The sequence below is a fragment of the Chaetodon trifascialis genome, chromosome 13, assembly GCF_039877785.1.
Source record: "Chaetodon trifascialis isolate fChaTrf1 chromosome 13, fChaTrf1.hap1, whole genome shotgun sequence".
NCBI classification, from domain to species: domain Eukaryota; kingdom Metazoa; phylum Chordata; class Actinopteri; order Chaetodontiformes; family Chaetodontidae; genus Chaetodon; species Chaetodon trifascialis.
Genome location: NC_092068.1, coordinates 7,497,587 through 7,568,904, shown reverse-complemented (window position 1 = coordinate 7,568,904; position 71,318 = coordinate 7,497,587). Strand labels below are relative to the sequence as shown.

The 71,318-nt window shown below is 41.3% G+C and overlaps 1 protein-coding gene across 1 annotated transcript; it reads left to right on the top strand.

The window, feature by feature from the left end:
* Positions 1-42,368: 42,368 nt before the first annotated feature.
* Positions 42,369-69,713, top strand: hs3st1l1 (heparan sulfate (glucosamine) 3-O-sulfotransferase 1-like1). The gene is made up of 2 exons (XM_070978206.1): positions 42,369-42,811; positions 68,200-69,713. The coding sequence occupies exon 2, from the start codon at positions 68,385-68,387 to the stop codon at positions 69,324-69,326; it is 942 nt and encodes a 313-aa protein (XP_070834307.1). The 5' UTR covers positions 42,369-42,811; positions 68,200-68,384; the 3' UTR covers positions 69,327-69,713.
* The last annotated feature ends 1,605 nt before the right edge of the window (positions 69,714-71,318 follow it).

Here is a 71,318-nt window from a genome sequence, read left to right as displayed (position 1 = left end):
TTGCTACGAATGCCTAAGGATACAGCTAATTATACTGGAGTACTGCAACACTTAACCTTGGTGAAGTTCGGTAATCACAAATTGTAATGGAGGAAATTCATTTGGAAAGCACGTGGCTTGACAGACATTTTTAGTCTAATGGAAAACTTTCAGTGTTTGGGACGAATCAACAAACCATAAGTGGAGATTTACTTACAAATGGTTAACAAAAGTGTTGCTGAGTTCCCTATCATTATAAATGATCATTTTAATAATAATTTTAATTACTCTTGGCATTACCAGTAATTTCTATTCAGAGGTGCCAGGTTGGTGTGTTTTCTGCAAAATGTAAGCCGCTTTGATGGAGACTGAATAAGTGACACATAAGGGATGCGTGACCTGATGATCGGGCAACTCTCAAGCTGGGGAAGAACCGAAAAGCACCAGTATGACAATGTAAAAATACTCCATTACAAGTAAAAACTCCAGAATTCAAAATGTTACTCAAGTACAGCTACAGAGGGAGTTGTATTACTATATATTTACATTTCAGGCATAAGGTTTTAGGTATTTGTGCTCTTATATAAAAACTCTAATATTCTCCGATGATGGAGGACATCTTTACCATACTGTAATGGCTTAAGAATGTTCTGTGATGAATCCAAACATCAGCCGTGACATCAGTAACATGTGTAACATAATTTTTTTTAAATAACCATCATCCCTTCCTCTTATTTCACGAGAGAATTATGAGTTGACTTATTAGAGTATGGACTGTATTTCTAAGGTGAATTAGCCACAGCTTGTCCAGCTGATTAGTTAGCTTATCAATGAGAGTCGTCACCATATCAGGGAAATCCAGGCAGAAGCAGCCTGACCAGCAGGAGACACACAGGCAGGAGAGCTGCAGACTCTCAGCTGAGCTCTCGTCGCAGTGAAAATTATTCAGAAGCAGATTAAATACAAGTGGAAGTTGTAAGATGGTAAAAAGGTATGTTGAAGCATAACTTTATTAGCCACAGGAAAGTCTTGCATTGTGCTAAAAGACACTGCAGCACTTGTTGTTGCTCTACACGGACTAAATATCTGGTGGAGAAATGACTTGACAAATTTCATTAACTCATTACTGTCCAGATTTCAATCTCACTTGGAGAAATTGTTTTTGCTGAGGTCCAACTCTAAAGCCTCAGATCTAACTTATTTGTTTATTCATCACTTTCAGCCAATCACATATGGCCATTTTCTATGCAAATCACTGCCTTTGGCTCCGCACAGTCTGGCAAACACTCCCTGTTTTTGCATGCTCGATGTCTGAGGTTTGACTGAGATGACAGATGTGTGAGTATGAAAAATTGCTTGCAAGAATTTGCATAAAAGTGCTTGATTTGCTGACAAAAATGTATTTTGCCATCCAATCAGTTTTCATTTCTACCTATGCAATCATTTCCAATCCCCAGTTTTCTCTCTGTGACATTCCAGTGCCACAAGCCTTCAATCACTGCAGTCTGACAACCACTCTTTTAACTCAGTCAGATCCATCATGGCACAAGAGCTTTATATTGACAACTTGATGGTATGTGCCAGCCAGGTCTCACTCATTCTGTGTCTTGCAAACTCATAGCTTCACTCCTGACCTTTTAACAAGCATGTGCACTGTGATACAGTCATGGATGGATTACCGAATTGATCTACCTGGGCCCCTGGGCCTGAGCCCGGTAGGGAGCCTCTGTTTAAATTGACAGTTAACATTTTGCTAGAAAGTCAACAAAATGAGTACAAAGAGACATCAAATAAACACAAAAGGAAGAAATTACTAGAAAAAATGACTGAAAAAAGATGCAAAATGGCAACAAAGAAACAAAAAATGACCACAAACAGATACAAAATGAGCAGAAACAAACACAGTATGAACCCAAACAGATGCAAAACAACCACAGAGGCTTGTAAAATTCCAACAGAGAAGCAAAATTGCCCCAAAAAGATGAAATGACAGCAAAGACATGCAAAATTACCATAATAGAAGCAAAATGACCAGAGACACAAAACAACCACAAATAGACCCAAAATGACCACAAAGAGACACAAGACAACCACAAATAAATGCAAAATTACCACAAAGGGACACAAAATGACCATAAATATATGCAAAATGATAAAAAAGACATGCAAAACAATCACAAAGAGATTCTAAATTGCCACAAAAACCACAAATAGACCACAAAATATATATGTGAAACCACCACAAAGAGATTATTGGGGCCCACAATTAACCATGGATGCAATGTAAAATGATGTAAGGTCATTCTGCAGCACTGTCAATTTGTCACTGCAGATATTATAAGGTTGATTGAGAGAGCTGAATATGGGGACGGTTTGCATTGATAGGAAGTGCTCAAAGATTAATGGGTGGCTCTTTGAGGAGGACACATGTACCCTGGGGAACATGCATCAGCCATAATGCCTCTCCAGAGATGGCCTGAAGATAGAATATGAAGTGTCACTTTCCTCACAAAGTTATGTGACAAAAGGTCACAACGAACAATGAGTGTGCAAGCGTGGAATGTGAATAATTGTGTGGACACATTCCTCAGAGGTGAGAGCAAGCATTTGACACACAAATCCAGATTAGATTGATTATAATCCAAACCATTAATGCAGTGAAGAACATCACAGTTTTCATCTCAGTTTGAGCCAATGGCATATCTATCCTTTCATGTCAGACATCCAGTGACTGAAAAAGAGCAGACCAAAATAGATCAGGACCAAACACTGATAATGTCTGAGCCGAGCTCCTTGAGCAAACTTTCTCTTGTATTGTATCAGAAGACAGTGATTTATTGGCTGTGCTGTAGGGGTTTGAATGCATGTGTTGGGGCCAGTCAAAGCCAATGGGGGAAGGTGACAGAATAAGGACACTGTGTATCCTTGCCTCTCAAGGCTTGTCACAACGTCAACTCAGCCGGAGAGAAGTGAAGCCAATGCATTGCTTTGGCCGACTGAAACAAAAGAACAGAAAGTGAAGAGAAGACTGTGTGCTGTGAGACGTCTGCATCAAATAGAAACAGACTTTTAAAGGATTTTTTTTTTCAAGTTCTCATCTTGACCCTGTCACCACCTACGAGTTCTGCACAGATCTTCTTTTGTTCGAATCGCATTTGGTCTGTTTCAAGAGAATTATCCACAGAGCATGTGCACAAAGTACATAAACATTTCCATACTGAATAAATATCAAGGGGAAAAGAAGGTTCTGCAAAACAGAAATGAAACTGAAGGTGTGTATGATCAGTCGAGATGGTTAAAAAAGATCTTTAGGGATCATTTCAAGTCCTCTCAGCATCACCGTGACTTTCACACTCACTCAGTCTGGAGTCTGGACTGATGTGCTGAACCCGCTTGAGCACAAGAAAACCAGGCACTCCCACAACAAACTTTAATTTGAGGTGACCTGCTCCTTTCATGATAAATGACCTGCATCCTTGATTTCTGGGAGGGCGGTCGGTTTCGGAGAGTGTGTGTCCTCCTCCACAGGTGGCAGAGGGATGAGAGGAAGAGAGAAGGAGGATGAGGAGGAGGAGATGAGCCATCTGCTGCAACATGTCACCACACTCCACTACTCCCTCTGCTCTCTGCTGTGTGGCAGGCCAGCAGGGGGAGGGAATTTGATCTGTTTGTCTTCGTATGGGAGCGCGTATGCACAGCTTTCTTCTCAGTATGCGAATGTAAGGCTGTGTGAATGTGTGTATGAATGGTTGCATGTGCTCCCGCATGCACCTGTATGTGTGTCAGTTATCTCTTTATATGTATACTCTTTGTTTTTGAATGTGCTGGAGAGATCTTTGGTGTGCAGAGTCTGCAAGTTTGCATCTCTGTCACTGACTGTCACCATGGAGCGTGGGAGCGTCACGTATTTGATTAAATGAATGAATAATTTCTGCTATCTCTTCTCACACAAAAACACTATAAACATACATGACTGATGCTTCAGTTATCTTGTCTGAACTACCTTTTTATACATTTTCACCTGACTTTTGTTCTCCCTCTCTGTTCACACTTGACCCCTTTCTATTGCATGAGCTCTCCACAGGCAAGAAATAAAGCAGTGTGGCAGCACCTTTTTAACTGCAAAAGATTTTTGAGACTTGAACAAATTCATTATTTTCTGTTGTCTATCATCATTTTATATCTGCATCTTTGAAAAATATTCAAGAAAAGTACAAACAGGAGCAGGATATGTACATACTGCGTACGTTAAATGGCACAGCTGCAATGACATGACTTTTTCTTCATTGTTGTATCTCAGTCCACAGGAGGCAAAGACATGAAGCAGATTCGAGAATCCTTCAAGGGTGCAGTCAGTGTGGCCACTGCAGAGGTTGTCAGTGACTAATAGTCAGATCTGAATAACTCTCATTTGGCTGCTGTTGCTTCAAAATGTCTATTTCTATGTCCAATTATGCAAAAACACTCTTGAAGACGAATTCCCCCGATTTTGTACAAAAATGACCCCAATGATGTCATCAGGGCAAGGCGACTATATTTTCAAATCACCAAACCAGGACCCTGGTATGCCCTTATGCGCACACCATTGGCGTTTTCATCGGGATGGGGGACTATTATTTTGGTGCTTAGCACACCGACACCATGGGCGCCATGAACGCTGCATTTTCATTGCCGGGTACTTTACAGAGGAAGTGTAAGTCTCCTGGAGCTCTTGAGAAAAGACTGACTTTCTCTTTGGCATGAAGGCTAACTGTTAGCATGCTGACAGGTTCTGTTAGAAAGAGCCACAAGCATCATAGCCTATCAACAGCCTTGACATTGATGCATTGATTGACTGACACACATATGGATAAATCAGTGATGAAGGGCCTAAAAGATACTAATATGTCACATATGGGAAATGTAGGATCCAGAGTCTCCCAATTGTTGGAGTATCTTTTTAAGCAATGCATACAAACTTTCCATAATATGAGATGTTCACTGCCAACGTGTATGTGTATATACAGTACTCATATTCACTCCATCACATCAAAGGGATTCAAGCATGCATTCCTACAAAAGGAAGCTGCCTATGGTAGTTCAGCATCTGTGCTGATCCAGACTGCATTTTTATAGTATGTTATACATGCAATTGAATGTTTGCGTGCTGGATTGTACTGTATGTATCTAGTTGTGTGTTTGACATTGACACTGACTTTAACAGTTTCACAGATCTCTGTTGAGTGTTTCTACATATCTTCCTCTGTGTCTGCTTGCCTTCTGTGGTTATGCATGTGTGTGTGTGTGTGTGTGTGTGTGTGTGTGTCCATCCTGCGGTCAGTCTGTTCATCTCTTAGCTATTTCTGACCTCTCTCTCTCTGCGCTGAGTCCCAGTCTCTCCAGTTCCTCTGCCTGCTATTCCAGATGGACCTCCTTCCATATCAGGCTGCTAATGAGGCGACGCTGTTCATTCTGTGGCTCTTTGAATGGGGGGCCAACCATTTAACCCCACCCAGCACCCCCCTCTGCCCCCATGTATTTTTAGGCTTCACCTCATTTCATGCTGAATAAACATCTACCTCTGGCCATCCTTGAGGGCCAAGCCACATGCCATACCAATGGACTGGGGAAGAAAGAAAACATCAAGTACTCAGCAACAATGGGTCTTATAGTGCAGGCTGACAACAGTCCAGGAAAGTATTAACTTTAACTGTTTTTGATAAGCACACACCTTTCTCAGAGGAGAAGCGCTGGCATGTCTGGAGTGTTATTCGACAGTTTTTTTTATCATCATTCTTTTGGGATTCACAGCAAACTGATCTCATTGTCAAGATGATTGTCGGCTCTCTGCAGTTAATTTTACATTTTGCTCCATGGAGTGAGAGTAGGTGTGAAATCTGCTGGATTACTTTACTGCACAAAATGGCAACAGCTTTGATTTTCCAATTCATGTAGAACTCTGTTTCATTTCCACTGTTATAATTGCATCATTTCTACTTTACATGAGCTGCAAATTGCATATTGATCATTATGAAAAGCTGCTACAAGCTCCATCTCCTCCTCATAACAAACGGTAAGACTGTGAGTGTCCTTACCAGAAACAAATGTACATAAAAAGCAATACTTGTCTGGTTGAACACTTAAAACTAGCCATATTTTTTATTCTTTGCAGTATATTACTGCATGTTTATAGATATATTGCCACAAAATCTCAGACTATATTGGATAATCTGATGTAAAAGTATCTATCTTTGACACAGGAGACCTCTGTTTGAAAGCTGTCTCCTAGCAACAGTCATCACTTGTTTAACTTGTCTTAAACATGATAATGCCTTAAAACTGTATATTTTTAGTATAGATATCATATCTTTTTCATGAAGTTATTATAGAGACCTTATTGGCAAACAGTAATTTTCATTCAAATGAAGCCACAATCTTGGGGTATCGTGTTCTTATAACTCAGCACGATAGCAACATTAGCATTTGTTTGATGAATCTAAGTATCTCAGTGCCATATTCACTCTCCTTGTAGCTCTGGCTAGGTGTCCACCATCCTCTGAAGGACACATCTGGCTCTTGCAGATCATTGTTCCTCCTACATTCACCAACTTCACATTCCTGCGTTTTGGTGCTGGACAGGTAGAGTATGGTGTGGTTTTAGAGCTTTTTTGCTGAAAGCAGCTGCCTGCTGCAGCTGAAAACAACGCCGATGAGAGCAGGGAACCAAAACAGTAATGTTGCCAGCCTTCAAAACAACCCAATCAGCTGTAAGACATTAAAATGCTCCATAGAGCTGCAAGAAACTGCAGAGTTGAGTGATAATTCCCTGTGGGGTTGTCACAAGCAACACCTTTCAAATTACACAGTCATTTACTCCCATGTTAGTGTATAAATATCAGTAACTGTGACTTTAATCAAGCAGCCTTAGCCTAGATGAACCCAACCTTCACCGTAGATGTGAAAGATCAAACAAATCATGTGACTCATTTTGTAATAATTATAAGCATTTTGAAAGGCATTCAGACTCAATATGTTCCTCATGACATGCCCTAGATCAGACACACTCATATGGGTTGTTTTGGAAGGCAAAGAAAATCTGTTTTGTAGTTGAAATTGGAAGAATTGTTGGAAAGACCTCACGGTGGGAGAAGACAGATATGGACAATCTGTTGCTAAGTAGACACCCATACTGGATTAATTCCCTGAACACTCTCATGCCCTTTAGCATGAATATCGAATTTGAATAAACACAATTCTTCCAGATATTCTGTTTAAATGTTTTTATGACCGCTAATTAATTGCTGGGTCTGTAAGCTTTGAATGCAATCTGAAATTGTGGTAAGTTTGTTTATCGTGAGAGGAGATATTTCATTTGAAAATGATGACATGACTCATAGCTCATCATATCATAACAAATTTTTTTTGGTATTGTGAAATGACTGTGGTAATCATGTCTATGATAGTTATACTGTGACAGGACATAAATTCAATTATTTTCTACAACTGTCTTGTCATGATTAAGCTTGACAGTGTCTGCATGACAGTGTTGATACACAAAAACTTGTTCCACCCCAGTCCTCTGAAGCCCTCTTTAAGCACAGTGTTATAATGTAAGTAGGTTTACTTTACACAGTAACTTATTGGCTATAAGTTGACAGTTTGCTTTTCCTGGAAAATATGCAGCACATTGCAAGACACTGCGAGACAATTGTCATTGGATAACTGGTTGAACGGGGTTTCAAATTTACTGGACGATGAATCTAAGGGTGGAAGCTGCCACAGTCAAACCATGGGAGAAATGTAGCCCTCACTAAAAGTTACAAAGATAAAAGTACAAACAGCACAAGAGCAAACATCCATCAAGTGTAACAAATTAGAGGAAACAAGACAAATTTAGCAATTCATCTAAGGCAAAGGGCTAACACCACGTCAGAAACAAAAGATTCATCAAAAATATAAATATATCTATCAGATCTCTCTTAAAGTTACAAAGATAAAAGTACAAAAAGTACAAACAACTGTCAAGTGATTTTTTTTTTTTTTTTTTTCATAAGCACTCATTGTGTCAATCTAGATGATTGCTCCTGTTTAATGGATGTAAAAGAGGAGATGGATGTTATCACTGGGTGAATCCCAAGGCATCTGTAATTGTCAGTCTGGCACAAAATGAGTCCCTGTCCTAATTTATTTGACTTAATTTATCAACACGCTGCCACTCCATTCACACGAGCGCTCACTGCTGTCACAGCCGTTGTGTTGGTTTCTGCCTACACACTTCTTTTAATGCTAATGTTTCCTGAGGTCTGACAAGACATCTCTACCTGCTACATTTCAGCACTGATCACAGAGCACACCACTGTATTGTCCATCGACTTCAAAAAAGCAGGTCTAAGGTACGCTGACAAGGCTGCAATCAAACATAGAGACTGACAAGAATCAGACAGCCAGCTGCAATCAGTCTCCTACTCACACTTTGCTCCTCTTATTCCTTCTATCTCGTTTTCTTTCTTCTTGCCCGAGTCTCCTCTCATCTCATGACGGCAAGCGATTAGCGTAGCAGCCAGGGCTGGTGATATTTCATTTGATGGTGAGCTGTAATGTTATCTTGGAAGGACTGCAAAATCCTTGGCTTTTCAAAAGGACAGAGTGAACATTTTCTAATGACAGTTTATAACCAGCGTGTCTCTCTGCGATGTTTCCATCCCACCAAATAAAGTGCACTGTGGAAATAGCAAGAAAACTGATAAGGGATGGGATTAACTGAGTAAATGGCTGGAAATGACTAAATAATTGCCCTTGCTTGTATTGCTGTTGTGTTTTATCCATATGGAATTCAACAAGTCAACATACCACAGGAGGCACAGACATATCAGTATGATGACAGGAATAATAACTGACACTTTCCTTTCCACCCTGATCTATATCCAGGATGATGACAACCAGTCAAAGCAAAGGGAATGAAAATCAATATGTTGTAATACCTGTCCTGTCCCAAAAGCACTGGAACAGTTTGAGATATTCATCTGTGAGACCATCCAGTGTGGCCATTGGGATGCTGCTTCCACCAAGAAGTGCTGCTGTTAATATTTTTAAGTGTGCTTTCAGAGCATTGGCATGACGGCAGAAATCGAAGAAGGTACTTTTCATGACCTGGACAAAACAATACTATCTCAGCATGGCATCATATCAATAGAGGTATAAGAGTAATGTTTTTAATCATTTGACTGAACTGCCCCTTTAACCCTACTAGCAATAGTAAGACAAGGCAATCTGATTTGTATAGATCATAACAGCTAAACTCACTGTACTGTAAGGTGGGGAGAATCAGAGCCTGTCAAGCTGAAGAGGGAGGCCTTACATGCTTGGTTGGCCCAGGGGTCTCCTGAAGCAGCAGGCAGGAAAAATCAGGGTATGGGAAGAGTTCAGGGAGGCTATGGTGAGGGACTTTCTCTTTGGCGAGGCATCTGATGTCACGTTTGTCATCATGATGTTACTTACAGCTGGTTTTCCAGGTTTCAGCCAGTCTGGCTTGAGTGGAACTGAATTTTTGCCAGAGAGAACTGCTCACAGCAGTAGGTTGTCCCAAACAGAAATGCAAAATTCAGTGCATGTCCTCTCAGAATGCAAAGTCCTCCAGATGTACACACAGGTTCTAGAACTCGAGCAGAGGTAGGTTGTACCTAGTTTTGAGCTCGTCATTGCTTTGCAGCTCATTGATTTTGTGTTGTAGGTTGTCAGGCACATCAGCTGGTTCCACATAAGACGATGTAGCAAATATGTTCCATTCCTTTTGTTTCCTTTCATGTCTTGAAACCTTTAACTAAATGCCTGAAGGAGTTTTTGTACGCGTTCAAACAAATCCTCACCTTTGGCAGTGACATGCATGGCTTGCGAAGACAGCAACTCTTCCCTCACATCAAACTCAGCAGTAACTCACACAGAAAAGGCTAGTTGGGTGGTGTTTGTTGTGTCTTTTGTTTCAACAAAGGCCAGAGAGAAAAACTGGAAATTTCGTGTCCTACAACCCAGTGCCATATCAGTAATCTGCTCAGCAAAGGTTCCTTTAGTCCAGGTATGTCCACACTATTCCACAAAGGGCCGAGTGGCTGAAGGTTTTCTTTCCAACGAAGCAGCAGCACACCAGACTTGACTCATTTCATCAGCTGATCTCAGTCTTCAGACAGGTGATTGGTCAGACTGCATCCTCTTCACTGGTTGGAGGAAAAACCTGCAGCCACACGGCCCTTTGTGGAATAGTCATGCCTGCTTTAGTCAAACTGACACTTTGGAACAATATTACTTTGTTGCTAGCAGCTCCACAGCAGTAACAAGGTCACACACAGGAGCACAACGTCCTCCTCCATTTCTCCTTCTGAATGAGGTTTCGGCCTCTTTGCTATTAGCTCACTCACCACAAAACTTGCCTGCAGAACACTGTCTCTGTAGGAATGTGGTCTTGTGAAAGCTGCTTTTTGGGCACCTAAACTCTGCTGAAGAGTGATAACTACATCCAAGCACATTTGTCCTTGCAGCTCATCCAGTTTAGCATGTTCGCAGGTGTAATGACTCTTCAGATTGTGAGCTCGTCCAAACAAACTAACTTAGGCACATAATTGTTTGTCCTTTTTTCTTGGAAAGCGCAACATTCCTCATCTACTTTTCTTGACAGTCGCAATGATGCATGTCATGATGCATGTTAAAGAAGAGGAACTGCTCCGAGTGTGTTGCATTCACGCTGATCATGTCCCAGACAGGCGTACAGCCTGAAGGATCTACTTGCACAGACGTATTATATGCTATTTTTCTTTTAGCTCAGAAAAAAAGTTATTGCTATCTAGAGAATTTTTTTATGAATTGCCTCGTTGGCCAGATCAAACTGTTTGGCCGCATACAGCTCGAAGGCCAGACGCCCCCTACCCCTGCTCTGTACTGTAACAATAACAGCTTTTATAGTATTTTCTCTGTAACTTCTAAGTGGAAAAAATGAAAACAGTGGCAGAAACTTTTCACACAAATAACATGGTTTCCAATGTGTGTGTGTGTTTTTTTTTTTTTTAACTTCTATCTGTCATTATAAGCTTCCACGATGCTCTGAACATTAAGGCCCTTGACTCTGGGTCTGCAGGCTACACTGTGACAGCTGGAGGTAATTCACTTTGCTTCATTTTGCTCGCTGTTAACGGCTCATGGGATGATAACGGCACCACGAAAGCTTTAATCATATTCCTCTGCCTTCAACAGAGATATTGCTTTTTCTTGCAGTTTATTGAGTGGGTATGGGAGGGGTGTGTGTGTGTGACAGAGTAAAAAGGCAGGAATGCTGGGCAGGGTTGAGGGATGCGTGTGTGAAGCTCATAGGTGTCATGGGTGGCTGGGGGACATGGATCATCGATCCACCACTCGGGGCTCCCTGTACACAAGGTGGCATTAAAATGATCCATGGCCTCTTTCCCCGGCCTAATACCAGTGATATTGAGATATCAGACCGCTGTTTTCTGTTCCTGGCATAGGGGGGCACACACCCACGCCAGTAGAGCTTACACACACAATACAGGAGGAGAGAGCTCTTCCACAGGGGCTGAGGTGATAATCTAATAGGGACATTTGTTTTTGTCTCCTGCTCATTCGTCGCTCCTCGCCTCCTCTCTCCTCTTCAGGCTCCGAAACAAAAGCTTTCGTCTAGGGGGCCCGCTGCTGCTGCTGCTGCCTCTGTGGCGTATAAATAACAGTCGCACGACAGCAAAACAAGTGTAACACACACCATCTGGCCCTCCACCGGTGTCTGCCTCAGTTACAGAGATAGGCAGGAGCGGCATATAGAGGGGGAGGAGGTGGGGATTAGATGATCAGAATGGCATCTCCCCCTCACCTCAAGAGGGATGCCAAAAAACAATGTTTTTGGGGGATTTTTACCCACTTAAAAATAACACAAAAGTGTGATTTCTTGCTTGAATGCAGCAAAGTATGCCTCACACTGAATTTAACGTCTGGTTTATCTGAAGGTGCAGCATGCATTATCTGCCATATGTATAATAACTTCTGGCTACAAATCAAATGAGTCATTATGAATCTGTCCACAAGCAGGATGTGGGAAGCTGCCCACATACAGTAGATTTTCATACATCCAGCTCTACGGAGGGTTCAGTTGTGTAGATTTACTGCAGTTTTGGCAGAAAATAGCAACTGTAAATGCATGATTTTTCTGGATTTTCTCTCTCTCTCTTTTTTTTTTTTTGCCTGTTATCTCTATTTCTACTCATTGTCAAGTTAAAATGCCAGGAACAGGCAGGAGATCATTGCTCATTGCCCCCTTGTGATTGTCCTCTAATCCATTCCTGTGATATCAACCAGATATTTTCATCACTTCCATGAACCCCAATCGATTCTTTGAGCAAAACATGTTCCATTACCAAGAATTACTCGTCCATTGATGGGCGAGAAGGAAAATTAATCAATGTAACCTTTGTAGTTAACAACCTTGTTATTCTTCCGAAGCCAAACAAAATGAGAATGTGGCTGTGTTTGGGGCTCATTACTAACGGCGATGGAGAGCAGACATTATACATTGCTATTGATCATGTGTGAAGACAGGCCTATACAGTCAATACCCACAGCCAATGAAAAATGGTCTTTTTTATGACTGCATCCTGCAGAGGAAAGCATTCTTTCTTTGTAATCTGTGCTCTCTGTGAGAGCTGCAGCTCTAGTTTGCCCCTTTATCAGATGTGCACGGTTCTGGGAACATTTGATCAGAGGTGGAGATTAACACACTACGTTTACTCAAAGCATGCACTAAAATTGTTTTGAGGGGCTGGTACTTTTATATTTATGTTTTTGGCAACTTTATTCTATTATTCCCTTCTGATACCTGTGTCTGATACCTCTAAACATAAAAGAACCATAAAAATATGACAGATTACTTCATACTAAAGAGTCAGTCCACTGGCATCTCTGAGGATTGTTTTTATTGTTTTCACTGTTTTATGTGGCGAGTTGAATTATCTGACCAGTCTTGGGAAATATCTGCAACTGAATGATAATTACAAGACATCGTTAACAGAGGGTAAGACAGCAAGCCAACAACCACAAAGTTCCTCCACCTCACAGCAGTTAAAAAACAGCATTTTGTAAAAGACCAGTTACCTTGTTTCCTTTGAAACTTACTGGAGTACGCTGTGGGAGTTCTGCAGTGACTTCCAAATTGTGAACTATGAACATGAACTAGTTCATGTTCATCTGTGTGAACTGAACTTTAAGCGAGCTCTTGTGAAGTGTGAACTTGCACAGCACTGTCTATCTGACTCTTTAGCACCGAAATGTTCCACTGTGCCGCCCAGCTAGCTGTTAACTTCGGCTTCTGTTTGCTGCTACAGTGTGATCATCAGACTTTTTTTAGCCTGAAAACAAATGCCTGCTGCTGTTATCTAAAACATGATACACTGTAACTGTCTGTGCAGCTGAAGGGAGCTGCAGAGTTGAGTGATAACTCTCTGTATCTTAAACACTGTGAAGAAATCTTTCACATTGCACATAGTTGCATGGTCCATTGCCAGCATTAAGACATTGATGAGTGCAGCTTTAATGTTTCTGGTAGATTCTCTAAGAGCGTTTGAATGTCACCCTTCCATGGCAATTATCTCATTTTATTTATTTATCTTTCTTAATCATAAGTTTATGGATATGGTGAGCTGACCCTTAAAAAGGTTATTCTGATCAGTGGCTGGATTTTTAAATCTTATGACATAAATGATGTTTGATGACCCATGACTTGAGTCAGAATTTAATGGGTAGTGAGGGCAAGTTCACAACATGCCCATAAAATTAAAATGAGGCGAGAAATATCTCAGTAATTAGGAGATATTTATATATATATATTTTTAATTGAGTTGTCAAATATTCACGCATGAATACAACTCCTGACCTCTTTGGGCCACTTAGGTAAATTGTGGCAGCTTGTTACTGATAGAGTTTTTACGTTGCATTGTGGCTTCGAATATGGAGGGAGCAGAAATAACTGCTTGACATTTATGTGAACTTTAAGCAGAAACAAATCCTAGCAGTCGAGATAACTTTTTTAGCAAAATATACAGACAAAAATCCTGCTAGATAACATATATTTAGTCCTAAATATATTGACTCATACGCTAAAAATAGGGGAATACCCTGTAAATCAGAGCAAAGGTACTGAAATGACTTTTTTTTCTTTCAAGTCTGGAAAGTGTAATCACATCATGACCTGACTGACAGTTAAGGCATGAGAGATCTCTGACAGATCGTACTGACAATATGAGCAGTAGTCAGTAATTCAGTATACAGCTGACACAGATGAGATTTATCAAGATTTATTTTCAACACTGTAAAAATCTAATTATTTGACAAATTCCTGCTCCTCATGTGTTAATCAAACCACTCCCACATTACTGCCGTACCCGTACACACGCACACCCCTGCAGACGCACACTTTGAAAACACATCCAGTCTCACAGAGTGAATATAACAGCTAAGGAATGCAGAGGTGTGTTTACACGGCCGTGTTAATGAAATAGGAGGTCCCACTGAGAGGCAGAGTGATGGACTGGTACAGAAGATTAAAGATAGGCAGATCAGGAGGGTGGAGGAAGACCTTCCACACGGAGTGTTTGGTCTCTCAAACTCATAATCCTCAATAAACAGTGTAAACTCAGAGAGTCAAATATTTATCCCAAACACCCCCACGCCTCCGCTCCTCCCTGTGTGCACACTGCTGTGGATAAATATATTACCGGGGAGAACTGTCGATAAAGTTTAATAACATGAAGGTCAGTTCATAAATGGATCAAATAAGAATCTGCTACCCCCAAAACACAAGATGGAATAACACAGTGGAAGTACCTTTCCCCCCACCCCAACATCTCCCAATAACTATGACAGTCCTGCAGGTTACAGTCGTGCAGCTCAGTGGGATTAAATTGCAACTTCGTTCCTCTGCTGTTCTGATCGTGTTTTGTCTTGTCTTGCATGAGAAGCAATTACGTGGCTCCTGTTCACATCTCACCGTGCGTCGCGTGTGCCCTGACCTGCTCCTTGGCCATTTGCAAGCACTTCACTTCAAAGGTGTATAGTTCGCTGTGTTACCCGCTTTGTCTGCTATAGTGTTGAATGATTATCTAATTAAATAGCACAAAATTATTCCATCTCAAAAAGCAGGTTTTCAGCTGGTAAAAAACACAAGATGCTCATCTCAGTATTTATAAAATCAACACCATGCTGCAACATTCAAACACAGGGACAAAACTGTCTCAGGCACAGGAGGACACTGACATTGTTGTGTTGAAACTGCATAAATCCTGGTTGAAAAGTTGATTGTATAATTGGGTGGATATTGTCTGAGCACATTCTGCTTACTGGAAGTAAAATTTGGATTGTCAGGACTGTCCTTTTTTTCTGTTGAAAAGGTGAACGCTAATAGACCAAGGTTATAGACTAGATTACATTAATAAACATTGAAAATGAAAACTGCTATTTTACCAATTATGCAAATTATCTTGCACAAATAATGAGTTGTAAAATAAAGTTTGCGAGTCCAGAGTACATTAACTGATATGGCTTCGTATGATAATAGCCACCTTATAAGTCAGAACACATAGAAGAGAACAGGACAGGAGTCTCACAGTGCACATTCTCCTTTTTAAGACATAAATGAGACATTCATAGCAGACAAATGCCTCAAGATGCTTACAGGATTTCTTTCCAGTGGTAGTTTTCATATTGCCTTTACAAAAACACCATTGCTTCCTGTCCCAAAGAGGATGCTGGCACTAGCCAACTCCTGGTTCTCCCCGAGATTTGATTTCTTTTTGTCTTTCTGGACAAAAGACAATGAAGAGTGAGAAAACTTTTTCCAATCACCATTTTCGCCACCTGCCACTCGCAAAATCTCTGAGAACTTTAGCTGTGAGAGAAAAGACAAAACAGCAACAAACAACAGAAAACAAGCAGTATTTTCCTATTTCTTGTTTTGCCGTAAAGCAGCTTAGTAGATGTTATAATCTGTGGAAGGTCAAATGAAGGTTGGTGTGACCACAATGGAATATGGGCATTTCATTATTATTGTGCTGTATCATATTATCAACCCCATGTCCTAAAAAATCCATTAATATTGCTGCCTGCATTGTGTAAAGTCATGCAGATAAGTACATAATAATAACATGCATAACATCCAACAGGATCATAAAGAACAAAAATAAAATCTAAATATTTCATTCTATATAGAGGACAGAGGTTAACATACATGCAAACCTTATCATCATACCTCATCAACATGCACTTTTGATAAACCTTGTCGCTGTGAACTATATGAAATGCTGCAGACACAGAACCAAAAGAGACAGTGATGAACAGCACCAGCCTCTTCAGCCCTGTCTCTCACTGTATTTATCTGGTTTTAATGCGTGACAGGAAGGCCTCCAACAGTCATTGTCTATTACGACTTTAATTATGACAACAGCAGTATGCTATGTAAGTGAAATAATTACATCTTTGGCTCTCGATTTGACAGGCATTAAGCCGTTTGCAGCCATTTGTTAGGCCTCTCCTGGGTCTGTGGATGATGGCTGAAATTAAGGCGAGAAGATGGCAAGTAATGGTATTTTTGATAACTGAACATTCAGTACATCGTGCAGCAAGCACTGTGAGATTAAAAAGCTTAAAACCTCTTAGAAGTCCCGCGCTTGCTTTGAATTTATCTTGATCAAATTTCTGTCTAGAGTCATTAAAATCCCTAAAGTAATTTTATTTCTTCTGAGAGTCAGCTTCCGATTGTAAATGGGTCCATGAAAAGCACAAATTGAAAAAAAATAATAGGCCTAACAAATAAGATTCCCCTTTTATGTGCTTTATCACAAGGGCTCATATATGCACATCCAGCCGCAGAAACACAGTATTTGCAGCTGTTTAAAGGCATTACAGACCTATACCCTGTTTGGAGTGTGCAGGACAATAGCTGCTAACCCAGGACATCAAACGTCCAATTTGCAGAGGATGACAAGCAGAGAAAAAGCCACAGCCAGACCGGAGCTCAGACTTTGGGTCAGCTCTCTCTTTGGGCTGAACCCTGCTGCCAATTGCAATTTGAGCAGATGGCTCACTACCATACAGAAGGAGTGCTTTCCCAAAGGAAATGACCCAATATTTGGCAACAACCTCAGAGATGTCAGTTTGAGCTGGACTCGTATTTCCTCAGGTTATTTTCACTGGACATCATAAAGATGGTAAAAGGGGACAGAAATTTAACTGGTGCGGGCATGAGCAGTCCATCTGCCATGGCACATTCAGATGGGACTGAAATTTGCAGACATGCTCCGGCGATGATTACATCACTCTTTCTCTACCTGCTACACTAATCCTGTCTGAAAAGAGCTGTGTCAAGTGAAGGCTTTTGGGGAATTACAAGGCTATAGTGTGTTGCAGTGGGTAGTTTAGTGTGAATGATATCAAATAAGAATTTAAACCCCTCTTGGTTTCCATTAGCAATAACAGATGGCATGTAATGATGCAATTATTAAACATGAACTTAAGATTATATAGTGATCACAGAGAAGCACATCTCTGGATCCTATTAGTTTCCATCACATTCAATCAATGGCTCAGATTAGGTTAATCTGTTGATTTCATGATGAGCAAAGTCTGTTAAAGGATTGACTCCATTAATCAGACAGTTATTTTGGTTCCATTCACATTAGCTTCATTTCCATGTTGACTGTCGGTCAGATGAAGACAGAGCAGCTGTGACCAGGAAGAAGATAAATCATATGTGCAGAAAAAATGGGATATGAGTGTACAAACACAACTACTGCAGATCCACATAGAGGCCTGGTGAATAGTGCTGTCACTCAGTGCTGCCACATGATTACTTATTTATTTCTGTGATGAATAAGGTTCATTTCTAGGTTGCTTTCTGCCCAAGATTTGTCCTGGGGCATGTGTATACTGCAGCTGTCGATCATTTTTCTTGGATTTTTAGAGCCAGTTAAGTTCAAAGCGTGAGTTTCTGACACAAAAGCATCCGTCTATCGTTACCTGTGTTAGAAGCCTCTGTGCCAGGGTTGAATACCAGGCATTGAGTTCCCGGTATTTATTGTAAATTCTTGCCAAAACCATCTCCCATTTCCCACATGCCTCCAGGTCCTTTGTTGTTTAGCATGTGTGCTTTTGTGTCTGCGTGTGCTTGTGTGTTGGCGTTCTGTTCAAATGTGGAGGACTATGCACTGAAACAAAAATCGTTCACTCTGTCAAGTAACTGGTAACTACACATCCAACCTTGAAATGCACTTAGTAGTTATCTGGATCTCCTTTTCAGCTGCAGCAGTTTCTTTCAGTTACGTTTCATGCATAGTTGGCAGCTTATGGGTGGCACAATATTTTTAGAGTAAATATGAACAAAGCAGAGTTCAATTGCAACTTAGTGTAATCGATGCTTAGATGGGAAACAAACAATAGTCAAAATCAATTGAGCACAGGCTAGATATCCAGGCTTTTAGTCTCTTTAGGAGGAACTGTTGCTTTCCTAAATCAAAAGTATTGAAAGAATAACATAAAGAATGAGCAGGAACACCATTTTTAGAATAAAGTATTTGCGTCTCTGTGTTTAAAATCAAACATAATTTATGGAAAGAAAGCAAAAGAGCAAGAAAAGAGTGATGAAAAAGTGAAAGCAATTTTAGAATCACAGGGAGTCAAAGTGTTTGAATCCTGTGGCAGGTTGTAAGTGAAAAGGAGCATGCCTGCTCAGCAAACCCTCCCTAAAGGTAACAAAGAAGATTTCTCAAGGGTAATGGCTGAAATTAGCTCATCACTGCAGTAAAAGAAGGGGCTCACGTTATTAGGTCTATCTCAACTTTCTGCCTAATGTAGTGTGGAAAAGGCTCATGCAAATGCAGTGTAAATCCAGTTGTTGGCACAGGGGCTTCAGCTCTGGCTCTGCTTACTCTCTGCTGTCTGCATAGACAGTGAACAAGCGTTTAAAACATATTCTGCTTTTTCAAAGACTTAAATTCCCCCGGATGAGAGCTGTAAATAAATAAGTGAGGAAAATGACCTAATAGCTCAAGTGCTTGGGCACGGTTTATACTTCTCTGCATGATTTTCCCTGCTACCGTCTATACTAAGCTTGTTAGGGACAAGCACATTTAACCTGTAGGAAATTAGTCTGATATTGATGCCACTTTGATGCAAACACTCTTCTCTGAGGGTGTTAAAGATTGTTTTTGCGATTTACCGAGAGCTATTTCCTTTGTGCGTCAACTGAAATTGAGTGCAATTATTGCTGAGGTTCTCTATATTACACAGACTTGTGCACTTCTAACAGGAGGAAAGATAAACAACTTTGGAATTAAAGATGCATTTTGCTTACAGTCTTCACCCTGTGATCTTAAGACTACCACTTAGTTCGATGCTCATACACAAATGCACAAGCACACACATTCATCAAAACCCTGGTATCCTCTACATGCCAGTCTTGTATTCGACATTCTGCTGGAGTCCTGATGCAGCCAGGGCTTGGGACCTTGACTGGCCACGAATGCTCCATCCATTATGATGCACACATCATTAAATCTTCAAAATATATGAATTATTCACAGCTACGAATATACTTTAGCACCATGCCATTGTCATTATATATGTCGCTGTGTGTGTGTGAGTGTGTGTGTGTGTGTGTGTGTGTGTGTGTGTGTGTGTGTGTGTGTGTGTGTGTGTGTGTGTGTGTGCGCATTTGTGACCACACATGATCGTGGTATATAGAGAACTGTGTGCATTCACATTAATAAAGGCTGTTTCAGAGGGGAAAATGGGGGGATATACATACGTATAGTGTTTTCCTTTTCACTCTCCATCATAAAAACCATAGATTTGAATAGATGTGCTGGAGACCTGACTGTCCACACCAGCTAAACACTGGATAAGACTAAATATTTAGCAATCAAGTTTTAAGTTTTATTTACTAAAATGTTAATGCTCGAAATCTCAGTTATTTATCAGGAATGTGTTTGTGTAGTTTCATCACTTTTGGTTCTGAAGCTGTGGCTGTTTCATATTCTGTTTCATATAAATCTGGAATATGAAACGATGACCACTGTTCTAACTTCATTTTGTGCTCATGTTGGACCCCACTGCTATCAAGAAGATGATAGATTAAATAGGTTTTCAGGGCCTTTAATATGACCTTGTTACATTTTTCTGACAATCACCTCTTGTTGTCATGCAAATAATGACTGCTTTTAGCAGATGCAAAGGTGGAAAAAGCCTGATGTTGTTATAATGACATAAAACATCTTAGAGAGGAGGACAGGGCGGATGGTTGGACATGCAAAGTGTCTGACTTTGACATAAGAGACAGCAGTTCACACGCTGTCTCTTACAAACACCCTGTGTGTCTACAGATGTAGAGATCAATTGAAGCTAAACTAAAGATATCCAACAACCTGTTCTGGAGTGGAACCAGGGTTAAATAAAAACTGTATCATCTGCATAGAAATGATAATTGAGGTACTGATCAGTGTAAATAATGTTATTTATGACTGATACAATGATTAATGGACAAAAAATAGATGTGTGTGATGGCAAGGAAGCTTGATTCAGCACCATCTGCCACAGCAGTCTAAGTCTTCCTTGTAAGGTAGACATGGAACCAATTGAGTGAGTCATCATCTAGACCTAAACACCGCTGTTTTACTGGTAGGATTTCATGATCAACTGCGCCAAATGCTTTTGAGAGGTCAGTAAAGAGAGCACAGAAAAACTCTTTGTTCAGAGCTCAATAATTTACCCAGATTGTCACAAATGACTGAACATGCAGATGTTACTGGGCTGTGACCCAGACAGAAAACAGACAACCAGATGTATGGGGGTGTAAATTAAGTGAGTCAATAACCAGTGTTTTGCCTGAACGCGTTCATTGAACGATGGTTCATCAATTCATTCATATTTTGGGCGAACGTGAACTGAACGTACTGTATTACTGCCAGATGAACGTTACTGTGAACTCGTTCATTCTGGTGTCTGTGAACGGCACGCTCTCTCAGTTTAACTTTGTTCAATACGGTGCCAGATTTCTATAGAGCCTTCCAGGCAAAAACCTGGCTAAAACACACCGTAAACAGGCCTTAATATGTAGCAGAAAAAACACCCTATCTGGCAACACCAGCCACCAGTGTCGCACTGCCGCATGCGTCATCAAAACAAAAAGCAGCATGCATGTGACAAAACAGCAAGGAGACATTGTATGATCATTTAAATGAGTTTTATGATAAGGTCGGTGAGGATGGGAAAAATCTGACATTTCTGTGCAAACTTTGCCCGCCGGCTTTCAAAAAGATAATCCGCACTTCAGTCACATGGGGTAAAAGCTGCAGCTGCTTCTAGTGTGGACTGAATGGACAGCAACAAAGCGTTAAAACAACAATGGGGAAATGCTGTCCGCTCAGTGCTAATGTAAACCCTTCAAAATTGGATATGAAGATGAAATCTGACGCATAGTTACAGTGTTAAAACTGATAAATTAATTGCTGTCTGTGGTTCTATCTGGGCTGCGGCAATAATTTTGAAAAATAATAGCTCATGTAGAAAGTGACCTTTCCCAACACTGTCAATAAGGGCAAAAACATGGAACTGTAACATTACTGTAAGTAACCAACCAAGCGTTTTCCATTTTTATCGATAGCTTTCCACTCACTGCTCACCGTTCCACTATTCACATGACAGGTGACACAATTAGTGATGTAACAAATGAAAAAAGAGAGCTAGAGGGAGAACCCTGACCCCTCTTTCACTTCCACACAGCTAGCCAATCAGACAGGTGTGAATGTCAGATTGTTGGTTTCAGAAAGTTACACAAATGGTGGGCAACTGAAAGGATGTGGGAGAGAGGCTGTTTCTCAAGCTATCTGACTCTCTGAGCACTTCAGGTGCAGTTTACTGATCCCTTTAACCAAAACCACATTTCCTCACCTCAACTACGTACTTATTTTAACCCAAACCATGATCTTACCCTCAATTTAACAAAGCTGTTTCTTGTCTAAACAATATTGTTGTAACATCATAAAACAGTTATCTATATCACCAGTTATTTGCAAGGATTTTGGACGACACAGACAAGTGATGGCGTCCTGCCGACAGAAACAGGTGTAGTTACAAAGACACATTTGTTTAATTTGGAGGAGTTGTTAAGAAACTACAGGCGCACTGAATTGTTCACCCAGTACCTTCTACTTGTGCTGTATTTCAAGCTAATGCAGGTCTTTTTTCATGCTGCACTCGACAAGGGCCAAAGCAGTAGGAAGAAACTTGCTGATTAAAATCAGCTTGAAGCAAGCTAGTTGTTATTTCCAAACCCTCCGCTCCCAGAAAACTTTAATATTGCACTATTTTCTACCTGGTGTTGATTTCCTCCAGGTGACACATCACCAAAGTTCTGCTGCCAAGCTGAAATGTTGAACAAATAAAGCTCAGTAGAGTGAAGTTTTACTGTGTGATTATTCTTTTGACTGTATTCAGCATTTTTCCTCCTGCACAAGAGATAAAACTCTGTTTGGGAGGAGTATAAGCTGTTTTAGTTGTTTCTTAGAACAAAGCACAATTCATCAAGCACAATGTTGTGACAATTCTCAGTCTCTGATATACTGGCTTGTCACTGACAATACAGAAATGAACAACTGGAGATTTTAATCTGACCAGCATTAAGCTGACTTGGCTGTTGGCACATTTCTACCATTAGAAGTTAGAGGAGGCATGAAGCAAGCTGCTGTAGTCTTCTCTGTTACATCTCAGCCAGAGTCGTCACTAAGCAACTACATTTTTTAAACCTTTAACCAGCGAGGGCTTGCCGAGCGCATATGCTCTTTTCCAGAAACGCCTAAAATAGAAGGAAAGGGAGAGGAGCAGATATTTAACTTGGACCCGTTAAGGCTTCTCTCTGCCTGTCTCCGTCTGGGAGATGATCCCAATCCCAGCCTTCTTTTCACAGAATCAGAGGACCATTCATTTTTAATGGAAGACCTTCAAAAGGGGGGGAAAAATGCTTTTCTGTCCTCCCTTCTCCTCTGCTTTCCATGCCAGGCCACAGAGAAATAGGAAGATATGAATAAATTAGCTGCAGGATTAGATTTTCTGGGGGCAGAGCAATAAGAAAAGTGTTTTTGCGGAGCTGAATGCATTGAACCTTTTTTGTTAATTGGAGCAAGATACAGTAGGTGGATGCACAGAGCTATGGAGGGCCAGGTGCTGGCTCCAAAGAAAGATATGACGAAATCTGCCTGTGATGAGCAGAATGAGCTGCATTATGTTGTGCAATTACGGTGTTTGACCCACAAGATTGAAGAGTTCATGAACCTTAACTTGTGTGTTTCAGTGAGGGTGTTATCAAGGCTACATTTCTGACTACAGACATCTTGTCTGTTGATGATAACACAGACTTGCATTAAAGGAAGCAAATGTCTTCTCTTCTTATTTCACAATCACTCTGCTTCATAACAGTAAATGCATATCACTTGTAATGATAACATTATGACAAAGGTTATTTGTGTTATTTCTACTGCATGGTGGTAGTAGCAGCTTTGCGTTAATGACCCACACAGGAGTCTAGTTCCTGTCTTTATCTCTGCTGCTACTATCAAATAAAGACAAAAATGCCCCACAACAATAAAGACACTGAAATGAATTCATAGTCCCTTATGTGAGGAGAAAATCAAATCAGACTAATGCGAAAAACTTCAAAAGAAAGTAGATCAGATCAGAAAAGAATATTTTTCCCCATTGTGGGACAACTGGCACAAAGGTAGTTAAAAAAACAACAACAACAAAAAAACGTCATACAACCATAGTGAAAATCTGACCAGCACCCTCAGTCTCAACGCTCATTCTTATTCATGCCAACTGCATTTATGCCAACTGATGAATAAATGAATATACAAGTAAAACACTTTACATAGAGCATGTTAGCAAAAAAAAAAAAAAAAAAAAGAATTATAGGAGAGTTGCAACTTAATGTCCTGTCAGTCACTGCTGGTGCATATCAAGCTTTCCGAAACAGGCAGCAGAGTTTGCGATCCAACTTAAATGATGGAACTGGCTCTAAAATGTATGAGTGGATTAGTGTGAGAAGCGTCCCGTGAGCTCGAGATGGTCATTAGTTCTGGATGTGTCAACAAAATAAGTTTGAAAATCCATCAGTGATGCAGCATGAGACAAAACAGAAAACTATCTTCTTCATCCTTACCATCACATTCTTAACTCCCTGTTCTCTCTCTTTCTCTCTGTTGCTCATTCCATAAACGTCGTGTCACGTCTGCACAAGGCCCCCAGGAATGTTAACATAAAAGGCACCTATATGTGAATGACACACTGTATATCTAACATGAAATCCAGAAATGTTATGAACCCTTTGTGTGCAGAAGGGCTTTAGGTTCCTCTCCACCTGATATATTGGAAGAAGCAGGCATACTTGAAGGAAACCACAAACTGAAGGAGAACGCTTATAATCAGAGCAACATGAAGATTTCCTTGCACCGCCGATGCTGTGGTGCTCAATAGCCCCTAAAGGTTAAACTGCACAGACGTGTGTGTGATGCGCTGACGCTGTGTTTATTCCATCCTCTTGCAAACAACATGTTCCTCTGGCAATCTTTGAAACAACCTTATAACAAAAACCACAATTCAAACACAAATCAAGTTTCTGATTGCAGACGGATCACAAAGCCTTCCCTGTGTCATTCGGACTGTCACACCTCGACTCAGGCTGCAGAGAGGTTTTTTTGTCCTTGGCTATTCTTGCTCCTGTGGAAAACCAATACATGCATACATGCTTTTAGAGAGCGTGTTGTCATTTAGACCCTCCTAGATATGAATAATTCAGGGTTTCACTCTGAAAAATGTAAAAAAAAAAATCCCTGTCATTGCAAAAAACATTAGAAAATGTCTGCATCTCAAAAAACGAGAAGGATAATGTTTGACTATGGCAGACTCACAGGCACGGTCAAGGTCATCTTGGACAAAATATGTTTTCATACAACACACACAGCTGGTGCACATTTTCACAGGCATTAGTATTAAATCTAAAAATGAAGAGAATATATAAGATAACACTAAATATGGTAAGTAAAATGATAATAATAAAGCAAATGTATTTAGCAGAGTCTGCAGAGCATGATGGCCTATACTGTGGTCCATATGTAATATCACACAGTATCAAGCGCGTGCACACTGTGGGTCTGGACTTGTTTATCTGTAACATTCCTGGAGGTCATACACAGTGTTAGGTTTGGTAAATTAGGGCCTCTGGTAGAGTCAGCATGAGATGCCTGTTTGTTAAATAAAAGATGAACAGCATCTCTTTTCACTTTTGCCAAATGCATTCATGGTGTGTTGATTGCAATGTTCAGGGCAATTAAACTGGTGTTCAAGCTTCAGTTACAACTGTGTATACATGCCAAGGGGGAAGAGCGGGAATATTTTAAGTTACCTTAAATGACACCAGATTTGTGGAACTAAGAAGCACTTTATAAGTATGTCACTACTGAAAGTAATGAAGAGGATTCATCTGGGTTTAGCAAGCTAGGGCTAAGCTTTGAGATCCCTTGTAGCTCACGAAGTAAAAAGAATCCCCTAAAAGTTTCCTCATAATTCAAAAAAGCATCATTAAAAAAGAAAAATGGATAAACCATTTGGAAGTAGTAAAGTGGGAAACCATACACTGCTGAGCTCCAGTGCAGTTCTGGCTAACACAAGTGTTTATACCAAAATGATTTATGTTAATATCAGGCTAAATGGGCTGTGAATCCAACATTTTCACCTTAGCTTTGGCTCATTGGAAGATCTATGTGTGAGGCTGCTTTAGCCTGCAGATGGCCCAGGCTGATCAGACTTCCCTGCTCAGAGGTGCGTGAGCCCCTAATTGATATCCCCATTGTTCCTACTTGGTCAAGCATGCATCAGTAATCTCAGCGGAGAAAGCCCTCGGAAAGAACGTGTTAAAATTCACGAAGCATAAAAGCACCAGCACTTTACATCTTTGGTATATATACTCAGTGGAGATGAAAGTGACTGTGATTATAGTCTACAGTGGTGTTATAACTCATTTGGCACCTAAACTTTTGATAACCGTTCATTTTATGCCTCAGTAATTTCTCCTGTGATTTTTTTTGGGGTGTGTGTTTTTTTTTTTTTTTGCCTACTAAGTGCCATTATTGCTGTGTTATTGCCTCGAGGGAATATTGCAGCAATGTAAACAAATCACTTTATTTGCCAAACACATTACATCTACTGAAATTTGTCTTGGTGGCAATGGTGCTGAACATAAAGTTTTAAATGCAGATTACAATATGTGAGCACATATTGAGACATATGTGATGAAAGCATCCCTGCACCTCACACCACACTATGTTTAAAAAAAAACAATACAATGCTTACAATAAAGTTAAACTAATAAATATTTTTTGATTAACAATGGACCTCTAATCATGTGTAATGTGAAAGTGATCTAACAAGCTCTGATAAACCCAGTGCATGCTGCCAACGCAGCAAAGGCAAACAGACAAAAGTTAGCATCCAGTGGTGTTTAGCATCAAAAGTTAGCTAAAATGAGAGGGAATGTAAGTCGTCCAGTGGCCAGAAACACAACTCCAAATGAATGCTGTTAGCTGTTTGCTAGTAGCTCAGATAGGTGAAAGGTAGTTAGATCCATTTTTGCTGACACTGAGCTCTTTGGCTTCGAACCAGATATCCAGTAAATACACCTATCCACCATCCTGGCTTCAATAAACTTGCTTGCCAACATTTTGCTTTGATTTCTATGTCAAACCACTGCCTGTGGTTTCTAATGTATTTCTCTAACTTTTCATGCACTGTGCATTAGTGTACAGTTAAAGACAATGTGCTTATGTCACTAAAATATCCGGAAACTTGGATTTGCAAAGACATATTGGTAAATTTTACATTGACATAATTCTCAATGCAGCTTCCAAAATCATATGGTTCACAGAAAATTTCATGTCTTCTTTCTCACAGCTGGATGAGGAAATTATATGTCTGTTGGCAGGTGTCCATGATACCAGCAATATTCACAAGAGCTACTATTTAAATGTGCAGTGTGTGTTCCCCATGTATATGTCAGTCAAACTGAATGGTGAGGAAAACACCCATAGACAGCATATAAGTCACTATGCACATACATATTTAAGAAATCTCTTATGCAACCAGTACTTTGTGACCTTGCCTTTCTTTCACTACAGCAGCCCCACACGCATGAAATGTGGACCAGTGGAGATTGCAGAGCAGAGTGCATCTCTGAAGGGCTAGGAGACCATTTAGCCCGGTTCAGCTGGCAGCACACAAATTATTCAGGGATGGATGCCGTGGTGCATTCACACGTTGGTGTCACAGAGAGTTCACAACCTAGCTGCTCTACACAGGTGGACTCTGAAACCCCCACAGACAGCCTGGGGGACTATTGGGACCTGCTAATTTGAATGTGACTGTGGGTGTTTGCATGAGTATTATCAATTTGTTTGTGGTCAGTGTACACGTGCTTTTGCGTAGTCGTTTTTTGGATTAAAATTTGTTTAAGAGCACCTTGGAAAATATGCAGTGTTCAGCAGTATTTGCTTCCTATTACTATTCTCTCAGACATAAAACAGTAGTAGCATTTTTAAAAGGAGAGAAGCACAAGCTTTTACGATGTCAAGCAAAATGATTCTATTAAGATTTTCATGAAATCAAACAGCAACTTTGACATCCTTGGATTCAAACTGCTTCTGCAAGCATGAGGAATTTACACATACATGAGATTTAGCATTACAACAATTTTGTCTCACTGATATCAGCCTCACTGCTTACTGCTCACTCTCCTAAAGCCACATCAGAGCAGTTTTAATTTACTGCTAAAGCAAACCAAGCACTTCCTGCCGTCGCTAGTTCATATTAAAAGCACTGGAATGGTGAATCACTGAGTGGCTTTTACTGTGGCTCAGTCAATGGAAATGCATGTGTTTACTATGAGTCTACATTTTTGGCATTGCAGGCTTCAGTCTGCACACCTCCTCAGTAAGGTAACTGACTGTACCATGCCCTGCTGTTGTGTGAAGAACTACTCATGCTGTGTGCAGCATGAAATCAGATCATTTCCTCTATGTCCACCATGGTACGTATGTGAAAGAAGGGTTTTTCATGTGGCTGTATTCAGTCCCCTGACCGCCAATCTAAAATGAGGGTGAAAATAAGCGGAGCCTGAGAACATGCACTGTAAAGCAGAATTAATATTGACTCTTTTTTCCCCTAGAGAATCACTTCCTTGAACGTCGATTTGCTCCATACATTCACGGGACCCCCACTAGGAGTAGAGGCTACAAGCAGGATCTGCTTCAGGCAGACTCACGATTGGAACTTGATCTGTCTTGTTTCGTGCTCTATTTCTTGTTTTCACAGGGAGTTTGTCCTCCTCCTGGAAACTCATTAACTTTATTCTAAATAACTGCAATAATAGGACTGTGCTGTATTTTACATTATTTTACATAAATTATATTTTCATGTGATCTGCCCCCAGTCAACTTACGTTACTTTCCCTCTTTCTCTTTTTTCCCTTCTTTTTTTCATTGCCTCTGGTGCCTGAAGAAGAGCACTGAGCTTGAAACATGTTGCCATCCTATCTGCATGGATTTCTACAACCTCTTTGATTTTTTTTTTGTTCTGTGTGCTTTTATGTGGCTGCATTTAAAGCTCTAATAAATGTTAGCCATAATAATAATGACAACAATAATTGTCTTTATGTTGTTTCACCTGACCGCGTTTTACTACATTTCATTCATGCACCATAATGTCCACATTTGCAGTGTCTTACTAGAAAATAATTTAATTGCCCAAGTCCTCATTTGCTCGATGAATGACAACCCACACAGCATTTTAATCAAAGAATCCTAATAGCTACAAATGAATTAAGGCTTAAGCAGACACTAATTATTTTCTGTAACTTTATTACCCCTATTTTTTGATAAGTTCCCCATCAATTAATGAAATATATTTTTAAGTTTTATCAAGATTTTTATGGAAGTCAGGGAGTCAGCCAAGTAGAGGAAGAAGAAGAATTCCTTTATTAATCCCCCTTGAGGGAAATTCACTTCACACTTTACACTCTGAAGAGGACTTTATTACACACACAGAGTTAGGTAACTGTTGTGGAGAGATGTCAAACTGCCTTGCTCAAGGGCTCCGTTGCAGTGCCCCAGAGGTGATGGCACTTCTCCAGCTACCAGTCTCTCTGAGTATCGACTAGGCCATGCTGGACTTGAACCCTGCATTCCTTAGGGACTGAGCTACTGCTGCCCCCCTGCAGTATAGTATGGATTATTTTCAAGTATGCCCTGGATTTAAGTGAACTGCTTAATGCTGCATGTTATATTTCTGTAAGTGTGAAGAATTGCATGATCACAAGACTAAAGAAGCACATGACAGCAGATGAACAGGTGACTGATGAAGCTTTTTCAATCTAATTTTAGGAACAAGCACATGGTTGATTTAGTTGAGTCAACAGCACTTTTAGTTATAAAACAGAGTGACACTTCAGATGGGTTTGATTTGTTTTGTAGTTGAGGGAACAATCACTCTCTAATCAAGTGGATTATAATCTGTGGGAGTCAGTTTCATGGGAAACGAGATCTACATTCTCAGCAGGCTCAAATCAAACTGCAAAATTTGATTAACCAAAGCACATATCCGCATTTCTCAACAAGTAGAGAAAATCGGAATTGCAGTGTTTTCACAATTTGACGTGCAAAATATGTTCTGTGCATGTTTTCCTCTCGCCAGCAGCCTTCAGGATTAATGGTGACAAAGCTGTGGACAGACAGGTCCATTTGGCCCTACAGATGTCTTGTGGACAACTGTATAACTATAACTGTGAATGAATAACTCATGAAGCTACACGTCTACTTGAGAATTCCAGCTGAAATGTTTCAGATAGCTTTCATTAAGTTGTGCAAATGTACAGACTTGGTGATTCAGACCTTGGCAACTATCTATATGTATGTATGTAATGCACATGTGCATTGAGAGCAAGACACCCACACTGAAAGAGATGGAAAACAACAACACGTAATGGCTACACCATTTGTTGTCATATCTTTGTTGTAGTTTTGTGTTTCTATGCAGTTGTTAGTGTCTCTTTGCAGCCAGTTTATGTGTTTTTCATGTCTTTGTAGTTGCGTTATGTCTTTTTTTGGTGTTTTGCATCTCCTTGTAGTCATTTTGCAACCCTGTGTAGTCTTTTTTTGCATCTCATTGTAGTTGTTTGTGACTCAGCTGTGGGTTGTCTCTTTGTAGTTGTTTCTTTGTGGTAATTTTGCATCTCGCTGTAGCTGTTTTGTGTTTCTTTGTAGTCATTTTGCATCTCTGTTTAGCTATTTCGAGTCTCTATGTCACCTTCACCCATGTGTTAGTAGTAATTTGCATCTCTGTGTGGCTCTTTGAGTCTCTCTGCAGGTGGCTTGCCTTTCTTTGTAGTTGATTTGGATTTCTTTTTGCTTGCTTTGCCTGTCTTTGTAGTTGTAGTCATTTTGGGGTTGTCTTGTGTCATTTTGTAGTAACTTTGTATCACTTTGTAGCTGTTTTGTTGTCTCTTTACTGTGTCTTTGCTTCTCTTTCAGTAATATTTTGCAGGTGAAGCACATTCTCAGGAGCTGCTGTTGATTCAAAAACTGCTCTTGAACTTCAGTGTTTTGTTAACACTGGAGATGAAGAGAGGCTGTCTTCCTCCTGTCCAGAGCTTCCTGTCATGTAAGTTCTATTTTCTTAAAGCACAGGTATTCTGGTGTTCTGCTTTAAATTGCTTGACTAATGTGACTAGATTCTAATTAAATGTCACTGTAGCCTCAGTATGCTGTGCAGCTATGATATGATGAAATAAACAAAATGTATTTGGTTGGCAGATTCTCAATATCAAAGACTTTCTGTCAACATATGTTAACAGTCACTTCAAACAGAAGCTCAGGGGCCCCTTTTGTCCCTAGACCCCTCAGCCTGTGCCCTGCTGGTCCTTTCAGTAATACATTCATGCTTGGTTGTTAGAAGAGGGGCTGGGAGACTATGTTTGTATCTGTTATGTTCCAGTGAATTACATAGCACCTCTGGAGGTCACTCAAGAATCATCCGCACTATACCCACACTGAGTGCTGATCAGACCTACGTTCACCTTTGATTAAGAGAGCATTCAAAAATGGCATTGAAATCAGAGCAGCACAGAAATTAATGAAAACATCAAGAGAAAGTTTAAGTGCTCGTTCAAGAAAGCTAGGCTTTGTGCAAGGCTTTGTAGGCATGCCGGAATAGGTTGGCATCAACAGAGGATGAGGTCAGTTGTGAAGTAGAGTGCAGATCATTCATCATGCTTAGCTGGAGTTAAAATGATAGAAATTGGACTTGGTATGAATCAATGTGCTAAGATGACATGTAACCAAACCTCTGCCGACAAGCTAACAAGCTTTAGCTGTAATGAACCCTTCCTTAGGCCCAGCTCCTTTTTGCTCAGTGGCCCAATAACAGTTGAGCAAGCTTTGTCAACTTCTCCTTTCCTGTACTTATGCTATTACTATGCTATTGCTAATTAACTAATGCTATTAGTTTGAAGTTGGAGTCTGTCAGAGGCCCATTTATTAGTTCATCTATGTTAAAAAGAAAACCAAATTTTGAAGATGCTTAAAAGATGTAGCTGGGGGCGGCGCTCGATACCCTGACTGTGTGGAAGGCATTATTCCATTCCCAAATCCAAAAAAAGTTTGTCTGATGTAAGGAGTGGTTTAGACTGTACAGTAGAACTCATCAACACCATCACCAAGGACACCAACATTAGAGGTAACATTATATGTAAAGTTACAAAACACTGTATCACAGTCTTCACAGACACATTACATTGTACATCTTAAGTTAACTAATGTAGCCAAATGGAAACAAGCTAGCTCACTAATGCATAGCTACCTCAAAAGTTCATTGTTCATGTCAAATCACCAACGTCAGCCATTGTTGCTTCGTCCCTATTTCTGTCGTAACTTTAAAGAGATTTGGAACAGTTATTTATTTAGAGATACATGATGTCTAGCATCCCAACGGGAAAAGTTAGCTAGTAGGAGATGAGATGAGAAGACGGCACAACCTCAATTCATGTTCTTTTTAGGGCTGTCAGTTTAACACGTTAATTAGATTAATTAATTACGCTGCAAATTAACGCGCTATGAAAATTAACGCAATTAATCATGAGTGGCAAGTCAATGCGCAAGCATTTTAAATTTGGCCCTTTGAGTGACCCGTAGGCTGCAGTGGCAGGTCGCATCCTACCCGCGCCACTAGTCAAAAGCAGGGTGACAACAGACATGGATGCGACACCGGAGAGCGAGGCAAGCCTACTTGGACCTTTGAAAGGCAAGTTTATTTATAAAAAGAACAAAGACGGGACTATTAACAAGAACGCAGTGATTTGTACCTTGTGTAAAAAAGAATTTTCCTATCACCGTAGCAGCTCCAGCTTGAATTATCATTTAAACGCTAAACATGTAGTTGCTGCTAGTGCTGCTAGTGCTACCGTGAGCTCACTCCGCCAACCCACACTTGCTGAGTTAGGGGCCTTCACATGATAAGAAATTTTCTCTTCGCTCACCGCCAGGTAGGGCGCAGAGGCGCTGAGCAGAGGCGGCGGAGCTCAGGTAACGTCATCAACAAGTGCGAGCGATTCACCGTTGCTAGGCAACGCAGATACTTCCTTTCACTCCGGAAAGCTAATCGTTGTTTGTAAATTGTTACACACAATGTATCTGAGTTTGTCGCAAAATAAGGCCCTTGCAGTAGCGTAGTATTAGTAGTAGTAGTCGCTATTCCAGGCAGACGTACACAAACAGCTAAGCTAACGTTAGCATTGTATTTAGCTTAAGGGTAGTTTGTAAACACTGCCTGGAGCTGTTATCTTATTGGTTGCGCTTTGAAAGGTCAGCGAAAAACGAGGTCAAAGTTCAAGTAATTTGAACTTTGAGCGCATCGGTAAGCGGCAGATCCGAGCGGTGTGCCACGCCGAGAGTAGCGGTGACGCTTAGTCGGGCGCCAGCGCTCTCTCCATAGGGAAACAATGGGACAGCCGGCGCAAAGCGTTTTTACCGCTGATCATGTGTAGGGGCCTAGGAAAACGAATGAGCAAAGCCACGACAGAAAAACTGACAAACTCAATCGCAAAGTGGGTTGCTGCTGATTGCTCCTCTGATTATGAAGCACACTTCACCAATAAAAATGTGGATATCAAATCTTCTCTTCTTGGTGTATTCAATTGATTAGTCATGCACTACAATTTTGTAATGTCCTAGAATTCAAATTCTTTATTTAGGGACCTTTAGCAGATATGAGATTAAAATGTGATTAATCAGATTAATTAATTACAAATCCTGTAATTAATTAGATTAATTTTTTTAATCACCTGACAGCACTAGTTCTTTTGCTTTGTTCAATAAAGTTAACATCGTGAATATATCCTTCCATTGCATGCTGTCGTCCTTGCTGCCCGCTTCTTGAAGCTATACGGTACAGCAGCTGACAAGGGCAAACGCTCTACTATGGCCAAAAATGTCTCCATCTCTAGAAAGGTGTGATAGCTGCAGAAACAACACCAATTCATAAAGATGCAAAATCAAAAACAAATACATTAAAAGCAAACAAGCTGCAAATACAGACACAACACAAAGTCTAAACCACGCAAACCCCAAAAACAAAATTAGAAAAGACAAAAAAGGCTGCATATCCAGTCAACACAACTGTTTCAGTATATGCAGTATGTTTGCTGTCATTGTATTTGTTTTGGCAATTTGCAGCCTGTTTGCTCATTTTCAGCACATTTCTGTAGTTGTATCTCTTTTGGATCGACGGATCTCTTTTTGAATTGGCATAGTTTCTGAAGTTGCAGCACTTTTTTCCTAACGGAAATATTTTTGGCCGTTGCAGCGTGTTTGCCCTTGTTGGCCACTGTGGTACTGCCTGACGCTCAGAAACTAATCTAATACACAGTGCAGACCTACTAACAGTAACTAAGTGGGCAGGACTTTGGATTGCAAATGTTCATATGTTTAACTACCATGGCTGTAGACTTGTAGTCTCATTTTTTAAATCTCAGCTGCTTTTAAACTTGAGTGACATTTGCTTTTAGTGTCCCTCCATTCATACAGTTATTTTGATCACCATCGCTACAACCCAGAGACCCTAACAAGTGCACTCTGTGCACAGACAAGCTGTAACTCCCTGAGGCTCAGCCGCCATCAGTGTGTCTAAAATATGCTACACTGCATAAAAAAAAACCCAAAAAACATAAACAAAGTCGAGCTAAGAAGCATAACAAAAACCAAATCTTATAGCAAATGAAAAGCTATCACACTCAGTACTTCTGCTTTGCCTGAGGATACAGATAACTTCAAAGATCTGTCAGAGAAAAAGCAGAGATGTAGGAAAAAAAACCCCACATTTCCCCCTAAAAGTACTACCCTAACTCTGCTGCTTTCATTTCCAGGGATGAGGGCAGAGCTGAATGCAGGACAAAGCTATCATGTTTGGTGATTCCTCCACGGCCATGATTATAGAAGTGATCAAAGTTAGTCCAGACAGCTTTCAACCTGACGCAAAAGACTGGAAAGAAGTTCACCTACGGCAATCTACATGCTATGCTGTCAGTATGAAGGCACTGTGCATTTCCCTGGAAATCCAGGCGTTCCAGGAGCCAGAATAATTATGATGTTGCATGTATATTATACAGCAAATCCGTCAAAGACTTCCGCACTGCATGTTCACATTTGCATTATGTGCTGTACATTGTGTTTTAAAGTTATGGGCTAGGGAGTGAATTATAGGCCCGGTTAAATGAATGATAAATGTACAAGAAGTCCATTTGCAAAAATCCCACACTTCCCCATAATCACAACTTTATTGAATCCACTGTGAGCCATCAACACAGTGGTTTGTGGAGCTTTAAAAGCATATAAATATGCAAACGCAGCATATCCAGAGAGAAGCCTTTACATGCCATTAAATATTTAGATGTTCCGAATAAAATGGTTATAGACTATGTAAACAATGGACATGCACACATATACATGTACACGTACACTCTGCTGCGAGTATTTGTACAACCAATGTCATTTTGATTCCCATTCCATGCATAACTGCATAACATTAAACCACCAAGTCTTTTTAATACACACACACACATTTCTAGGCTTCATATATATATATATATATATATATATATATATATATATATATATATATATATATATATATATATATATATATATAGGCTTGGTGTGCACCTGCCTGCCTACCTCTTCTTCATCTGTGCCATTTCTCATCTGCTCAAGCTGAAATCATCATCATCATTATGAATGCAGGAAGGTTACATGGGCCTCTGACAGACTCCAACTTCAAACCAGCTTCCAATCAAAAGAAAGCTCCACAACTGTCATCATTATCACAATGTGACAATGTACGGTATTAGCTCTCTTTAAAGATCTTCTCTTAATATGATATCGGATTGGTGATGCTTGTCTTTTAATGTAAATATATCACATATTTCCGGATTGACTGATTTATTATTTATTTGCTTATTTTACAAACTTTTTCACCTGATTGCAATGAAAGCCCTTTAAATGTCATCATATAATGAAAAAGATCTGAGCAATAAGGCCTGGTTAAGTTTAAGGCAGATCTATCTGCCCTACTGAGTGCTTGGCAACAACAATAGAAAAGTTAAAAAACAAAAACAACAACACTATTTTAGGCTCTGGAGGGAATGAATCTTCTGGAAGGCTCTTAAAGGCATTAATTGGCAATTAGCTTGTAAGAAACGATCGTCAGGTAAAGGCAGAGAAGATATGGTGCTGTTGACCAACAAGTATTTATATAAAGATGGCTGAAATTGTTGCACTTAAATACTACAGAACATTAGGCCTCTACAAATTTCTCTCAAATCAGTGTCACTGTGTGCAAGGTACTGCTACAAAACTATTATATACATTTATTTTAGCTCTGTATTATTTTAGTTGTACTATTTCCAACACTAAAATGCATTTTTTTAAACACGCCTCACCCCTCCTCCTTTGATTGACCTACTTTTCAGGATGCTAATAAGTCAGCAAGGAGATGTTTGGTGTAGCCCTGTTGGATTTGCTCACCGTAGGCTTATATCACACTCCTGTCAGCCTCTTTATTGTTGATGAAGTATCTTTTTTTCAGGGTGGTGAAGCTGGATGGGGAGATAAAGTTGTGTCATGCTGTAGCTGCCTTCTACTCTTTTCTTGTTGGAAGCCTAGAAATGTAGAAGCAGAAATATTCTTAAAGGTGTAAAAAAAATAATAAAAAATTGAGAAGCAAAGTGCTTTTTGGAAGAATTGCTTTCGTCGAGGTGCTAAGTTCAGGAACTCATGTCAAGTAGCAGGCTTAATCGCTCTCAATTCGGGCGGGTATTTCATTGTAATGTTGAAAAAAGTTCAACAGGGAAGCCATGCATCTCAGTCACTTCCAAATGGCGTGTCTAAAAATACCCCCGCCTATCACACACTGTGATCATGACGAGCGGCATCGTAGGCGAGTGAGAATGAGCTGGTTAAACTTAGACGTGAGGTCATCTGATTGCACAGACAGCCTTTGGGAGGGCAGTTCACGCTCATCTGAGTGGGGTCTGAAACCTCTCTAACTGGTAATAAGCCAAGAGCACATTTCACTTTATACTCCTTCACAGTAAAACCTCCAAATTCAGATGTCAAATACTTTGCTTGAATTGACTTTACGGTAACGCATTACTATATTTAAATGTGAACCAGTGCTTAAATATGACTTTAAATACGACACTATTAGGGAGGCTTATGTTAAGAATCTCTAATGAGCTTATTTGCAAAGCATCTCTGAATTATTATGGACGTGGATGTAATGTGTAACACACGCTCTGGGTGAAAACCACATGGCAAGTGCAGGCGGCATATTATCTGCACATGCTTCACACGGTGGCAGGTGGTACATTGTCAGCTGTGAATGTGTGAACAAAAGCACAATTAGAACTTTCCCACATCACCTGCTCTGAATAAGCTCGGTCGATCCTCAGACTCAGCCTGAGCACTGGACACAGAGAGGAAATGACAGCTTGGAAACACTTTCTGTCACATACAAGGTGAACGGTTGCAAACCAGACATTTCTTGTCTTTCTGCTCCGCAGTCGGTTTGTTTCATGCTTATTATCAAATGGATATTTAGAAATTTTAGGAAATCTGGCTTGATTAATGTTTGGGAAAGGCCTCAAACCTTATAGGTGGTGACTTTGCTGGTGGGACAATGGGTGTCCTCGACATCTTAAACCAGCAGTAGTAGGTCAACAAGCAGTAGAGTGGGAGGTCACGCCTCTTGATCCCGTATTCCAGAAAAATAAAATGATCATCCCAAAGCAAGGAGCCGATGGGGCGGCCTCCTCTGTCACCATGGCGATTGAGTCACCTCACACCTGGTGGTGGTTCACTCTCACAGAGCTGTTCTCTTCATACTCAGCGAGTAACAGCGAACAATCGCAATGAATGGCCTGAAGTGTTGGCTTTTCATCTCACAGAAAATCCTAGTAAAAACCAAGGCAGGAGTCAGAGTCTCTCATAAAATCACAATGGAGCTGTGAGTCATCTGAAAAGGTTCACGACCTTTTTTTTAAAACTCCCCCCCCCCCACCCCCCCACAGTGCAGAATATTCTAAAGGCCCAGACAGAAGCACACTTTATAGGTGGTGCCATTGCATGAAAAGGCAACAGGTGCTAACATGCAAATTCACTGTAGGCAGCACAGATTGAAGCTGCTCAGTCTTTTTATTATTAAGAATTAATTAAATAACAATGACAATCTATAATAATGTATAACTGAAGAGGGGTTGCAGGGAGTAAGTAAACCTATGAGCTCTGTTGTGTTTTATAGCTCATTATTTTGGTTTTCCTGCCCTTAATTCATCACTCTCACTGATGTTATTTTCAAGTTTACTGTGAGAAAAAGACAAATAACCCCTACTATGTTCCACCTCATGAATGTATGTTGCAAGCTAGGGACAACAAACTTCTGTACAATTGGCTGCACATTTGCTGTTTGGGACAAATAAACACAGACTGGGAAAACACTGATGCGTAAATTCACTGTTCTTAAAGATTAAACACGCCTTAAATGGTTAAATACCTGGTGCAAAACATGACACAATACATGTAAAAAACATCGTCAAGAAGCATTCTCAGTTTGAGCATGCAAATGTTGTGGGAAAATAAGCATCCTGACATTTAATTGAAACGAAATGTAATGGAAAATATAAGCTGGCCCAGTGATAACCAGGAGCCTCCTCAGATTTCCAAATGTTTAAATAAACATGAAGCATATGCCACAGTTGCAACAGTTTGGCAAGACACACAGTGCCAAAAGCAATAGAAAGATTTCATTGTTTTTACTCCCACATGAAAATATCTGAACATTATTTTAGGCAATGTAAAAGATACTTTCCTAAATTATGACTTCAGGAAACAGACTCGTCTGCAAGTTACCGTGTTTTACAGAACAAATCATCATCTCTGTCTTTGCTTTCCTAACATGAATCTCAACATCTCTACATGTTTGAATCGGCATTAAATGCTTATGCAAGGATTTCACTGGTAAATACAATATCAAGAAGCGATGCGATTGCTTGAATCTGCTTTAATAGTTATAGATGCATCTCACGTGCACGCTCTTTTAGAGCAAACTGTTGTTGAATTATCTGGATTCCGTAATTCAAATACGACATTTCAGCAGCAGAATCCCTGTCGGGCATTTCTTCGAAGTCGTCCGTCAGTCACCTCAACAAGAAAGCACTGCTGTATTGACAGTTAAGGGACGATGAATTGCTCTGACGGAAAAACGCCACATTGATCCAAAACATCTCAATCATGGTGCACGTACTCCAAAGCTCCACTGCACCTTGGGAAGGCTCATCCTCAAACAGGAGAGGTTCCCCCACCTATCAAGACATCAAATCCGCTCTTAGTGGGTCTTGATAGAACGATATCAGTACAAGCTGATGCAACTCGCTGGGGAATTATGAAACTACGCTCGGCTTCATGTGCACAATGAAAATTTCATCAGCGGGAGTCTTTTCCAGGCGGTGATGGGACAAGTCTGAACAGCGCTGGTGCAGCTCTCTGGCTCGCTGCTGCAGAAGCAGATCACGCAACATTCAGCAATGACAAACACAGAATGCTTACTAAAAAAGACAGGTGTATCAGAGCTACTGGCAAGCGCTTAAATGCATTGAGGGTCAGTGCCACAAATGATCCGTGTGCGACAAAACGAGAACAAGCAGCGGAACATGCCAGTGAGATATGAAAGCTCCCTTTTCAATTAATAATAGCTTGCGATGCAGATTTAATGTTGGATTCTCCCCTGAAATGTTAACAGTATTGAGGACGTGATTTTGAAATATTGCCTTTATCCATCCAAATATCATTGAGTCAGCATGAAAAGTTCATTTTGAGCTTGAGACCTTGTGACTCGAGGTGTCTTGCCTGCTGTGGGCTGTAGGTTATCACTGCTGCTCGGAGACCAGGCGCCTGATAAATTATCAAATACATCTGCACACTGCAAAGTACAGCCTGCAACTATTCCATCTCTTACACCCCAGCACTCCTCAAAGTAGGGTCAGAAGCCCTTGGGGCCCTGGATTTCCCATTTCCCAACATTTTTTTTATCAAGCACAGCACTATATTTTATTAAGAAGGACAGAATTTTAGTTTCCATTCCCCAAACTGTTACCCCATCACTTGAAAGCACTCTTTTGTGCTCAATTAAAGCTAAAACTTACTTTTTTTCCCCCAGATTCGGATTCCCATGCCAGCCTCGGTGCTGCTGACTAGGCTGCGACTTGCTCCATGTCCCCATTTCCGAGCATTAAGATCTACATGCAGCTGCCATCTTTAATCGTCCAAACACCATACATTTTTAAGCAATCAAATATGATCTGTGTCTTTTTCCCTCTCTCTAAATGGGGACTGGGCTGTTGAAATATGAATGCGCCCTTCTCTTGCCCTCTCTTTGGCTCTCATTTTAGGCATCCGGCTACAACGGCTAGGATTCTGTGACAGTCTCCTGAAGGAAGCGCTCAGTGCAGTCAATGGGGATGTTAGACACACACATACACTTCTATTATGAATGTGGATTTTGGATTCATGTCGCTCCCAGGCATATCTGACCCTTTCTTTGTAAAAGAGCTTTGTCTTTTTTCAGACCCTCTGTCCCATCTGTGAGGTGATCAGCCTGTTTTTAGATGTACAAACTCAAGTAGGTGTTAACAGGGAGAGAGACTGACTAAAGTTTGGTAATATATGTTAATGAGTTAAACTTAGAGACAGGCTGCTTTAAACTAAAGTGGAGTTAAATGTTTCCTCTTTGTTGGGTGCAGAAAAAAAAAATCAATAGTTTCTGAGACAAGCATTACATGTGGAGATATCTGCAAAGATCACCATTTAACTGCGGCCTTATAATGAACACCTATTACTATGCAAAATCTGTACAGTAAGTACTGACTAGTGACACATTAAAGGAAGAACTTGAATAAAGGAGTGGAAGAATAGAACGGTTATGAATGCAGATGCCTCTGGGTGTGAGGGATTTTCCTGCCACTTGTCCCTTTAGAGGGAAGGGTCACAGCAAATCAATACAAAGTTATTCTCAGCCATCACCCTTATCCTATGATGAGACATTAGTATCCTGATGGGAGCGGTGTCTTCTAGGTTAACAGTTCCCTCGTTCACAGGGCACGAGGGCTCAGTGAATGATGTAAATTATATGCTATGGCCCTTACAGTCGCCAGGTCCCAACCAAGTGGAACAGAAGGCAACTGTGTTGATGTTAGAAAAGAGACACAGAGGCGTGAGGAGAAACCTGCCGTCATACGAAGGGGCAAGATGTGAAAATCTTTCAACCGTGAGGATGGTGGTGGACACTTTCAGATGATCTCTCCTGAAAGGCACTGATAGTGTGGCGCGCGCGCGCGCGCACACACACACACACACACACACACACACACACACACACACACACACACACACACACACACACACACACACACACACACACACACACACACACACACACACACACAGAAGGACAAAAATAAGTGTGTAAAGAATGGAAAAAGAGAGCTTGAGAGAAAAGTTCAAACGCTGCTTATTTTCCTCACTTCCAGAGAGGAAAGGTGTGTTGGAGGGGGATTCAGCACACTGAAACTTTCTGAAAATCTGACAATCACACCCTCTTCACGTCGTGATTGGCTACTGTAGGTGTGAAAGGGTGAGGAAGGGAACAGGCCTTGAACTTCTCTCTTTTTTCATTTGTTACTAAACTATTTCTGTCACTTTTCACTGTGGAGTGCAACACTATGAATACCTTCCAGGGAAGACTGTCAGAAAATGTCCCGCTTTATCCTCATATTTAAACAATAGCCTGTCTCCCCGCTCTCCAGACAGACACTTTATTTATCTTGGGGGGAAATTCGTGGCCTCTGTGATGGCCGGCTATTCACCCTGCCTTTTAGTAAGGCCATTCAGAGCTGCTATAAATGCTTTTGATCGGTCAACAAATCATCTGCAGGTCTTATTTCCCAGTATAACTGCAACCTTGGTGGCTGGAATTTAAGCTCCAAAACACTCCATCCTATATTTCCCATAATGCATCTAAAAAGCATTTTTCATTAGACCTCCCTGCCCCTAAATGCCAACTTCTTCCAAACACCTCATATAGACGGTAAACGCAGGCTTTCTGTTCAAATTCTTACGACCCCGATGACATCATCAGGGTTGTCTCAGCCTGTGAAGAGTAATCTGAACCTCATGTAAACAAACTGGAATGTCCCTTTAATCTGCATTCTTTAAAGGAGAAACACTTTGTGTGGTGGTGATGGCGACCTTGGCATGCTTTTTCTGCTGGCACAGTGAGTCTACTTAGAGTTAAAGTGCCTCCACAGTTACTATATGTCTCATTTTCACCCCCAGCATTAATACACAGCTTTCACAGGAACTTTTCACTCATTTTGAATATCAGCACAACAGTATATACAGTATCTCTCTCTCTCTCTCTCTCTCTCTCTCTCTCTCTCTCTCTCTCTCTCTCTCTCTCATATGTAGTACTACTACTACTACTACTACTACTACTACTAATAATAATAATAATAATAATGATAATAATAATAGCCCATCCAGTGGATTTTGCATGAAGCTGAAATCATAACTAATTATGAGCTGGCCACAGATTTAATCTCAGTGCACTTAAACAGAGCATCACTGTGCAAGTCTGAGTGACAGTATAAGAAGTCTTTCCCGCTGAAAGCAGATGATTAGATAGGGATTAGTGAGTCAAAGTGTGAACTGCAGCTCTGCTCAGGCTGAGGATTGCAGAGCATCAGTGAAGAGAGCACCTTGCCCTGATCATCTGACGGCAGACGGCTCCTCCCCGCTCCCTCCTGTCTGTACGCAAAGCGGCGGCTCGGGCACAACTCTACCCGCGTCTCTCCACACATGCACGTCTGCGTGAGCCGGAGACGGAGTCGAGTTATCCACTTTGAATAAGCAAGGACTCCGTTCCCCCCTGGTGTCTGCTTTCAAATGAATCAGTGATGAGAGTGGCGGAGAACAGAGACGGACGCTTTTCTTCTATGTGGACCGGCAGTGCGCAAGAGTGCGCTCCGTGGTTCAGCATCATCATCATCATCCTCCGCTCCTGAGATCAACCCCAAACCAAGAGGCGCGCAGAGATCCTCACCGAACCCCTGTGCGAGGTAACCAGATTTTCTCTGAAGATTTCCTCTACTTTCTGTCCGTCTGCGGGAAATCCACCGCTCCTGGACGGCACGGCGGCTCACACACATGCTCATATGCAACACTTTGAATCTCCAGCGTCTGACAAAAGGATGTTTTATGCGTTTGAATTCACGGGCGATTAATTTATCAATTATTAAGATAGAATAAATCCAGCATCACCTTGCAGCAAGCTGAAGCTCTGACATTTTGACACATGATCATTCATTCATGTGAAATGAGTGCCTTGTCTTCTCCCTGCAGTTCACATTTAAATCCTCTGTAATAGAGTATTGATCAAACTAATTAAAATGCTATAGCCAATAAATTAGCTTTAGAAGCTCCCAAGAGAACGTCCTTCAGTACATCTTATGGGCTGTGCCATAAGAATAAGAAGAACACTTTTAATGCTTTAAAAGTTTGGGCTAAATTGTGTGAAGTTAGTGTGTTTGAAATAGATTCAAATAACAAGCAAGCTCAAGCAGACAGTTCATAGAAGTTCTGTTATTAGCTCTGAGTGTGTGTGTTTTCTTGTATTAATGTATCTTGATGTTGAAAGTATGAGCTCAAGTCAAAGGGCAGACATGTGCAACTAACGGTAACAGCCACTTCCCTGTTCTTGGTGAAATGCAGCCTTGCTGGAGCAGCATCACGTCTCCTGTATCTGGTATCAGACCTACCAAGTGAAATTCCAGCAGCCATGTATTAACGTCACAGGATGCAAATTACCACAGCCCGTGCAATTCACCTTTAATTACGAGCATGTGGGTGTTGGCTTATGTGCTCCGAGCTGCAGGATTTCTCAAAGGCATAACAGGGTGTTTGACTGGAATAAGTTCTCTGATGAAATTAAAATGAAACATGCTTTGTCCTTTTTTTTTTTTTTTCAGCAGCAGCCACTGAATTGTTCTCAGAATTACTGTATGGGTGTAGTAGACAGTTTATTACACTGTGAGGTGCTGTATGTTTTTTTTTTTTTTTCATTTTTTAATTAGCACTAGGCTGCCTTCAGGCCAGCCTGTAAATGTGCTTGAGTAAATTCTGTTTTCATTCATTTTGGATACACAAGATATCAAAAAGCTAAAAGATTTGTGCAAACATATGGATTACATGTGGACAAAACTCTCACTTTAAATCAAAGGTGGATGTGTTCAAAGTGCTAAAATAAGAAATATATAGTAGTATATGTAAATAAATTAGAACTAAAAGGCAGTTTCTTTAAGGAGAAATTAACTTGGTTAGAAAAGTGGGATACAGACTGACAACAAAGGGCAAAAGGTCAACCTGAAAGCGGGGTTGCCCTCATTATTTTCACAGCCGACTAATCAACATGAATGGGCTGATTGTGTGTCTGTAGCTAAACTGGGACACGTATTTCATTTGCATTTGCTCCTCCTGTAAACGAATGTGTGAGTAAAGGTGAAGATGGATGGAAGGCTGAAGGTGGGATGGTCTGTGGGCTTTTCCTGACACTAAGTGTTTACGAGTCTGATCGTAAAGACGACGGAGGTACAGGGAGATGTTACGATTTCTAAATCCCCAAAGAAAACTCAAGGTGTCTCAGTGATGAACGGCTGGACAAAGGTAGAGGCTCAGCGGACGTTACACCATCACGTCAGGAGAGTTTCATGTGGGAAGGATGGAAAGAGGAGGAGGAGCTGGGGAGAGAAATGCTTTATTGTGTACAATTTCCTGTTATTCTGTTTTGTTTGGAGTTTATCCAGTTGGCTCCACTTGAATAAAGGAAGGGGGGAGGCATCAAAACAAAAGCACATTTTCCTTTCCTCAGGTTTTCCTAATCGAGAGCAATAGAAAATGAGGAGAGAATGGAATTAATATTTGATGAGGTTACGTTCGGTGGATTAAAGGATGAAAACGATTAGCGCAGTTACAGGGATATTTGTTAAAGTTGCTAATGAAATCCAGAATTTTTCTCTTTTTGTGGTTGGTGGGTTGGCTGATTCTCCCTCAGGAGATAAGAGAGTTTATATGTCTGCTGTGCTTGATGCTATCTCAAGGCCTTCATTCGTGTATTAAAATCAGGCTGAAATTGAAATTCCTTTTTGCTTAAAAAGAAAAAAAAATTCTGTACATATCCTTGGTGTTTTGATTCTGTACATATTAAGTCAAAAATGTAATTAGCAAAAGAAAGTGACATTTTTCTATACTGACAGCACCACGTACATTTGTGTTCCCCAGGCAACGTCAATTTTTGTTCTGACCGTCACTGTTGGAGCTGTAATTTGATTCATATGACGTGCGTGTGAGCAGGCGGGAGAAGTATTTTGTAATATCACTGTAATTCCAACACACACACAGGCAGTTTACCAGCTGGGGCTGGTGGGTCATTTCTCCATGACTCCACGTGTTGACTGATGATCGCGATATGAATCCTGGGGTAACATGCAGAACGCTGAAGTTACAGGACGGCCCGATAATGTGAGTTGGGATGTCACCATTACAGTTCTAAATGGAAAATCCATCACAATGAGCTTTCACTTCTGAATCAAAAGCAGGATCTGTGATTCTCTGCATTCTTTACTCTCTCAACCCCTGCCTACTTGCGCTGCATGCTAGAAAAAACAAAAACAAAAACAAAAAGATGACACAGTCTAAAGCTGGCAGCGCTGCAGTGATGTAACCAATTCTTTGACCCCTGCGCACTTTCCACATTTTCTACGGTTATCTAGCAGCTAGCTCAGCTGGTGATATCTATCCATGGAAAGTAGCCTTTCACTCAGAAAGAAGATAGATGCAGGAAAATGGCGCAGCAACGTTGCACAAACAAGGACTTTTTATTTCTCTTTTGCGACAGTCAACACAATAAACAGCCTTTCAGTTACTGTTATGCTTATCGAGCCACGTTACAGATGACTACATGAACTCCACTACTGCTTAGCATGCACTGTTCTATGACTGGGAGAGACTCACCTCCCACAACAGACCCACGAGTTTACCTCACAGAGGACAGTTCATGTTCCCCACCAGGCCACTTTCTTTAAAGTGGTTGTTGTACAGTAGCCTTCTGCCATCTAGTGACTCGTCTCTCTGTGTTTGTGTGTTTGATTGATTGGTGCAGTGAGTTGTGCTAATTTTTAAATAAATTAAATTTGACTGCAATGTGGTATATTGCAAAAATAGCTCACTTGATACCATGTAGTTCTTTTTCTAAAAAAAAAGAAGAAAGAAATTGAAATCAAAAATCGAATTGAATCGAGACCTTAAATCAAATTGGATGGTGGACTTGTAGAATCAGTAGTTTTCAGTCTGGTCATTCGCCATCACTGCAGCTGAACCCATGACAGCTAATTCTAGCTAGCTAAATTCCTGCATATGATGTGACAAACACAACACTGAGTGTTGGGGAGCAGTCAGTGACTCAACAGTCAATGGCATCAGCTTTTTCCACTAGGTTTTGACCTTGTTTGCAAAGAAAATGCTAAATTGCTGCAGCTGCAGCCTCATAGTTTGTTACCTGACACAAAAAGTGAGGGGAATTAAAATTTAACTTTAGAAAACATTCTCCTGTTACGCCGAGCAGGACGGCTGACTGTGGGACAGCGTGAAGGAGTGGCTTCCTCTTGTTACCATAGCGACAGGGTTCACAGGGACCAGGTATCATTACTTCCCATGCAGCCAGTTAAATGGAAGTTGTCAGCCGTCATGTGCCTGATGATTGACTTTGATCCGAGCTAATCACTGCTGTGTTCATCTCAGAGCTGCACGACTTATTCAGTATGCTGCTGAGCAGAGTGTGTGTGATTTCAAAAGTGAGCTGCTTGACCTAGCGGATTCCCGGTTCTGCTGGCTTTATGATTTGGGATATTTACATCGCTGTGATTAGGTTACCCGAGTACAATCACTCATCCAGCATTGTGATGGTAATGTCATACAGAGGCTAATTTTTGTGTGTGCCTCTGGAGTTGGCTGGATCTCCTGTCTGCCTCCCCCATGGACTGATTACTGATCAGACTAGCATTTCATTTCAGCCTTGTGGGGGGAAATTAGAGGATTAGCAACAACTTCATGCTTATTCCCCTATGTATCTTCCAGGCCTCCAAATCCTGTGGAAGCCATTGTTATTTTAAGTAGCTTGGCAATTGAGCGTGGAAGCAAGCTCTAATTCTCCCAAGTCTTTGGAGATGCGGAGCGGCAGAAAGCTAGCATTTTGGAGCTACCTCCGCTGCTGTTCATGTTCTTTCATGATGCGTAAGTGAGCAACTGAGAGCGGGCCATGAAGCTGGCTGCCAGGACCTCTTCACTCCCATCCTTGGTTCATACATAATAGATAAGTCACTGTAACTTACAGTACAGGGCCATAACTAGGCTAATGCCCAGATTTGCATATTTGTGCCGAATTCCATAATTCATGAGTGTGCAGCAGGCAGCGATCCATGGTGCAAGGAGCCACCTCGGCCCATACGCCATGTCTCAGGGGTTGATACCCACCATGTGCACCAGCAGCGTAGTATTAAAAAACAGCATCGAAGCTGTCAGTGCCAGACGCTTGGGAGCTGCTTCTTCGTCATCAAAAGCCTCCGAGTTTCAACTGAGCCTTTGGGAAAGCCTTATTAAAGGCACCGCGTATCTGATGACAGAATCAGAGGACAGGCCTTTTCCCGCTTAATTTTCTGCCATTCGGAAATAATAGGACGGGGTGGGAGTGGGTGAAAGAGGAGACAGCGGAAGGCGGTGACACCTTCCAGTGAACAGATTTCACAGGCCACCTTTTCATCAAGAGGTTGAAGAAAGGCTGACGCCGCCATCATCGCCAAGTGCTATGAAGTAGATTCATCATTCCACTTGATGATCAGCCAAGTTATTTATTCATTACCTTTGTTCTCTGCCTCAGATGAGTAGGAGCGTGTCAGCCACATCCCTCATTATTGGTGACTGTGTGTCACACACCCGTATTTTTTTTATATCACACCCATGTCTTGTCATATTTTTCAGATTAATGGTATCTGTCGCTTCGGAGGGATCGTGACCCCGTCGCGTGGAGTGAGATTTGTTTTGATTCAGATGCCTCTGCTTCACCATATGCAGCCATTTATTTTGTGTGGGTGTGTGCGGTTTTGTGAGGCTGAGGAAGGGAACAGATAGTGATATGAGATTTCCACGGGTCTCTGTTTGTGAAATATGTTCCTCATCTGTGTGGTATCCTGAGAGCAGAATCTTTAAGTAACATTTCAGTGAGATGACTTCACTGGAACGAGATTATCAGGGATAAAGAGGGACATGATTTTAAGGCAGCTTTACGTTTTGCATATTGAAAAGAGTCAACTGCTGGATCGTCGGTAAAAAAAAATGTCGTGCAATGTTAATTCAGCTGTACTTCTCTTTTGTCTGCTTTCCCTTTTCTTTACACATCACTGGTGGTGATTTTAAAGGGGCAGATGAATACTCATGAGAACAAAATGTCAAGCATTGGTCGGCCCTCCTGGCTCACGCTCTCGCCACGACCAGAAGCAACATTTGACATTTGTTCTAAAGGCGAAGATCTGGGTTTGTCTAAATATGAAATTTGATCTTTAAAGACATTGATTTAGGTTTAGTGTGGGAAGGTCAGACACCTAACAAAAGCGGCGCAGACCATCTGTGATTTGATTGATTTGATTTTAAGCACTGAGGAGATGAGAGTAACGACCTCACGGCGTCCTTCAGATCAAAACCTTCAGTCCTTGCTCAGCTTCAGCAGATCAAAGCTACTCCTGAAGTAGAAAACTGGTTACCAAAAGGTCCAACAGGTCTTCCACAGGTAGATATACTGTTAATAGTGAGTATTTAACAAAGGCTCACATGCACATGGATAAGGCTGGGCACAGAGTAGCCTCCAGAGAAAGCTGTCTGACCAGCGTTAATGATGTCCCAGTCATGCTGACTGACGGAGGCTTTAGCAGCCATCTCTTGAGGCTGAGCAGGGAGCTGTCCACAGTCCTGAATGAGACTGTTCATCTTGGTTTCTGGAAGGGAGCATGCCCATACCGGCGCCTCTCTTTTTCCCATCTCAAAGGGGAATACTGCTTATCTGAAAGTTGAAATTGAACTTTGAAATATGCTATTCCTCTGCCTTAGCTTCCCTCCTTTTTGCTTAAAAAGCACAGAGCTGGCAGAAAGTGTTGTTACTCAACTATATATATGATCTGAAAACAAATGAACTATGAATCAATACAGTGTAAAAAGATAAACTGATTAATCATTTAGTCAAGCAACTAAAAATCAGCAGCTACTTTGATGATTAATTAATCATTCAAGTCATGTTTCCAAGCAAAAATACCAAACAAACACTGCTTTCATCTTCATGATTGTGAAGATTTTGTCATTTGATAATATAATGAATATTTTGGGGGTTTGTTTTCATTTTGGATTTCAGGAAAAGCTTTTCTCCACATTTTTATAGACCGCATGATTAATCGATTAACCTAGAGAATAAATGGCAGATTAGTCAGTAGTGATGTTAGCTGCATCCCTATAATATTATGTAATGCAGAACTAAAATCCTCTCATACGTAAATACAATACGACCTTTGTAAAACTTGACACCGTGTCAGACAGCCGTTCACTGAACTCTTCAGTAACTGATTCTGTATTGCAATATAATATATTTAAAGCTGTTCTATCCACATCATTTATGTGGAGGAGCAAAAAAAACCATAAACCACTCACCCCATGATATGGAACTGAACATGATTAGACGATTGCAAAAAAAAATTATCAGCTGACAATCGTTTATTCAACTAGAACAAACATGGTCTGGTTCTCGTCATGATCGTAAATGAAATATTTTGGGGGGGGGGGGGGGGTTGCCATGTGACGCCATCTCGGCACTGTGCATTTTTTCCATAAGCATAGAGAGGACATGATGAAATGATTATCTTAGAGAAAAATCACTAGTTTAATTGACCATTTAAATGTAATTGTGAGTTTCAGCCCTAATTTAATGAACTGACTGCAGCCCAGTGACTAACTACAGCTTTTAAAGTGAGCATATTCCAGGGTTGTACTACAGTGCACAGAGGTTTCTATTTTTCTGGTGACTCAGTGTAACATGCTGCGTCCCTGTCTTAGAGGAGGTGGCTGTGTCATTTTACCTCGCGACCAGTGTCACAGACTTTTAAATACTGATTCACGAGTCGGCCTGTTGTGTATTAGTTGCTGAAGTGTTCATGACAGTGTGTAGTCTTATTATCCGGCAATATAAAGGCATAATCAGATGGATCTGTTAATGCAACCATAATTTGAAGCTCACTCAGATACTGGAGACATTCACATGAGCTTCCTCTTGATTTATCCATGTCCTTTCAGATTAGTTTTCTCCATTTCTGCTGATAACATATTTGTTTACTCCCTCAAATCTGTAATTATATCATTTGTTGTTTCCACTAATCTGCAGCATGTGTGTAGCAGATGTTCAACATGTTTATCATTGTTTATTGTTTGACCAGTTAATAATTATGAGCTGCGATAATTTAGCTATAAGAGGATAAAGATGAATATTTTCACATTTGCTCTTATTTTTTTTTTATTTTTTTTTATCGTTGAGAGGCAAAGGAGCCAAAAATGACAGCCTAAAATGATTTGGATACTGTATTTAAAAAGCTTTTTTTTTTCCCTCTCTGTTGTTACCGATATGCTGAAGATAAAGAGGTTGATTCATTTGCGCTGCATTTGGTTCAAATCTGTATTCCAATATCCATCACTGTAAATGAACTCACTTACTAGCCTTCACTTCAGTGTCAGAGAAATATTCCATGGCGTGCGTGCCAGACATATGTTCAATTTATGTGTGTATGCATATTCCATTATTGGAAATGCTTTTGCTGCTGGTGCTTTGCTACATATTTGCTCATATCTGAGTACCACATTAGGAGCAGATAAACTGGTTTGTCCAAATTTGTGTTCTACAGTATTTATCATACAGTGCACATCCACGCCAGGCTTATACAGGCAGAGGGAAATGTGCTAATACAGATTTTTGGGAAGATAGTTTTTACATGATATATTTCTGTATTAGATAAGATCTTTTTGTTAGTTCAAAGAGTGAGCGTGTGATAAGAACTGTCCCGGTTAACAGGATGACTCGAGGCTGGCTCAGGCCAGTGAAAATGGCAGATTTTGGCCCTCACCTTCAGAATGAGTTTTCATCACACGGCTTCCTCTTTACATCATATCCCCTTAATAAACTGCAATAGGATTACAAGGTGTAGGCTGTGATCTGCTCCAGAGGTGTGGAGCACAGTGGGGATTAGGCATGGCATTTGATGTCAGCTTCCAAGGTTTCAAAGAATAATATACCATCCTCATTTCATCACTAGAGGTAAAAGTAGAGAGAGGGTGGTTTTGGCCATTGTCCGCCATAGCGCTGAACATGAGCTCAGGTTTTGTGGCTTTGAAAGAAAGTGGGAGTAAGATGTTGAATATCCTCAATGGAATTATACTTGGAGCTGAAACGATCAGTTGATTCATCAATTATTGATCGACAGAAATTAATCAGCAATAGTTTTAATAGTTTTTAGCAGTTTTTAGTTGTTTAAGTCATTTTCAAGCAAAAATGCTAAAAGTTCATTCAATCCTCCTTCTCAAATGTGAATCTTTGCTTTCTATAAATTCTATATTTTTGGGTTTGGGGCTGCTGATTAATCTGCTGGGCCTTTAGGCAGTCGTGATGGGCATTTTGATTTGGATTAAATTATGATTATCAAATTAATCAGACTAATCAACCAGATTTTGTAATGAGTCTAGCAGCTCAAACTACCATGAAAGTCTTCACTCAAATTAAATCTAAGTGTATTATAAGTGGATATTTCTTGATATAGAAATGTACATAGTCCCAGTTCCTGAGGTTCACAGTTCAACAGGGGACAAAAGTTGGGGATGAAGTTCTGTGTTTCCAAGAAATCAGTTGGTATTCCTCTTTTTTTTTGCTCTTTAAACCTCTGGTATTCTGTAAAGGATGTTTGATTTTTGTTCTTCATATGGGTGAAGTCACTAGAGAGGTACACTGACTTGCATTTGTACAGTTGTGCATTAATGATTTCAAGAGCAACAGATGCAGCTGCATTCGCCTGTGATTTAATGCAAGGAGCACGACACGTGGGAAAACTCATTGCCCAGCAAATTAAACCATTACCTCCCCAGTTGGAGTTAAATATGGAAAAATTACTCATTTAATGTCTGATTACTCCCTAATACAGCCATCTAAACAATGGCAACCACTCAAGTAAATTCTGCTTCTTTGCGAGATAAGGGCGGCAATTGCTTGTCAGGGTCACAATGAAGTTTTATTAAAAGATGCACACTAAGAACGCAAAGGAATTCATCTGTTCGGATTCATTATGAGATGGCTCTCTGGTCTGAAGATTCGTCTTCATTATCCAGCCAAGCACCAGGCAGATAACACTGCCTCATTTGCTTTCCGAGCCTCAATTTTCCCCGAACGATAATGCAGCTTCTCTTTTGTGTGGCTGTGGTAAAGACAAGCAAGCCATTTTCACTATGCACGCAGGATTACAAAGGTTAATCATCAATTTAAAGCTAATCTTTGTTAAATACCAATAGAAGCATGGTGTGTGCTCGAGACAGATATAATCAGGCAAACCCCAAAACAATCCTCCATCTAAATGAAGTGAAAGATGGTTAATCTAGGCTTTACAGCAGGGGTTGATGAGCGAGGAAGGGGGAGGACTGCATCGCACTACTTGACTAATGTTCCAGTGTTCTGCTGCTCAATTGAGCTGTCAAATCTGAGGGCTAACCTCAGAAACTGTACGACTTAGGTCGAGAGGGTCCCCAGCAAAGCGCGTTCAGTCCCAGAGTGCTCCAGCTTTGAGGAGTCTGCAGGAGAAAACTCACATGCATCCTCCCTTCCTTCATTTTTGCTACAGAGTTGAGATAATTATGGAGTTTTAAAATTATGCAATCAAGGACGAGATCCCTCTCCCCTCGTCTGGGAAAATGAGTAATTAATTTTCTCCTTTTTTCTCAGTTAATATGCAGGAGACTGGGAACACAGGATCCCAGTCATTATCAGGTCTGGTCTGGTGAAACATGTCTGCCAAGTTGGCTAATTAAAAATGTGAGCTACTTCCCTTCAATCCCACCCTGCTTGCATTTTGTCAAAGGTGGCGACGTTTTTCAACGTGTCCGGCTTTTTGGGCTGGAACATTTTGCCCTGAAAATAAAGCAGCTGGGATGTATTGGTTTTAAAAGTATAGGACGCAGAAGTGAAGTTTTGCATTCTTTTTGTTACAACTGTTGCCTGACAGGATAAGTTCAGGACAAAACATTGCAATTCCTATTAACCTCAGCCATTCAAGTCTCCTGGCAGGAATTTACAATAATGGGAAATAGAATCCGCTCACCTTAATGGCCGAGGCAGTAATTCCATTGACAAGGTATGCTCCTTTAATAAAGATAAGCCCCCAAGAAAATCAATAACCTGAACTAATTTCGAAAGGACTCAGGGTTGTCTAGACACACAGCGTTCACACCTAAACAAACAAGCCTCACCAACCCATTTTTAAAGGCCTTTTTCATTGATATTACTTTGAGAACAAACCATTCTCATCTTTGCTACAAGACACAGTAACAAAGCAGGCCAACAAGCAATCCTGCAGATCCCCTTTCTGTGATTCTTTTTATTCCCCCATTAGGCCTCTGAAGCTGGGTCCACAAACTTCTCTAATTAAGAATTCGTCTTCAGCAAATTCACCCATAAAATGGCCCTTGCTGCAGAACGTGGGGTGATAAAAGCAGTTATTGGGCCTGCGACCTCCTTTGCCTCTTATCTCCCATAAACACTTCAGTTGGTTTTACGGGGCCATGGAGGCGGCAGAACGAGCAGTAAGCCAAAGGGGAATAGTGGGGGACTGATGACTTATTCATGAAGAATGGTGCAACAAGACAGCACAGATGAAATTGACAGTGAGAAGACCTCATACTATAAGTTGTTATGTAGTTCTGATAAGACTTGAAGTTGATTAATCTTTGGCTCGGGCTTCATTTCAGTATGCACCACAGTGTTTTTAAAGATAAAATACAAGAGTGCTCATGCTCCTTTTTTTGGACAAATATAAAATTATACTGCACTCTCATTAGCTTTACCAGGGCTCCAACATTAGCTTGTGGGTTTACAAGCAGAGACAAAGCTGCGCTCTGCTATGAAAGTCACCCTGCTGAAATGACATGATTTTTTTATTCCCTCTATCTTCTTAACCTGATTCTGTCACATACCCAGAACTGCACATGCACGGATATTTTCATTAAGTCGCAGACAGGTCTTTTCAGCTATTTAAATGAGCCTGAATTCTTCACATGCATCTCACCTAACAACTCTGTTTTCCTTTTCATGTGCATTAAATTCAGTCAAACCCAGTGTTTTTTTTTCCTTTTTCTTTTTTTTAAAACCACACCTCATTTCAGTTTGTGCATGCTCTAGTGGTTTAAAGTGATGGCAAATCCCACCTCGCTATGCAGGCTGAACACAAGTGTACGGTGACACTGCATTCAAACTGCTGCCAGTGTTATGTTGGCCAGAAAGAACAAGAGGAGAAAGTAAAAAATTAACAGAAGTGCCAATGCTTGTGGTTAGCCTTCCTTGAAATGTCTGTAAACAACACCTGGAAACTCTGCTCAGAAGCAGATGTAAGGCCCAGCTGGCACAGGACTTTTCATTTCCTCTCGGGCGCTGAGGAAAGGCCGATTAGCTGCCCGGCACTACATAGGCAATGGCGTAGAGCAGTGCGAAGGCAAATGCTGTAAACAATGTAATGATAGAGCGTTCGACAGCGGCGTGAAGTTATGATGGTTTACATCCTCCCTCATCTCTGCCCAGTCAGACCTCTGAAACACTCTGCCAGAGAGGCAGACTAGGCATGGGGAAATGGAGCTGGAGATTGTTATTATAGATAAACACTTCCCTTACGATCTAGTTTGCCCTGCAAGTAGGAAATTACAAGGATGTGGCTCAAAGTTGAGCACAGAGGCAACTGATGTTATTTGCCTCCAAGGTGCCACTGTGCAGTCACAAACAGCGCTCAGCATCTCGGCAGATGATACTGAGCGCTGTTTAGTCGTTGGTCATTTTGAGATTGAGTTAAAATATTTGTTGACACTTAATATTGCACGCCGGATCAACAGAAGATTATTTAGAAACAATCGATTCCTCATTTTCGGTTGTTTGATTAAGCAAAAATCACAGATGTTTGCTCCAGGTGTTTTTGTGTGTCATATTTTAAAAAAACATATATGAGCACGTCAGCTTGGCCTCTCAGAGCTTGTGATGGGTATTTTTCACAGTTTTTGAAATATATGGCAGACTAATAAGAAAACTATTGGTACATGCAGCCCTGTATATTTGTTAAGTTTCATTCAAAAAGCTTGAATATTTTTAATTCAAAAGCAAAGGTTTGTATGAATAACGCTGTTTTTCTAAATGATACATACATGCCGTCTTATAAAGGACAGGTTGCCAGTTTTGCAGGGTCTGTCTAAAAAGAGTTATTCAGGTGCAATTATGAACACTGAAACAGATTCTGCTCCCTGTAATCATTCCTCCTGTTCATACTGGCCATGACGATATCCCTTCCTAATGTGCTGCTGGAGTAAGTGATGGGGACAAAAAGCCACAGTCCTCATTAGAGTCCTATTTTAGTCCTATTTTAGAGTCTTCAGTGTAAAATTTCTTCTCTGCTTCCCTGGACAGTGTTTCCCTATTGAGCTGCAGTGGAAGGTTATTAACAAAAACAGAAATTCTGTACTAAAAAGACTAACACTGGAAGATATCCACATGATTCGTCTAACTCAGGCTGAAGCTTCTGTTAACTTCAGATGAATGTTTGGGTACACTTTTGCACAAAATGAGGAATGTGGATTTTGTCTCTCGTCGCTTCTATTGAAAGCACATTATAGGGATCTCTTATTAGTCAGCAGGAGCAGGAGAAATAATTAGAGCAAAACCTTCTTTTTTTTTTTTTTTTTTTTACTGAAGGTTTTGCACAAATTGCCAAAATAAGTGAAGTGGCTACTCTTACCTTACCCCTCCCTTTGTTCCCTTACTGCCTTCTCCCTTCCACCTTCCCACCCTCCAAGCCAATAATGACTTATACAGGTTTTGACATACAGGGACAGTAATAGACAGACAGAGGGTCAGACACAGGCATATGGACAGATTGGCAGATGGACAGACAGACAGACAGACAGACAGACAGACAGACAGACAATTAGGCATAAAGATTGACAGGAGAACAGTCAAGCAGATGGACAAGAGATGGACGAGAGGCACAGAGAGAAAATGAAAGTGGTGGAAGATAAACAATTATAAAGGCAGGGATTGGGGAAACAATGGTTGTCAATAAAAGTAAATGACTGAACAACAAGAAAAATAATGTAGAAAAAGAACTTAGGACAATAAAAATGAATGCTGCAAGCAGCGCTGAATGGGTCCTGTCATCCAAGAGGCCTCAGCAGCGACAGCTCTGAATCTTCACAGCTATTGGACACTTTGCGTCAACAGTTAAATATCACTTCATGTGTCCACTATGTGGTGCTAGAACACATGCACTGATTTATCCATATTGGCAAACATATTTTTTATAAGCTGTATATAAAAATGGGTTGGTGAGACTACTAGCAACAGTACTTCTTTATGGCAGTAGGATTCTTTGGCATTTACAGTTTTTTAGAATCTGTACAAATGTACATATACATAGTTGTTTTTTTCTATTCTGTACTTTGTATACTTTTATTTTTTTCCTTTGACCTCTTTATGCCGCTCTGCTTGCTCTTTGCAATGCCTGTTGGCTGTAACGACTAAACTTCCCCAATGTGGGATCAATGAAGTCCTATCTTATCTTATCTTATCTTATCTTATCTTATCTTATCTTATCTTATCTTATATGATGTTGCTGTACATCAAGTGATCAAACAGTGTAAATTTCATGTAAGTCGAACGATGTTTGTCACATGTGGCTTGCTTCCTGTTTCCAGAAGGTGGACCTGTGACTATGACTCATGAATGTCACACAGGTGTTATCAGGAGCAGTCCATCAACAGCTTTATGAAGTTTGAGGCTGAGCTGAATTATTCCCACTTCCTCTTTTCCATCGTGTCATGCATCTGCCATGGTGACAAATCAACAGATATATGTATATATGATATGTGTTAAATATATATGATAAGTGCATATGCAGTTTTGTACATCAAGGAGACATTTAAAAAAAAAAGTTAGCATAAAATACAGGAAAAATGAACTAAATTCAAAATGGCCGACTTCTGCTTGAGCAAAGTTAATGAAAGCCAAAGTGAAATATGTCTGAAATAATAAGAGCAGTGAGCATATCAAATTTTGAGTTTTCAAGTAGGGTGAAAAATGCGTCTTCAGGCTAAGAATAATTAGTGGTTGCTATAGAGCTGATGTGGCACACCTAAGCCCCATTGCAAGATCAAATCTTAATTTTTACCTATTTGAAAACGGTGTGAAGTTTTGTGACTTTTTGAGCACCCTATAGGCCTCAAACATGTGTTTAGAAATTTAAATTAACGCACAAAATCCAAAGTGGCTGACTTCCTGTTTGGCAAACTCTCTTAAAAGAGACGAGAGCAACGCTAAATCCAGTGAACATCAAAGCGTGTTTATCTCAACACTGGGGTGCGTTTGGAGCACTTTGGAGATAATCACACCACAGCTTAATCACTGCAGAACTTTGACATTTTCACCAGTCCTGTGAGTTTTTGAGCACCTGAAGCCATTCAGCAATGTGCATTTTGTGGCATCCGTGTAACTGATTGTTGATTGATGGACGATGTGATGTGGAGTTATGTGGTGACTGCCGCTAGTTTAAGGTATGAGTATGATATGAGAGCATACATTTGTGTGTGTGTGTGTGTGTGTGTGTGTGTGTGTGTATGTGCGTGTCTGTGTGTAGGGGAATTAGTTCACAGGCAAATTTAATGAAATGACAAGAGAGGGGGGCAGGTTTTGTGAAGTGTGAGGTTTGCTGCTGTGGACATATGTTCTGTGAGAAGGTCTATCCTTGCCTTGGGCTGAGCTGACCCTGAGATGATACAGTCCCTTTCCACACACACATTGTTACCTCAGGGTTAGCCTAAACCCATGGCGACACAATTCACTCTGCATTCCTACTAGCCCTAGGCTAAATGTCCGTTGGAACACACAACGATCGTTTAGATTTTCGAACGACATGTGACTACTCTGTTTACTAAAGCCCTGTATCACACTGGCGCCTTTTAGCCATCTGTTTAGTAATTTTTGGGGAATAATCCCACAAACCCTGGGCTAACCCTGCTCTGGAGCAGGGCCAGCAAGCCCTAGGCTGAAGTCAGGGTTAGCCCACTTTCACGGTGTGAAAACTGACTTAGCCTGGGGCTAACAGCTCCATTAGCCTGGGGCTAAGAAGGTACTAGGAATGCTTTTATCCCTGGGCTAAGTGTAGTGTGAAAAGCCCAAATGAAGGATATCCTGCCAGTGACTTTTTTTCAGAAATACTGAGTTGGTGGGCAGAGCCAGGTGGAGAGGAAGTAACTGTCTGAGGTGTTCATGGCTTGAGCATGTATCTGAATTTGAAAAAAATAATAATTTTAGACATTTTATGTTTAGAAATGTGTGTTCTGTGGATCAGTTTGTGTTGTATTCGCTGTAGCAGTGTAGCAGTGCATCACCATTGCGGAATTAATGAGCGCTGTCTGAAGATTTCACACATTCATTAATATCCTCTGCCTCGTGTTTCACTGAGGGCGAGGCTCAGCCAGGTGACCAGCTGAAGTGAAGATAACATAAGATCCAGAAAACAGTACCGGTTGCAAGCAAGGTCTGTAATGAGCAACACGCCAATGTGATGACACATTCTGTCTTTTTTGTTTTTAGCTGAACTAGACCAGAGAATATTTAGTATTAACAGGTTGGTGATGTTGTTCTGCACTCAGCGTGATCTGTTAAGTTTGCTGAAAGTGATGTAGCCCCTGTATGTTTCATGTGGAGTGGGAAACTGTGCCAGACTCCATTTAAAAAATAGCATTTTAAATGGAATTTGGCCTTGTGTGCTCTGATTAATCTGGCTTGCAGTTAACTTGTCAGTCATAATTTTGCTTTAATGAAAACTCAACTCCTGGCATTTGCTCCTGGTATTTTCCACCACTGTTTTGGAAGAAGGAAATAATCAGAGTAGCAGGCGAACCAGCTTTAAAAGTGACATATTTTCTTAGCGCATTGCAGTAGATCTCATTTATACTGATGTGGATTTGCACCTAAGCAAAGACACCTTAAGGTCTTACATTTGAGAATGGAATTTGGTGTGGTGGTAGGTGGCCATCAACATGACAATGCAACATGATGAAATACAGATAGAGAAGTGAGTTATTGTGTTACATGAACGTTACAGCAGTAATATAAGTGCTGGTGGTATAGCAGAGAGGATGCGCCGAAAGAGAAAGAAGCTGAAACAAACCACAATTTCAAAAGTAAATTTCAAAATAAAGAACGTAAAAGTCTCTGAATGTGAAGAATGAACAACATAACATAAAAATACAGTGTTTTGTTTCTTTCAGGGGGGTACTGCTGGGGGAGGGGGGAGAATGACAAAGGTTGAAACTTCTGCACTGAAAGATGGCGAAGCCACCTCAACCCGCACTGCCCAGTCTGCCCGATCACGTTACAATCGATGACCAGCATGTGAAGCGACAACTTGAATTACTTATGCAGATGAGGTAGCTCGATATTGTGAAAGTTCCAGTTCAAGGTCATTCGCTGTGGCTAAATGACATTCCAGAAATGTGTTGCTGTCACTGTCAGTCTGATACTCGTTCCATTTCTGATCTGCATATCTCACAGTTACGCTTGACTGATTTGTCATTCACACGTACTGCGCAAACAAATGAAGCTAATCCTGTCACAGTCAAGTCATCTACTCTGGGGGGTCAGTTTATAGCTGCTCCCTGACTTTCTCTGGCTAGATCTTTTGTGATTGTTGGTAAGGAACGACGGCGGCAGCACGGTGGTGCAGCAGGTAGTGCGCGTGCCTCACAGCAAGAAGGTTGCTGGTTCGATCCCCGGGTGGGGATTTCTGTGCATGCGTGGGTTCTCTCCGGGTACTCCGGCTTCCTCCCACAGACCAAAAACATGCTCATTAGGTTAATTGGTGACTCTAAAAACTGCCTCGGTGTGAGTGTGATTGGTTCTTTGTCTTGTGTGTTGCCCTGCGATCGACTGGCGACCGGTCCAGGGTGTACCCCGCCTCTCACCCGTCGACAGCTGGGATAGGCTCCAGCCCCCCGCAACCCCGAAAGGGTTGGTGGTATAGAAAATGAATGGATGGATGGCTGCTTCGACACAGCCTCTCCTCACGCATACCGTCTTCTGCTCACTGTGTATCTGGCTACAGAACATGCTCCCTCTTGTTTGTTTACCGTATGTGTGCTGGTGGTATCCCGCTGCTACAGCAGGGAGCACCATAACCAGCACTGACACATCTAACTGTATAATGCTTCGACCTCTGATGCGAGCAAATGCATGACACCCCTGTGGGAAACGGCTTTAAGTTGAACACATTATTATCGGCTCGCTAACTGCAGCCTGGTGTAGAATCACTTCAACACTTGGCAGCCAACAGCACATCACAGAAGGTCCAAATACTAAACCTCCAGTTCTGCAGCGCTGAATACATATTTGTGATGGCGGGAAAACACTGGCAGATCTGTGGCATGCGCCTACCAATAGGATGTTGCTGTGCCAGAGCGAGAAAGGTTTTCCAAGTTATGCAGAACTGCACACACCAGCTGTAGTTTTTGGGAAATAAACATGAGATATCTAAGTTGACCTCCTCGAAGAAATACCAAGCCCCCAGTGTGCACATACCTTAGTTAATATGTATTATGTGCTTTGCCCTGGAGTACAGCTTGCACAGTGCATAACTCAAGACTCGGCTGAGGTGCGATTACACTTGTTGTATTACTTAATGCTGTTTATGAGCTGTAAGATCGATGATATTTAATAAACAACCCTACAAGATCGTAAAATTCTCTAAACATTGTGCTTTTCTTTTTGCACATAACTCATCAGAGCTATGATATCTTTGTCAGCACCCAGCAGGCCTTCCCATAGTTTTTCTCATTAAACTATTCATCAGATAGGCCTCATCAAAGATTAAGAGTATCCTCACAGTTCATTACAAGATGCCCTGCTTTTTATTTGATGAAGTAATTCATCCATAATGTATGTGTATATTGCAGTTTGCAGGATGCCTGCGAGACTAGAGAACAGCATTGGTTTACCAAAGGCTTAGACCCAAGAAGAGAGAGGAAAGTTGGTGCATTTGTTTTGATTAAGTCAGCATTTCAAAGTGTTCCCTCTGCGATGAACTGTAGAGCAATTAATTAACATGGAGAAGATCAGACTCATTGTGAGAACTAGGAAAGGCTTGATGCGAAAAGCATGAAAAGAATTACGGTTGCATTAAATTGGTGGAGCAAAATTAGCTTTTTCTTCGTATCGGTGATGAGGAGGCCGTTGCAGCAGAGAGATCGCAATGCTGTGGGAAGCATAGGTGCCTTATCAGAAGTGGCAGCTTGAATGGGGATCATCAGGCCACTCTGATTGAATTCCTTCTCATAGTCTGTTGTTGTTTCTGAAGGACCGCCGAACACTTCCCCGAGTGAGTCAGCGTCCCTGGGATTGGTTGCCTCCACTCATCCAGGGGTGATGAGCAAGTCAGCCTGTTTTATCTGTGAAAATGCCTCCTGGGAATCCAGACAATGTCAGCTGATGCTTGAAATAAATCTCTGAGCATTGACAAATGTCAACGCTAAACTGGAGGAGGCCTGGGCCAGGGTATGCAGCCGAGCAACAGAGATTGCTACAGCAATCCTGAGTCAGTTGAACAATAGTGTGTGTAGGCTGGGTAACTGGAGGGGTTAGGCCATGGGGAAAGGACAGTTTGTGGCTAAATGCAGCATTGTTTGACCCCTGTATTATCTGCCAGAAAGAAAAAAAAAAATCTGAAAAACCACGAGTGTTTCCAGCTTTAATATCATGTAAAATGGAGTGAGGCATTGTTTGTTGATACATATCTTTATGCAGATTTGGGCAATGTAGCGTAAACATACAGTATATTTATTTATGAGGCACAGGCCTTCAAGTTGGGTGGCTCATGTTCTACTTGTGCACAGATGGCAGTGGGCAGAAGGATTGGTAATTGGAAGGGACTGCATCGCACACTGAACCACTCCGCAGGAAAAAAGAGCTGAAAAGATGGCTATACTGTGAAGGCTTAATTCAATGTATCTAAGATCACAGTTTAAACACTGTAATTAGTGCCTGGGGCCACATGTGTCTGGGTGTACTAGCAAATGACAGATTTCATCCTCTTGAAGTCCGTAATGAATGCCTCTTCTGACATGTGGGTGTGGATTAGGTCATTGTGTTACTCATGCACTCCCGAAATAGCCAAATATTGCTTACCATCAGAGCTGCTGTGCAATTTCCTCTCAAAGCAAGGAAATGTTGTCTCTCCATCTTCAGTGTCACTGTGTGAAACGCTGCTGAGGTGTCAGAGAGAAACATCTACATCAATATTAGATAACATGTCCTAATCCAAGCTCCCGCTACTGCCATCGTTGCAATTGATTTGGCCAAAAAGAATGCAATATTTCTGAATGGAACACATTTTAGTGATGTCATTTAGTCATTTATGCATAAGGATGTGATGAAATTTGGGGATTCAAGAACGAGGGGATGAGCTGGGGGTGCATGGGAATCAATGACGCATCAGCATTGCAGAGTGAGACTATAGGTGGGGGCTTCACAGCTCTTCATGCGTGGCTGTGATGTGAGAACTGAGACAAATGAGAGGGAAGGGGGTTAAACACTCCTTTAGAGGTACAGGAAACTGAAATAAAGTACAATGTGGTCTTCCAAAAAAAATATGAACCAACCACTGTCGTAATTACCGTTCAACATGATGAGATATATTAATTCAAAACTGATGTCTGAAACCTTTAGTCAAAGTTGTTCTTTGCTAAAAAAAATTGATGTTGTGGATGCATGAAGTCCTAAAATTATGTGAAATTAGCATGAGATGCTTATCCACCAGGTGGCCCCAGAGGAGAGTATGACTGGGATGCAGGTTCTAGCAGCATTGCAGTGACACACATTCATTTACCTTTTTTTTTTTGGTTCACCCAGCTAAAACTAATGCTGTCTAATAAACACACACATACATTATAATGTTCAGTTCTTTGTTATGGCCATTTCGGAGCATGTAGTGTGTGCTGCTATTGAATTGTATTGCGTTATACTGGCAGGTGTTTCTATTACTTTGTCCAACCTATTTATATCAGTGAGGGCAGATTATATAACTGAAACTTCTCTGTACAATGCATTCTACGGTGGCCCTGAGGGTCAACACATAGCAACATTTCACACATTTCACAAGAAAATACAATTTCAGAAAACAGGAATTTTCCATACAACTAAGTCGGAACACCTGTGTTACAGTTTCCTAGTGAGGGGGGAGAGGTTGAGAGTGGCAACTGTCTGTGCTCAAGCTACCACAGCCTCCGACCTACAGTATAAACTCACCTGTAAGTGGCTGTTCTCTACCACTGGTGTGCATGGACGGGGACTGCAAACTCATTATTTTTTCTCGTCATGGTCAAGCCAGCTTTGTGGGAGGACTGAAATGCTCAGCAGCGCTCAAGGTGTCACTTTAAAATCTCTTGCATGCTGATGCAGAGCATCTACTTAGTGTTTTGGATTCTCAACACATGGCTGGAAATGAAGGATTTTACTCGTTTTCCCTGGGAGTATACCTCATATGGCCCAGAAATTAAACATGCAAATAGTGTTTTATAACTGTGTTGGGTTCTCGGAGTAGAAATGTGAGGAGGTTGAGAAGAGAGGAAAATATCATCTCTGTCCTCTGTGAGCAGCTGAAGTCTTATGTTATAAGAGAAATTAATAAATTGAGCCAGGAATCCCACTGTGAACCAAAATGCATCCATAATTTAAAACCCATCCTGTATGTGGGAGTGCAGTCTCAGAGTTACAGTTGGATGTGTGTGGGTGGGAAATATATTGTGCTGGTTTTTGAGGGCCTGATACAGAGAATGGCTGAGAAAAAGACGAAGGAGAAAGGGGAAAGTGCAGAAGAAAACAGAATGGAGGTGAGTGCATCTCTGCGTCCCAACTGATAGTTTTTTGGGGGAAGGGTCACTGCATCTTACAAGAGCTCATCTACGCTGTGAGCCGGTCAAACAGAGAAACAAGATTGAGAGGGGGGAAGGGAAAGAAACAACCAGGAAGATAAGGAAGTCTGTCTCTACACTCACTTCTACTTGAGATACATTTTTGTCTCCACCCATGCTGAAAACAAAAATCTCAAAAATCAGCCGCATGTGTGTATTGAAGTGTGTAAATCCTTTAAAATGTGTGACCACGACATGAAAAAAAAATAATGCAGCAATGATTAATACATTTAAAGTCCTCAATTGAAATCAATCAGTTTAATAGCACAAAAGCCAGCCTTTGGCATCAAGCTTTATTGCAGTAATAATTATTTTGTACTAATGTCTCTAATGAGCGGCCATTAAAGAAACAAAGCTGCCCTGTTCAATACCTGCTGCCTGCCACAGTTAATGGCAGAGCGGCCTGCTGAATATGAATGAGGGTTTGTTCTGTCGATGTATAGAGGCTGTTTGGGTTAATTATTAATTATTAATCTGGTTTCCTGTAGCACTGAGAACCTGTGGAGCCCTCCTCTTAGCCTGGTGGGATATAATGAATAGTGCGGATCTGTTGGTTGTGCTGTCTGCTCAGGCGGTCGGCAGCACTTTTGCTCTGCTGCCACACAAGTTTTAAATCCAATAATGGTCAGCAAGTGCAGCTCTCGCATGTGGAGGCTCTGCATCATGGGTTCAAGTGGGAAGGTGGTACAGCTTGTTTTGTTTTATAAGCATTCATGTCTCAGTCTGTACCAAATTCAGTGTCCATACCCACGTATGCACGGTCAGGGTCAAAGAGAGGCTGGAGCATAGCTCAGCGTGAAAACGCAGGGAAATATCTTGAGCATATCACTGGCCAATCACAGAGCTAACACACGTGGGAACTAATTGACTGAGTCAAACTGGAATTCATTACCCACTGGTTTAATTGAAGATGTGGGCAGGACCCCTTTGTTTCCCGTCTCAAACTGATCCCCCGTCTTCCCAAACTGACTGAACTTGAACTGCAAAATAATAATTAAAAAAAAAACTGAAAGGAGATTTCAATTATTCATGTTAGGGATGAAGTGATCCAACATTTTTTTCTCTAGATACTGACTGTAAAAAAATCTGTGTACTTCACTGTGACTGGCATCATTTCTATTTAGGTTACCATGAGGCCAGAGATTTCGGTGGCATAAACAACTGTGGCCTGCTGTGACTGACAGAATGCAAGTGACTGGAAAACTGTTTTAATGAATACCGTGAGTTCGGTATCAGCACTCATCCTGATCCAGTGTGTCAGACCTGTGTACATATTCTGGTTGATATCACAGCTTAGTGCAATAGTGCAAGCAGCAGAGCAAGAGGGATACTGCTATAGCTAGTGTTATTATTATTACTGTTATTATTCTAAAATAGGCACTAATAAAAGTATTGCTTCCTTACAGCCATTTCCACAGTATTTCCAGTTGCACATTTCACCACAGATAAATTCCATCTGGCAGTTCTGGTCTGACTGCACCTTCACGCTCACACCTGCAGATGATTAAGATGGAGCACCTGTCCTGATAGAAAAGGCGCAGAAGCAAAACATGCAAACACCAAGAGCGAAAAAGTGACTAGAGCTACTATTTAGATGAGAGGCAGCAGTGCTCCCGCTGAGCCACCACACACAGATTCTATATCCTACTCCCACATCTTAGTGAGGCCGCAGTTGTCCCCTGCCAACCCCAGTTAGGTAACCTCCCACTGGCTCCACAGTGTTCAGTGGAAACCGTGTTGGTTAAAGGGTCTGCCAGATAGCGTGGCTGCCATGTGGCGAATGAAAAGCTGGAAAGATATGCATCAAGCACTGAATAAAGCAATAAGGCCCTGTGGAATGTGAAACAATGGCTCCTTCCAGGTGGTGGTGTGCTGTGAGGGCAGTGGGGGGAATTGGATGAGACAGAAAGCTCGTCTGGCTGCCTTGCTGTTAGCATTGGACTTGGCAGCTCTCTGCCAGGGAAACGCTGACAGGCAGGCGCGCCTGTCACAGCACATAAGTGCCTCCTTGCACAACCCTGGGCCCTGTAGGGCAGGTCGGCTCTCCTGCGTTCAGCTCACAGGCCCAGTCCCACACTCAAGAAACAGATCGTAGTGTGAAGCGGGGGCATGTGTCATGGCCTTTATATGGTTGAAAGACTCTGTAAGGTGAGAGAGAGGCCACCGGTGACATCACAGAAATGCACCACGTGCATTGGTTGTTATACTACTCACACAGCTCGCTGAATCCGAGGGACCACTTCCGTGATTCAACTGCACTTGAGTTGGAGGATTCCCGCAAGCAGAGACAGAATAGAGACAGTTGGTCGCTAACAAAGACTCACGTGCACAGATTTCCGCAAAGTTACTTTCATGCGTGCCTCACAAGTCAATGACTGACAAAAATGACTCCAGGACTTTCATATCAGTTACTGCATAGATCAATTTAGAATTAAACTATTATTACATAGCTGTTACCTTTGGTGTTTTACTGTACAAATGCATGCTCTGAGGATTAGGTATGATGAAAATGCCTCAGGAGAGAGAACGGATCGTCCATACTGTTTGTGCTGATATTTATTGAGAAAATTGTACAAAAAAAAAAAACAGCTTGGAAAAAACTAGTTGAAAGTGCAGCCTCCCTGCTGCTATGAAAGCCACGGAAAAGCAAATGTATTTAATATTTTACTCTTTTTCGCATCGATCTTTCTTTTTAACACATACACACACTCAGTGTATTTTTTCTTCATTTTTTTCCCTTTAAGATGTAATTACAGTAAATTCTATCTGCAGAAAGTGATGCAGGAATTCAGCGTCTTACTGGTGGGAGAGATTTCCCCTGCATCCCAAATGTGTTGAAGCGCCTTTCATAGAAGCAGAGCAGTTTTGAAAATGCATTCAAATGATCTGTAACATATTTCCAGCCCACATTATAAGTGATGAGCAATAGGGTGCTGACCACTTAATATATGTACTATATGCATCCAGAGCTTTGTACTACTGTGTGTGTGTGTGTGTGTGTGTGTGTGTGTGTGTGTGTGTGTGTGTGTGTGTGTGTGTGTGTGTGTGTGTGTGTGTGTGTGTGTGTGTGTGTGTGTGTGGCAGTCAGTTCCCAGGCAGGGAATATCTTTGTTTGTTTAGATTACCTTACCATGACCTTTGCTATTGAAGCTGGATGTTTGCCCGGCCCTGTTGTTTTGACTAGCACAGTGTAAGCAACAACTCTCTCAGCTTGTTTTCCTTGCGAAGGTAACTGAAGACGTTTGTTTTTTAAATTAATTCCATGGCATTTAAAAAAAAATAAAAAATTGTTCCGCTCTTTCAGCTCCCGGCTTCTTGCTTGGGAGCAGGGGAACATTTTGAACATGTTATTTCTTGTTTAAGTGAAGGCAAACCATATGAGAAGGGCCTATTGAAGGCAAGAAAACAAGGAAAATATTCAAATATGCAACAGCCCTCGTAATAAAAGATAAAAAGTTAAAATCGACGAGACAGCAGATTTTCCCATGGTTTTGAGGGTCTCTTCAGCAATATTATAAGTCTAATTTAATGCCCTAAATCCTCCTCCTTGTGTTTGCTGAATTTCATTGCCCGAGTATTGATCTTTCTTGACACGTATAGGAAATCAAAGTCACCTAGAAGTGGGAACTCATCTGACTTCCTGCAATAAATTTGTCTTTATAAATCTCCAAATGCTTTGATTCCGATGCTCTGGGGCATCAGTGTATTGACTCCAGTGTGGATTTTGACCTGGTAAAGGAAGATAAAGCACCCCGGCTTCGTCTTCTGGCCTTCAGCCATACTTGCATATCTCAGACACATTTTCTAACGAGCTGTCTGGATAAATGTTTTTCAGTCCAGGAAATTACAGTATCAATTGAAAGTGACTTTATAGAGTTAGAGGAGAAAGCAGATGGGAAGAAGGAAGATGAAAAGAGACTCAAAGAAAGATGAATTGAGATTATCCTTTTGAGATGATACACTTATAACAGACATGGATTGTATTTATGGCTGGATTGCTTTTTCAGGTGAATCAGGAAAGTGCCATTTCAGTATAATACAGCCATTCATTCTGCTTTATATGCCTGAAATCTGAAAGCCTTTTGTTCTTTTTTGTCTTTGTTCTACCCCACAGATGTGCTGTGGACTGCCGATGATTTCTCCTCCTCCTCCAGGTCAAATTCAATGGCAGACAAAGACTGCACTTCCCACTGCTCTTGTTAACACTGAGCTCAGAAAGACAGATCTTGTCCACAGCTAAACCACTCTCCTTTTCTTACTTCTGTCTCTTGGCCAACCTCCACCCATCAGCCCATCACCATGGCTTGTTTCCTGGCATCGGCCTTTTTCCTGGTTCTCCAGACATACGCTGCCCCACCTGAGCTCATTCAGGCAGGACTTGGCATAACACTGGACCCCATGGACCTTGATCCTGGACTACCAGCCAATGTCTCTGGAGATGTGCCCTCCTCTCCACCCCCAGGGACTAGTAAAAGAGCCCCACACAGTATCATTATTGGGGTACGCAAGGGAGGCACAAGAGCGCTGCTGGAGATGCTCGACATTCACCCTGAGGTTGCTGCTGCTGCCACCGAGGTGCACTTCTTTGACTGGGATGAGAACTATGCCAAGGGCTTTGAGTGGTACCGTGAGTTGATGCCCTACTCTTACCCACACCAGATCACCGTGGAGAAAACTCCAGGTTACTTTACGTCAGCCCTCGCACCAGAACGCATCTGCGCCATGAACTCATCCATAAAGCTGCTACTGATCTTGCGAGACCCTGCTGAGCGGGTCATTTCTGACTACACCCAGGTGTACTTCAACCGGCTGGAGAACCACAAGCCGGTGCAAGCCATTGAGAACCTGCTTGTGCGCAATGGAGCCCTGAACATCCGGTACAAGGCCATTCAGAGGAGCCTGTACGACATCCACATGCGCAACTGGCTGCGCTACTTCCCTCTGGAACAGATACACATCGTGGATGGGGACGCTCTCATCCGTGACCCCTTGCCAGAGCTTCAGAAGGTGGAGCGCTTCCTCAACTTGCCCCCAAGGATAGTTTCCACCAACTTCTACTTCAACCAGACCAAGGGGTTTTACTGTATCCGAAGTGATGGTCGAGAACGCTGTCTGCACGAGTCTAAGGGACGTCCTCACCCAGCTGTCAACAGCACTGTCCTCCAGCAGCTCCGCTCCTACCTACAGGAACACAATCGAACCTTCTTCAGGCTGGTGAAGCGCACCTTCGACTGGCAATAAGGAACCAAGATCACAAATAGACTCAAGAGAGCCACTGCTTAATCTGTGATGAGGACAGAAGGGGGGCAAAAGCACTTTACAGAACTGACATATAAACCCCCCCTTGAATATCCTCTTAATAACTACTGTTTTGATCTCTGGTTTCAGCGGAGCAGTTCTATATACTGACAATAGGGCAAGAAAATATGAAAAACTGTAACTAGAGGCGTAAGATTAAATGGAAGAATCTCCAAGCTTAATAAGTCATTCTCTATGTGCTGGAAACGTTTAAGTGATTAAATTGCAGCAAAAACAAGTTTGTGAAACTGATGAACTTTTTTTCCTCTCTCTTGTTTGATATTCTTGTTCTTGATAATAAATTGTTCTGCTTTCAAATGTACCAGAAAATTGGCATGTTTCTGTCTGTCTCCATTTGATTCTTACCATCAAAAGCCCCTGAGCCCTCTAACCTGTGTTATTTATGGAGTATACTAAGGTAGGCAGAGGCATTAGAATAAGCCTTTGATTTGCTGTGGTGGAAGGTAGACATTAATGCAAGGAAATGGGTACCCTGGAGCAGCGCTTTAGTAGTACAGGAATCACTAATGGCTTTGGACATTGAAGCTAGCCTGTGCCTGCAGCTAAATCAGTCAAATCTCCATAGTCAGCAAGCTCACTGTGGAGCTGCTGTTGCATTTTGTTGCTGCTCTGTTCAACAATTTGGACAGGTGTTAAATGCAGTCACTAAATCATATGCCTAACAGTGCTGTAAAACATTTACAAATGCTACTGTATCTGTGAAAATGTTTTTTTCTACATATTATCTCTTCCCTGAATCATACTTGGCATGCAGTTTTCCCAGAAACATTTTGTCGCCCTCTCCACAACAGATAGACACGGGTCATGTTTCTTTTATTGATTAGGCTTTAAACAGCAGCCAAAGCTACAGCTCCACTGGGATGTGATATTCATGTGATCTCCCCGCTCTGTCTGCTGGAATAAGCACTATAATTCTCCTGAGGCGAGTAGTCATTGATGCTACATTGGATCAATATCCAGAACAGAACATAGGAGGGGGGAATATAGCTGTAGGCCTTACAAAAATATGCTGAACATTGACATGAATAGTATAGTTCATGGCTGATCAGGGATTTTAAATTAGAGTGGAAAATTGTGATTTTCATGTGTGTACACAAGTTGTGTTTGATGACAAAGACAGTGCTAAATCCCCCATAGCTTGTCTCGCTCGGGGACTTTCCTCCCTACTGCTCACCAGGGGGCACTTGGACTCCAGAGTAACTCACAAGGGGCCGGTGTGAGGAAATGTGTCTGGATGTGCTCTTTCTAGGATCCCCTCTGTCGGTGCACACACAGGTGAAGGGTTCGTGACAGTTACCTCTTGACCCTGGCTGACACCTGTCTTCCCTGGTATGTATCACCCTGCCGCTCATCAGGAAGAGAACAATTTGTCCAACGGCACAAGTGGCCTTGCTCCACTGCCACACACACACACACACACACACACACACACACACACACACACACACACACACACACACACACACACACACACACACACACACACACACACACACACACACACACACACACACACACACACACACACACACACACACACACACACACACACACAAGCATGTTACCAATCATTCCCAGGGTGTTACATTCGTGTAGCACAGTGTTTCCATGAAGCAGGTGGGCAGGAAGGACAAAAGGGCATGTTTTGCTTACAATATGAAAGTACACGCTGAACAAATTCTCATTTATCGCCTTCATTTATTTGAGGCAAAGCTGACGTTGAGTGTGCTTGCTATTTTGCAGAAACACTTGGAGCTGCGTAGTGCATCTGTAGCTGTCTAATGTTGGGCTCTGAGGTACTACAGTCAGCAATGAATTGTTTAAGGATATTTTTCCCAGCTAATTCCCTGAAGTTATATCATCGCAACAAATGCAACTCTATGACTATTTTATGGAGTTCTGTGGGCATAGGCT

What these genes read in the sequence shown, in the direction of transcription:
- hs3st1l1 (XM_070978206.1), top strand. Translation starts at nt 68,385, where the DNA reads ATGGCTTGTTTCCTGGCATCGGCCTTTTTCCTGGTTCTCCAGACATAC.